The 72,089-nt window shown below is 37.6% G+C and overlaps 2 protein-coding genes and 1 pseudogene across 2 annotated transcripts; 1 reads left to right on the top strand and 2 right to left on the bottom strand.

Moving 5' to 3' along the window:
- Positions 1-44,452: 44,452 nt before the first annotated feature.
- On the bottom strand, positions 44,453-45,528 carry LOC127101083 (FT-interacting protein 7-like; annotated as a pseudogene).
- Positions 45,439-47,254, top strand: LOC127101084 (uncharacterized). The gene is made up of 7 exons (XM_051038413.1): positions 45,439-45,576; positions 45,641-45,711; positions 45,782-45,881; positions 45,972-46,042; positions 46,134-46,234; positions 46,315-46,415; positions 46,502-47,254. Exons 1-7 carry the CDS (start codon positions 45,547-45,549, stop codon positions 46,634-46,636), a joined length of 609 nt encoding a protein of 202 aa, XP_050894370.1. The 5' UTR covers positions 45,439-45,546; the 3' UTR covers positions 46,637-47,254.
- Positions 47,255-47,526: 272 nt separating this feature from the next.
- Positions 47,527-55,139, bottom strand: LOC127101085 (uncharacterized). Its single transcript, XM_051038414.1, has 2 exons — positions 54,657-55,139; positions 47,527-47,842 (listed from the first exon to the last, which is right to left on the bottom strand). The coding sequence occupies exons 1-2, from the start codon at positions 54,872-54,874 to the stop codon at positions 47,752-47,754; spliced, it is 309 nt and encodes a 102-aa protein (XP_050894371.1). The 5' UTR covers positions 54,875-55,139; the 3' UTR covers positions 47,527-47,751.
- Between the last annotated feature and the right edge of the window lie 16,950 nt (positions 55,140-72,089).

Below are 72,089 nucleotides of genomic sequence, written 5' to 3'. Positions count from 1 at the left end.
ACAATCAACAGTCAATATCACACAAACAGACAAATCCAGTCAGACAACAATGAGCAATCCATGAACACAAGTGAATCCTCCATTAAGCCTACAAAACACACAATTGTTAGCCAACAACAGCAAATGGTTAAGCTCAAAAGAAGGAGCATCATCACTCATGGAGATGTATTCTTGAACCTGAAATCACAATTCAAATGATAAGTCCAAACCACTAGGTCGAAGCCTAGGGTCAAAAGAGGATAAAAAATCCAAAACAGAAGCTCAAACTCCACATGAAGCTCATTTAATCAAATACTAACATGTCCTAAAATTAAGGGAGCATGCAAAATTGAATTATTTCTAAGCCTAGGGGTAGAATGGTCATTTCACAGTTAGGGGTTAATATTGAATTAAATTTCTATTTATGAAATTCCTAACTAAAAACAATTAAAATCTACACTAGATTTAACATTTTTTAAAATTATCTAACATATTCTAATTAGATTCTAACCAAATTTTAATGCCTTATTAAAATCCTAAAAAGCCAATTACCTAACATCCTAAGTACTCAATCCTAAAATCCCCATTTCTAATTATCTAATTGCAAATAATTGAAATGATAAAATTCTGAAATTAGTTTCTAATAATATTTCTAATCATTAACTAAAATTTCTAATCAGCTTCTAATATCTTCTAATCAACTCTTAATCCTAAAATTAAGCTAACCTACTCCATTTATACTAATCTAAACCTACACTTTCCAGAATGGGCCTTGGATTCAACAAGCCCAATCGGAGGGGGGGGGTACGGATAGGAAAAGCCTTGCCATGTTGCTTGGTCCATAACCATCACATACACTGTATCTATTGAAACCAAATAACAAAAAAAAAGACAAATAAACACAAAAGCGCTTATTCAGACGCGCTTATTCACAAGCAGAAAGGTTCTCAAGTCTCATATGGAGATTGTTCTTAAAGCTCACAGCCGATTATGCAACGGTAATCAATAACATCGTCCAAAATTCCATACATCGTCATGGCAAAGGAATCGAAGCGTAAGCATAAGGATTAAGAATTATCTGGCGAAGATGACGACGAAGGTGGCGACGATGATGACGATCACGAGCACAGTTTCTAAACGCCTCTCTTCATCTTCTCGCACTGTTGGAGTGAATTGAAAGCGTGTGAGCGGTGACGTTCTCCGAGCTTCGCAGCTTCCGGCGGTGGAGGTGGCTTAGCTCTGCAGTGTAGAGCTTCGAGTGATGAAGCTCTCACAGCAATTTGAAATGAGCGTATACTGAAGGTGGGAGGGAAGCGATTACACGGCGCTTCTTCGAATGAAGGGAAAAATCTTCTCCTTCGCCTCTGCTTCTGGTTGTTTTCAATCCACTTCTTCTTGCGATTCTGGTTTGGATCCGTTACGGTGATGGCTGAGAGATGAAGCTTGATGCGTAGATGATGATTGAAATGGAGCGAATCATCACCGAGCGGAAGCGCTTCAATTCTGAGAAGGTACCATCGCGCTTTTGTTTTCCTTATTTCTTCTTTTCCGATTTCGCTTTTTGAGTGGCTTTGGTGAATTGTTGCAGGTTGTTGAAGATTCTGTGAAGATGGAGATTACGGTTACGGATCCGTGGTGGTTGAAGATTTGGCCATGGAGTTCGGAGTTTAGTGAAGGTGTGGATTGGAAGGTGAAGGTTGATGTTGAAGAAGATTAGGTGATGGAGGAAGAAGGAGAAGAATCTGGATTGTGATTATGAGTATGGTTGAAGGTTTGTTACAGGTTGAAGAAGAATCTGGAAAAGTTTGTTAGAGGTTGAAGGAGAAGCTGGAAAAGTTTGTTAGAGGTTGAAGGATTGAGGGCGAAAACGATTTTGGAATGAGAGGGAAAATTTTCTAAAACCAATGATTGGCAATGATTGCAGCTTATATAGCAGGATCTAAGGGGCAAATTGGAGAATTAAATCTGAAAATGGTTCAATCTGCACCACCCAGCTGGCACTTAAATGAAGGTAAGTCTTGAATTAAGTCACGTGGGATTTAGAAAAATGAATAGCACGCTTCACTCTTGATTTTTTCACTGAAATTTGGATATTTGCATTGAACCAACCTGGTTTGGATCCCTTAACTTCCTGAACTACTTATTGTTTTAAAACTCATTGATTTAAATTGAACTGCATTGGCTTGTTGTAACTTGCTTAGACATTGTGTTTCATGGTGCAGGATTCGTGTTCAGTTTGGTGTAGTGTCAAGGTTAATGTACATTGTTTCAACACAAGAAAATTCATTGCAAGTCCCTGTTGGTCGCTGTCATTGCTCGATGCCAAGTTTTAGTGGCTTGATGCAAGCAACAATCACAAGATTCTGCAGTAGACTTGATGGAAAGGTTTGTGTGTCTTCTTCCTGACCCTGTTCTGCCTTGGTTTACTGCAGCATTGAATTGCTAGGTTTGTGTAATATTATGACTGGATTTGCTCATGTTCATGTTTGGTATTTCACACGCATTGATTGTGTAACAAGGTTGGATCCTGTTGGATGCTGCCGGTAACTCGAGTATGCTGCTAGATGTGTGTTTTGGACAGGGTTTGGCAAATGTTCTGCAGGCTCCGCTGCAAGTTTCTATTCATACTTGGTGGTTCCCTTAATGATGCTCTGAACTGCAGGTTTCTAACAGAATTTGACTGTTTATGCAGAGTTTGTCCAAAAATAACCTGCTGTGCTGGATCGTGGAAATTGCAGGATGCGACACGCTCATGTCGCTCGTACAACTCCCACTTTGTTGGACCGTGGCAGCTTCCATACACATATATATGATGGCATCCTGACCTCCGAGTCAATCACTTCCTTTGACGGTGTCATACATGTGCCACCTCCAATCATCTTCAGTCATATTTCCCGATGCCGCATTAATGCCACCTTGAGCTGCAACAGTGCGTGAATAGGTTGGGAAAAGCTTAGTAATACAAGCGGTATTGAATCCATGTTCTGAAGGTCCAATAACAACTCTCAAACTAGCACCATCAGCCCTTAACATAAATGCATCGTAAGTATGATCTCTGCATTTCGATTTTGGTGATTTAGCATTTTCTCTCTGAATGTGGCTTGTTTTGCTCAGTTGTAACAACAGCGGGAATGCTTATCACTGCTGCCTAATCTTACCATGGATATATTCGACCTCATAGATGATAATGCTGGAGGCGTTGTAGAAGCGAGTCGGCATCCTGAAAGTGATTGAGAGATCGTGGATATCCTTGACGTCCTGGGTAACGCATCCAAAGCCACCGCTTAGCTTCTACTGCACTTACTCTGACAGTGTTGCTGTTTCAAGTTGTTGCAGGTTTGCTTCAAAGCATTGTATGTAGCCTTTTCCACACAGTCTTTTCTTCTTGAGCTAAGCAGAACCTTCACATAGTCCAAAATTAGCATTCTGTTTTGCTGGAGACTCAGGGAGCAAAAGTGACGGATGCAATCGAATGACCTATTCCTACTTGACCGTGTGCCGGCCAGTTTCCTTGCAAGCTGATGCAGAATGACGGTAGGATGGTTATCAGTGAGTCTTAGACCAAACTCATGAGCATTCTTTCATTCAAATGGCAGATGTAAGTGTAGTATCAAATCATGTGACTGTGAGGCTTGGTTTCGGTGCACGCAAGTCCCTGTTAGCAGTGCAGCACCAAGGTTGGCAAAAGCACAAGACCAAGTCATTGCAGGGTACACATGAAGTTGAAAATGAGACAAGTTGCTTGGACATGAAGATACAAAGTCAAACCCATCAAAAAACGACTCTTGGATGATAAACCACGGGAAAAGAGCTAGATTAGGCCTGAGATGGTTAAAAATGGATGAGTTGACTTTGGTCAAAGTTGACCAAAAAGTCGACCGTTGACCAAAGTCAACAATCGGTTATAGCTTTTTTTTTTTTGTATTTTCCCTAATGCTTGGACATTTGTGATGAATTGTAAATGATTGTGAATGAATGTGAGATTTTGACTTGATCTTAACACTTGAAATTAATTCTTGAACATGAATGGATACTTGTAATTATCATGAATCAAAACTTGACTTTGTAGTGGATTAATTAAACATGATATGGAATGCCTTACATGACATGGCCAATGAACTCTTCTCAGATGAATCACAGGAATCAAAACTTGAGTGAATGACAAGGCTTGAATGTGCATAGGTCATGACTTAAGGGTTTGGGTTGACTTTGGTCAAAGTTGACCAAAAAGTCAACCGTTGGTCAAAAAGTCAACTATTGGTTAACACACCTCTCTTTGCATTCTTTCATGTAACGGACCCGTCATGATCATGTAATGAATGGAATTTCTTCACCTGAATGAACTAGGAACAAGAAGTTGTTGAATGCAAGTTGACCAAGCAAGGAGATCAAGCATCTCGAATGATGATGTACCAGTCGAACTAGGCTTAGGAGGCCACAATATAGGAGCATGACCTGATTAGGGTATGGAACCATGACCAAGTAAAGGCCTTTAAAACAGGGTCTTGATCCCTCCAGAAACCACTATTGACACCAGATTTAAGCATAATACCCAAACATCTCCACGCTAGGCTTCAATTGGGGCTACCCCGAATTCGCTGAGAAATCCTAGTTTCCACTAGGTGTAAACATAAAGCTCTGAATTCAAGTCACTGCCATCTTGTGTTGAACCTTGCTTGTGTAGATGAAATGCATGCTCATGATGATATGCAAATGTTAATAACCTAAAAATGAAATGAATGTACAAAATGGTAGGGTGCAAATTTGAGGTGCTACACCAATCCCAAACATATCCGCCTTTACCACGATGTCTATGATTTTTCCCCAGCCTGGGATCCCTCCATTTCTCACCACTTCCACAACCTGTTTATAAGAAGAAATGGACGGCTTTTTCTCTTTCTCAACCCCAATGGCATTTTCCACCTTGACGGTTCCAACTGCCAGACTGGGTGCTTTACACCTCACATCGTCCATTTCTACTTTCATCATTCTCTGGATTGCTTCCCCAATCACTACACACCCCTTTGTGGCGACAGCCGCACAACAGTTATCGACACCAGGGAAAGCCCCACTCTTCATCGGACGCTTCTGAACCACAGACATTGGAATCTTCAACTGATCCCCGTTCATCAGCCCAATCGTCCTCCTATCCTCAACAATTGCACTCATCCCCATCTGACCAAGCGCGGGTATGTGATTAGCATTAACATTTAGAGATTGTGCAAAATTAATGGCCTTGGAATCCACCAGGTCCTGGACAATATGCTTAAAAGCTTTACAATTCTCCACATTGTGTCCAGGGGCACCAGAGTGAAATTCACATTTGGCATTCTCATCATACCCGGCAGGCCTCTGATCAGGTTTCAACAGAGTCAACATCCTTGGCCGCACCAATCCAAGATCCTTCAACCTCTTCAACAGAAGAGCATACGTCATGGGGGGCCTATCAAATTGACGATCAACCCCCTTTCTTCTCACTTGGTTCCCAGCTCTCTGTGCTCTCTGTTGAGGTGGCTGACGCTGCTGTGGTGCAGGTGAATTACCAACAGGAATGGTTACAGTGGCAGCATAAGGGTGGTAACGATCCTTACCGTGTTCTCTTTTTGCTTGCACACCACCTGGTTCAATCTCTTTCTTGAGCTGACCATTGTCAGGGGGCTTCCTTACCACGGCGCCAGAGGGGTTGTTTACTTCGGATGACGGAACCTTTCCCTGAACTTTCTCCTTGATCATCCAGCCTTCAATCCTTTCCAATCTCTCCGCCATGGCTTTTTGTCCCAAGGCAAGCCCTTGCACAACACTGAACAATTCCCTCATCATATCTTTTAGTTCGAGAATGTCGGCGTTGGCTGGATCCATCAGTTCGGATTTGCTGAGTCTGGGAGGGTATCTGGGCGGAAAAGCTGTGCGCACCAGTTAGATACTGATACCTACAAAACAGCAAACAGGTTAACATGCATGAATGCAACGTCTACCCATATGAGGAAGATTCCGTCCTTTGATTCTGGTTTCATCGAGACGGACAATATTTCATCAATAACATTCTGACATCCGGATGTCTCTCAACCAGATTCTTAATTAGTAATACTCCCCATATGGCTAGGCATAGGTTTGATGCAGATGAATGCAAAATGAGAATGATGCAGATGTATGAATGCAATGCATTGTGCCATCCTCCAAGTCGTCCGAACATCTGTTGCACTGAGTTACGGCCTCTGACTGATCACAACCATCTGAGGTACGGAGCAAACACAAGTCCGACTCGGGAGTTCCGAAATAAACGGAACTGAAAGATACATCACCATCATCACCAGACAATCTCTGAGCAGATAACCACAATCCTCTGAATCGGCCCGGGGAATCCTGAAATAAACGGATCCCCACTGATAAATAACACGGACAGCACTTCGGCGTCTCAGCAACAAATGTCCATAAATCTGACTTATAAATATGACTCTGATCAACGGAACCAATAGTCACCATCTGAGTCACCATCTGAGTCACCATCTGAACATGCATCTGTACGAATCACCCTCCCCTCACAGGTAAATTCTAATCAGGTCATCCTAAGGCGGATAATAGTCTCGACAATCGGGCAGAGATACTCAATGGGTTTGCCCTTTCGGGTGTGCCATTGTAGCTCCCTTAAGATCGTCTAAACCAAAGATCCGGGAAAGATCGGTCACCGAAGTCAATAGCTCAAAAGAGGTAACTAGACCAAAGTGGAGTACCCCACAAAGGAAGAGCACTATAAAATGAACCTCGTCCGGCTTGTGGTATGTCACGTTGCAACAATATGCTGATAAAGCAAATGTGGAACGTGAGACCACACTAATCCTAGGTGTATACTCGGGCCTGGGTTTTAGCCCCACTCAGAACACCCACCCCAAAACAGAGGAACCACCTGTACAGAGGACAGCAACATGATAGTATGATGCATGCAAGTATCTATGCAAATATATACACAACAGAATAATAAATGCAATAAATAAAGCGGCACAAACAACCTAAACTATCCTAGAACGCTAGGAGAGACTCGCTTAGGGAAGATGGACCAGCAGAAAGGTCAACTTCTAGTCCCCAGCAGAGTCGCCAGCTGTCGCATCCGTGAAAAACAACCGGCGGGCTAAAACAAACACAACACAGAGCCGCCACCGTGCGTTATTTATCCCAAAAGAGGGAAAGGAAACGCTCAGAGTAAACCTGGGAAAGACATGGTCTCGCGACCAAAGAGAATGGGATCGGGAGTCGGTTATGCGAAGGGAAGGTGTTAGCACCCCTACGCATCCGTCGTACTCGACGGGATCCACGCTCAAAAGATAAGAAAAGGTTGCTAAAACAAACATCACACACACACACACACACCGAAAACAACACAGGTGGGGGAAAAGAGGAAAGGGGCTCGCTAGGATATCGCATCCTATGCCTACGTATCTCGTCTGGAACGAGAATCAGAGCTACCGTAGTTCGGCTCACGCACGCCAAAATAAAACACACGCAAAAAGGCAAACATGGAACCCGAACGCCAATCGTTGGACTTACATCAGCTTCCGAACCAAACAAACCCACACTGGAAACCAGATGCCACTTGATGGACTTATACCGGACTCCAAGCACACAACAATAGGATACGGAATGCCAATGGCTGGGCTTACATTCGTCTCCTAACACACACAAGAAGAAACAAGCAACAAGCTACTAAGGAGTCGGGAACTCGAGCCTAGCAACTGTCAAGCAAACACACACAAAAAGAAAAAGGGTGCCCGGAGAGACCTCGCACGGTCTCCTGCCTACGTACCTCATCTGGTGTGAGGATCAGGGCGACGTAGTTCCCCTGAACGGGAACACAAGACTAGCCTAACCAGATAATAGAGGGAGACACAACTAGGGAGACTAACTCGAGCCTAGATGTTATCATGCATAATCATCCCTGAGTCAAGGTTGCTATCTAACTTGCACAGGAAGCAAGCTAAACCTAAAGCACAGGAAATAGTAAAGCAAACAATTACAGATAGCACACACTATATACATACCAAGTGGGGCTCAAACAAAAGGTCAGGCTGCAAGAGCAAGCCAACTGGAAGGGTAATGTTAGCTCTTAACCTTGGCATTGAGAGTCAAGGTGAAGCCAGATGAAAGGTGAGTGAAGATTAGACTTCACAGCTCTTATCCCTGGTCAGGAAGAGCTTCAGACAAAGGAAGTGTGGGTCCAGAAAGTGGGAACCCTTCTACACTTATGACACTGACTCAACTGTACAACTGTACATGGATCTTGGGTTAGGATCCACAAGGCATCAACATGTGATGTGAGCCAAGGGACGACTCAACAGAATAGCAGGAGGTGGACTACACACCTCTTGTGTCTGCCAATTGCCTTAACAAAGGTCTTTTCCTGCTTGGGGACAAAAATAAACAAGCACAAACATTGCCTCTTAAGGAGGACTTCAGACAGGTGCCTGGCCAAGTAACAGGCCAGGTCTTCCAGACTACATGGAGTTAGTGATTCTACCTCAATTGGTTTACACAACCAAGCAGCAGCAATAACAAGTTCACAATGAACTATAGCAACTAAGGTACCTGAAATCAATCCAACATAATCAGTATACCAGACAAACAAAAGTCAAACAGAAAATTACAAGTCCACAGCACAGACAGATAACAAGCATCAATGCACATAGGTGCAAGCCACAAGGCCTAAGCATAAGTCTCAATGCCTACAAAACAGACTCAAATTAGTCATAAACAAGCAATAAACCAATCCCAATTGAGTGCACATCATCAAGTATAAGCAATTATGCTCTTTGACCTGAAACAAAGCTCAAATGTGAGAACACAAACCCCTAGTACAAGACTAGGGTCAAAATAGGATCAATAAGTCAAAACAGAACATGAAACTTATCCAAAATCAAGATCAATCAAATAAGAATCAAATCCAGTTGGTATCACATTCATATCATCAACCATTATCATTTCATGAAAGAAATAGTGCAAAGCATGCAATTTAGAACCTCATAGGACCAAACAGAAAGATCCAATTCAAATCAATTCACAAACATTTCAATAAATTCCCAAACAATTCATGTCTAAACAGCATTAACAACATGATCTACACACCAAATTTCAGGCCATTTGGACAAAGGGAAGCAAGTCAATTAAATTCATCAAGCCAAAGCATACTCAAACAAGCTCATACAAGGCATTAAATCATGTATCCACTTCAAGCAAGCATAAAACAGAAACTACACATGATAAATGAACCAAATCAAATCCATGACAAACTTCCAGATGTCTACAATACACATGCCAAATTTCAAGTCCATCCAATAAACCACAAGAATTTCACAAATCATATAAAATCATGACTCACAAAAGGTTCACAATTGGTCAAACAGGGGAGAAATTCTCAATCAAATTGGAAATGCATTCAAAAATTCCAGGAAAATTCACAAGACATCCTAACATCCCCAAGCATCATCATGCAAAAACTCAGCTAAATTCAAATTCAATAGGCATGGCAACAAAATTCATGAAGTTAGGCAAGACATGGTGTGACACAAATTGTCACACCTAGATTCAACAGCTCATACCTCACGATCCAGGAAATCAAAACTCACAAATTCTATACCAAAATGTCCATTAAGGTCTCTAGAATAAGCATGTAAAATTTCAAGAATTTCTAATTAGCCATCATCATCTCATGATCAAAAGAGTAAGCATGGTGCAAGAAGTGACATGTGAAAACAAACCCTAAGCATTTTTTAAAATCCAACCGTGCATAAATCTTGAAAAAATGTCCATAAAAAATTACACAACATGATGAACAATTCAAAAAAAGAATCATGCAATTTGGAGTTGTATTTCATGAGTTATGATTTTTCAATTGGAAGAAAAATAAAAAAATGTATGGAATGGCATGTGAAATCATGAAGCATAATGAAAAAATAAATTGCCAAGCCAAAGGTGGAAATGCGCTATCCAAGGATCGAAGCGTGTTCATGTTTAAAAAGTAGCGCGCGCTATTGTAGCAAACAACAAAAGCATGGCAAAAACGCGACAGCATGGATCTAGCAAGGCTTTCTGGAAATTTTTCAAAGCTTCAAACGCGTTCTTCATGGATTCATCACTCAAGAACTTTTTGTCACCAAATCACACAAACCTTATATCAATGGAAAGGTCTCACAACGTACATCAACAATATCACATTCATTAAGCCTAATTCATCCTAATCTAAGAGAATCGAAGCAAACATAATCATGCATGAAAGTTCAAATCCATATATCTCTCTCATCTCTCAACGAAAATCAGCGGTTCAAAGTGCAGATTTACCTACTCTAAGAGATCTATCTAAAGCATCAAACAATTTCATGAATTATTAAGGTCGAAATCTGACCTTCCTTGAAGCACAGGTGTTGAATCGCGCGTTTTAAGCCTTGAAATGTGAAAACAGAACTTCTATGATGCTTGGATAGGTGAATGGAACAAGGTTTGTCGCTCAATTACGCACGATCTTGATGAAATCACCATTTGCCATTGTTGCACCTCACTTTAACAGTCCACGATTTGGCTTGATAGTGATGAAATCTTGCTTCAATTAGCTTCAACAATGATTGTAGATGATGAAACAATGAAGATCTTGGCTAGGCTTGTGAAGAAATTGCAAAAAAGTGAAGATGAAAAGTTGAGAGAATTGTGCAATTTTGGATCTAGACTGAGATGAATGAATGTTAATCTGATTTTCTGTTATGATTAACCATTTATATGATGCACTAATCCATTTTGTTAATAAAGTTTAGCCAAATGTGAGTGATTAGTGAAAATGCACTTTTATGCTAAATGGTAATTAGACAATCCACCCTCACTTATGCAAAACCAATGTAACAGTAGAAATTTCTGGTTGCAGCAAGTTTCAAATGGTATTTGTGAGCTATTGCAAGTGGAATCATGTGAAAACAAGGCTTATTTCTCAAAATGCACTTTTTCCCTCCAAACTCAAAATTGGTTCACTTGAAAAATGGACTTTTTGTGTGATGAGTTTTCATGATAGGTAATGCTTGTTTTGGATAGAGGACATCAAAAGAATTTTGCTCAAAAAAGTCTCACTCCATTTGGCCTTGTGAATCAAAAGTTATGCACCTTTGAAATTCAACTTTTTTGGACAATGATCAATCCATAACTTGCCAACCACAAATGAGAATTCCATGTTCTTGGACTTTTTGGAAAGGTGAGAGCAAGATCTACAACTTTCATGTTGAACAAAATTTCATTTGAAGCATTTTTGGACATGTAATTTTGAGGAGAAAAACTTTCCATTTTTGGCAATTTTCAATTACAAGTCACTTTCTATTTTTGGAAAGTTTCCATCTGACTTTATTTTCTTCATTCTTGATGTTTGAAATGCCAAATGAAACTTGTTTGGACATGAATGAAGTGTCTCTAGCCCTCTCCCACCTCCAAATCCATCAACTCAGGCACAGTTGACCACAGTTGACTTTTCTGACTGATAGATGAATTGGCTATGCACTGATCAACTTGAGCTTCAAACTCCTGATGAAATGGCTCAATGATGAAACCCTAGCTTCCATAAGCTCAAAATAATCATATGATGATCCCCATATCCATTGAAGACCTCATCTCCTTACCAAGCCCTGATTGGCACCATGTAGATGATTAGGGTTGACCAGAGGTCAAAACCCTAATCTCAAGGTATCTAATCATGAACAATAAATCTCTTGGTGATGACAAAACCATGATGATGATGATGTGCCATTTCAACCAAGATAAAGCTAAATCCCCTTGAGGAATCAAGAAACCCTAATTTAAATCACACCCCCTCAGATGGTTAGTGATCCATTCAATGAAAACCCTCAGCTTGAATCTCAACCTCTTATCTTCTGACCAAGACTTGGAGGATGACTTACTTGTTGTCACATGATATGCAAAGATGCAATGACTAATGGCCTAAAAATTAAATGTCATGTGCTAAGCTAGTCCCAAGAGAGGAGGGCAAATTTTGAGGTGTTACAGTATCCATTAAATTTCTATTGCACTAGTGCATTATTGCATCGATTGTATGTCATATAGGATAGGCCATGCTTATAGATATTTAATGTATAAGCTTAGGTCTATGATGTGTTAATCTTATTAGATTATCATAGACACAATTATCTCTTAAGTAAACATCTATGTAAAGTGTTTTTAAATAACTTTATTTAAAGTGGCTTTGGTTGTCTTGTGATTGAATTTCATTAGAATCAATCAAGTCTTTAGTGATATCATGTAATATTTCACTTGGTTTAATTTCATTGATATGCTTCTAAGATCTCCTAGTTTTGTGTTTTTCTTTCGTGCTTCTTAAGATCTTTAATTTCGTTTATGGGACCTAAAATGTTTTTGAAATTGTCTTAAAGGGAGAAGGTTTATTCACCCCCTCCCCCTCTAGACTTCTTTGTGTCCATATTCTAACCCAACAATTAGTATCAGAGCGGGGCTTTTGATCAAATTCTTGCGACTCCAAAAGTTGAGGATATGGTTTCTTCGATCCTATACAAGGTTTTCTAATTGTTTGGAAGCATATGCAATTCAATGAATTCCAATTATATTATAATGATTTACTAATGTCTGATTATTCATTGCATGCATTACATAGATGAAATTTAAGTAAAACCATAATAGTTTATTCTTCAAACATTAATTGTATTTAAGATATTCTCTAAGTTTTGATTCATCCAGGATTGAACTGAAAATATTTTAATGTGCGTGCAGTGTAACCAGAAACCTAACACTATGTCTTTAAGTTTGCTCTTGATTGATCCTAGTTAAATTTGGATGTATATTCACACTACAACATGCTGGAAGTTATGTGAGATAAAAAGAGAGAAATAAAAAGCATCTTCTAGGTGACCTATTCTTCCAAGGTTATCGTAAAAGGAAGATGAAAACAACTTGTGGTTATTGGATATGATTCTCCGGAGTTTCAACAATTACAAAAGATTTGAGGATAAGTGTTTTCCTTGAAGTGTCAATGATTATCAAAGAGTTGAATCAAATATTTGGGATTTACAAAGTGTGTCAATCAGTGGTAATCAAATCATCGTCGTTTAAAGTTCATCTGAAGTCTTATGAAGAATATTATAATAGTATTCTTCAACGTGCAAGAGGATTTGTATCCAATTAGTATATTATTTATTGTATTATTAGCTTATGATATTTTTGTTATTGATTACTAATCATTCTCGTGGGCAACAAGTTAAGCCTAGATCATCAAAATTGGTAATTCGTTCCAACCCTTATTTATTTCTTTTTGAGTATACTCAGTTGTAATTATTCAATGCCTAAATGTGTTGTATGTTTGAAACATGTAGGTGTATGTGAGATGTTTGTGCGTTTTATATATTCATTTGCATTTAAATTCAGTCTTTCAGTGCATCAGTTTAACTTTATTTCCGTTCGTTCATTGCATATATTCATCTGCATTTAAATTTAGTCATACACGCATAATCATTTTTTAAAATGTATTTCTTGTTAAAATTTATTTTGGTCACTAAAAGTTATTTTTGCATCTCATAAAAACATTTTTTCATGCATTAAAATATTTTTTTCAAAAATAAGCTTCATGACTCAAATCACGAAGATAACCTGATTCGAATTAAACAAATTAAAATTTAAAAGTTTTGGGCGTTGTTGAAGTCTCGTTCGAATCATAACTACAACATAATTCAAATCACAACTTATTCTTTGTATTTTTCTAGTGGATTATTTGAATCACAAAAAAAAAACATGATTGAAATCATGAACTAAAAAGTCTTGCATTAAGTCAGTTTTCAGCAGTAACGATCCATTTCTCTTTTGTTTTCTTGTCCTTCATCTAATTTCATTCCCTAACGCATCTCATTTAATTCCTTCATTTATCTAAAAATGAATTTTTCCTAAAATCACAATAACATTTCTTTCTTCATATACATTCATCCATCTTATTTCACTTCATCATCATCGATTCAAAATTTCTTCTAAAGCTCCTCGAAAATTTTTATATAAGAAATAAAATGGGAAGCGACAAGTATCAACTTCAAATTCATCTCCTACTCAAGTTCCCAAAAGGCCAAGAACAAAGGTTAGAGTGACAAATGAATTATTTGATGCTAAGGTTCAGAAAAGAAAGAATCTGGTACTTTTTGTCAAGGCTTATACAAAGATGTTTCTTTGGTCAATATGAAAATTTGTAGGTTACTCCCTAAAGAAAGTCTAATGAGGTATGTTCGTAGCTTTTCAATCAAGCCTGTTGAGTCTGAGTACTTTGTTCAAAAGTAGTCTGAAACTAAAATAAGAGCTATATTTTAGGAACCATTTAAGAATCATGGTTTATTTAAGCTTTTGAGTTTGAAAAAGGATTATGACCATGACTTGGTTAAAGAATTTTATTGCAACTCAGGGAGAACCTTGTGTGTATGTTATTCATTCATATTCATTTAATCCCTTAACTAACAATCTGTGAATTAGAGTGTTTGTGAGATATTATGGCACTGCTCATAATTTTTATCCTTACTCTTTTTCCATTATTTAGGACCGTAATCTCTAAAGATTGAGTGTTAAGGGAGACTAGTGGTGCATTAGGGTATCTAATGTTTTTGCATGAAGTTTGTTGTTTGGAATAGGTGCAAATATCATTTCTTGAATGCAGTTTAGTCTTTATTGTTATATATTAAGGAGAGAGTTTCAATATACTCCAAGGAATACTTTGGCAAGATCAAGTATCAATGGTCTAACAGACGGAGTTGGAAGTTGTCCTTCTTTGATGGCGTTGAGAAAGATTTCTCACATACAAGGTTAGGAGTTGTTCAACAAATGTTTAGTTAATGGATATCGCCCATAGAAGAAATCGGTGGGATCAGGTGGATTGCCACACACGAATACCTGGAGCAAGTTATTGTGGATGACAAGCTTATTGGATCAAGATCTTTAGTGATCTTGTTTTTGTTAGCAGATTAAGTGTCTGCATCAACTGAGGGAATTATCGTGTGATAGTTTGTTGTAACCAAAATGCTTGTATCAAACTTATCAAAATAGTGGTAGATCGTGATTATTTTCTAGTGGTTAATTAACAACATTTAAGAGTGGAATAGGCAAAGTGAGAATGAACGCTGAACCACTGTATATATTTATGTATCTTTTCCTCTTCCCTTATATCCTTTAATTTTCTAGTATCCATTAAAATTACATTTGCATTAGTGCATTATTGCATCGATTGTATGTCATAAAGGATAGACCATGCTTATAGAGATTTAATGTATAAGCTTAGGGTTGTGATGCATCAATCTTATTGGATTATCATAGACACAATTATGTCTTGAATAAACATCTATTTAAAGGGAGAAGATCTTATCAACCCCTCCCCCTTATAGACTTCTTTGTGTCCATATTCTCACCCGACAGAACCAAATGCATTAGGATTTTATATCCAACTTTTATTGTAGTGAATGTGATACATTATTTGTATTAATGTTTGTGTAAACTTTTTGTATTAGTGTCTGTGTACACAAACATTTATAAAATTATGGTTTTATGGCATCATTTTATATTAATGTAAATATGGTTCAATGCCACCATATGTAATAAGTTTGATACTCTTATTATGTTAATTCATTCAACTTTGTTAACTTCAATATTATTCTCATGATATTGTGGATGATTTGGTTTTGTATCATATTTGGTATGATAAATAACATATTATAAGATTTCAATTAAGCCTTTTAGCTATCAAACTTAACATTTTGAGTCAATTAACTAGAAGATTGTGTTCTTAAAAGGTTTACGTAATGCAATTTAACTTAACGCGGTATGAAACACATTCCATATGGTTGTATTATACCATAATTTTCAGCAATTGTTTAGTTATAGTAGAGGAAAGCATCAAGAAAGTTTGTTTTGATCAACCAAATTTATTAAACTAATAAATCTATTACATATATTGCCCATGACAATAAAACAAAAACAACTTTTACATAATAATTCCATGGCATTCAACCAACACAACCAATCAACTAACAATATTTGAAATACATTGTTAAAAATAATATATTCAACCCTAAAGTATAAATGTCAAACACCATTGACATTTTCAACATTCCTCTTGTGTGGAAAACTTCATTCTTCAACTTGAAAATTTCCTTCTTTTTCCTTTCAATCTTCAAATCCCTTCCATCAACAATTTCATAACATAACCACTTGAAGAAGTTACAAACCTTTTCTTCTATAATTCAAAAATGTTTTTCCAACATTCACATTGTTCATGTCTGTAACTATACAAAGAACACACTCCTCTCGAAAAAAACACTCCCTCCTCTTGTCTCTTCTTAGCACATATCCAAATCTCCCACAACTTTGGTTGTTTGAGTTTGAAGATGTGTTGGAATTCTTTGACATTTGAACATAAATTTTGAAGAAGATGAATGTTGATGAAGATGAATGTTGAAGAAGACAAATGTTGAAGAAGATGAAAAAGAAATCCTAGAAACTCAAGAAGCACATGAAATTATGAGAATGAAGCTTATAATACTTATATAAGATGTTTGTTGAGTCATTATTTTAAATTTTATCATGATGTCATGTCACATCATCACAATTTAACGTTTTTCTCAACATTTAACATAAAGGATTAAGTTGGTTAACAAAATTGTTTTTAATGGACTAATATGTAACATTTATTAGCTAAAGATTAAAGTGAAACCTAAAATGTTAAAGGTTTTGGAACAAGTTTGGTTCTACAACTATCCTAGAGTTTTTATGATAATAAAGTGTAGAGAATAATTGTGTACTCTAACTATTATGATAAAGTGTGAGGAAAATAGAAAACATACTCTGACTCTAAAGACATCCAGACTCTGAACAAAAGATAAACTAAAAGCAAGTTTACAAGGAAGTCAAGCATCTGATTTGATAAGTCAATGCTTCTGAACAGAAATTATCCAGATAGACTCTGATAAAGATTATGACTACCATCTTCTGAAAGTCTCAGAACTCAGAACTCCAAAGACTCTGAAGTCTCGCCAAGTTGTGAAGACATTTTTTGAACTCTACTCAAGCTTAATCACCTTGTATATAAAGCCTCTTACTAAAAGATTAAATTCATCAGTCAATGATTGATTGATACGACAGAAGTATAAAAGCAAATCTACTTTCTATGTACAACATTGTACTCTATACCAAGGAAGTTTCTCACATCCCATCATCCTCACCAACTTTCTACTACAAGCGCCACTCTAATGTTGCAATATGAAATGGCCTTCATACAACTATTACATTGAGGATATTCAAACTTCACCCTCCAACTGATCTATTTCTTCCTATATAAATAGGTCTTGGAATATTGAAAAATAACGAACTGATTTGCACTGCAAACATATACACTCAAAGAACATATGTGAAAGTGAAAAATAAAAGAAGTGTTTCTCACACTCATACACTTAGAACATCTTTTTTGAATATCTTTGTTAAGTGTAATATTTTATTTAAACTTGTGTATCTACTTTTTGAAACAACTTGTAAACACAAACCTTGTTTATCTTAACCTTTGGTTAATTTCCTTGAGAGACTAAGTGTAGTCAGGCTTCTCAAGAAGTCACTGATAATTAATCTTTGAGTTGTATTTTCTTGAGGGACTAGGGTATAGTCAGAATTTCTCAAGAATTATTATACTATATGTCTTTGAGTTTGTTGTAATCAGTTTGATTACTTGATTAAGTCCTTTTGAGAAGGAGAAATCACTCAGGCGGGTGGACTGGAAGTAGCTTCGTTAATAACGAACCAGGATAAAAATATGTGTTCTTATCATTATCATTATCTTTTATGTTTGAGACATTGGGTTTCAATAGTTTTTAAATCCATAAACCTAATTCAACCCCCCCCCCACTTTTATTGTGTTCCTTGTACCTTCAATTGACATCAGAACTTTGGTTATGCTTTTTGACTCTTTGTGTCAAACACTTAACTGTGCTAGATAAAGATCCATCTTTTTGAAACACATTATGACACATGTAAACAATGATAAAGATCATTATTCTGCAAAACCTCCTATCTTTGATGGAGAAAACTTCGAATATTAGAAAGATATAATTGAAAGTTTCTTCATAGGTTGTGATGTTGATTTATGGGACATGGTGTTAGATGGTTACACACATCCTATAGATATAGGTGGCACTAAGCATGAAAGAAGCAAAATGAATGAACAACAAAAGAAGGATCATAAGAATCATCATAGATCCAAAACTACAATGTTGAATGTTATTTCCTACTCTGAGTATGAAAAGATAACAAATAGAGATTATGCTAAGTCTATATTTGATTCTCTGAAAATGACTCATGAAGGAAATAGGCAAGTTAAAGAGACTAAAGCCTTAAATTTAATCCAGAAATATGAATCTTTCAAAATGGAAGAGAACTGGATGATTTAGGAAATGTTCTCGAGATTTCAAACTCTTCTAGCTTGATTGGAAGTCTTGAACAAAGGCTATACCACTTCAGATCATGTAAGTAAAATCCTCAGAAGTCTGCCTAAGAAATGGAGACCAATGGTGATAGTGTTAGTGTAAGTCCTAGAGGCCAATACTTTCGATACTTGTATCGAATTATTTATTATTAATAAAAGGCTTTTTATTTGTTATGTTTGTTTAATAAAGTCCCTAGAATAGCTAGTCCGTTCAATGTATCAAATATGATTTAATCATGAGATCCCATTAAACATAAGGACATTAATCTTAAAGTATTCGTAGTCGGGCTTTGTTGTGAAGTGGGATAACATTAAAGCATTAAGACTATTATGTATATAGACTGATGATCACATCTTATAGATCATGGATAAGGAGTTATCAAGTCTTAAACATAGGTATGAATATTAAGAGTAATATTTATACTGGATTGACCCGCAATGAGAATACTATATAGAATGTTATGCAAAGTGTCATAAGTTATTCTCGTGGTGATAATGGTGTATACCACCCTTCACCCTGAAACCACTATGAACCCTATATGTAGAGTCGAGTGCCTAATTGTTGATCAAACATTGTCTGTAACTGGATGACCATAAAGATAGTTGATAGGTACTCTACGAAGCATGATGAGGGACATGAGTGACCTAGATGGAATTTGCCCATCCTGCATAACATGATAAATGTCTACGGCCCAATATTGAACTGGACAAAGATGACACAGTCTATGCCTTGTGTTCAATATAGACATAAGGGCAAAAGGGTAATTGTACCATAAGTATTATCACAAAAGGATTTGTCAGATCATATGACATTTTCGTGTCTTGGGTAGCAGTGATGTGTTACTAGATACAGATCACTGTTTATTATTTTAAATACTTGATTTAATATAATTGCCAATGCCACGAAAACCTACAGGGTCACGCACAAAATGACGGATTAATGAGAGATAGAGTAAATAAGGAACACCATAAGGTATAGTGTACTTAAGTGAATTGTAGAACCTGGTAAGGTACAATGCACTTAAGTAGAATACGAAATATGGTAAGGTACCACCCGCTTAAGTGATTTTGGTATATCATAAGATATGAGCCACATACACTTAAGTGGGCTTTTTAGCTTACAACCCACACAAGTGGTTCTATAATTAGAACCCTTGTATAGAAGCATTTGTCTAGATGAAATTTTGTTTCTCTCTCTCTCTCTCTCTCTCTCTCTCTCTCTCTCTCTCTCTCTCTCTCTCTCTCTCTCTCTCTCTCCACACACACACACACACACACACACACACACACACTCAAAGCCTTCATTCATAGCATCTAGCACTGAGACTGAAGGAATCCATTTGTATGGACTGAGTAGAGGCGTTGTCACTATTCAACATTTGTGATCACTTCTTAGATCTGCATCAAAGGTTTCAATTGCCACAAGAGGTAACGATTCTATCACTGATCATGCTCATTCGTAAGGATCATTAAAGGAGAAATTTTTAATTTACGCTGCGTTTTGGATCTCGATTCTTCTTCAGTAGTATCAGAGCCACTTACGAAACCATGCATCTGATAGCTGTTTATTTTCTATATTTTCTGTATTAATACGATTAAAAGACAGAATGAATTCAATAATAAACGAGTAATTAAATTTGGCATCATGTGTGTACGATTTGGATGATTGATGTTGACTATGCTTCGGAATCCAACGTTAGTATGGTGAAGCAACGATACATCGATCATCCATAGGTTACACAATTGGGATCGATCAAGTTATATATATGATATAGGTAATTCTGATGAAAAATACGGTATATATGATATAGTGTTTCTGTTCCGTTCATTCAAACACTTAATTGTTGTTTTCCTTTGAGCGATCAATGGTCATTTGCTTCTTGATCCGACATTAGTATGGTGAAGCAATGACGTGTTGATCAATTATACTGAATTAACAATCGATGTGTGTTTGACGGTATGAAATTGTTGCATTAGGGTTCATGACGGTATAAGGGTTGTGTTGTCAAAGAGTTATGCAATTAGGGTTGTGACTGCGCAAGAGTTGTGCTTTAAAGTATCAAGTGTTGATGCGAAAAATGACGTCGATTTCAAATGTGTAGAGGGAACCCCCGACTAACTCTGCGTAGTGTGATTAGTTGCCAAAATTTAATTTGGTTTATTTAATTAACAAAATTTAAATTAATAATAATAATGTATTTATTATTATTGTCTTGTGGTGATCGGTAATGGCCTTAGTTTTCCTTTATTTTGTTTTACGATTTTAAAATATGATCTGCGTGTCGTACCTCTCTTTTAATCTCTTAATATAACTTCTTTTCTCATCTCACTCCCTTGTATGTAAAACGAGTTTCTTTTATGGAATGTAATGTTATGAAGAAATAGAAGAATACAATATCAAAGGAGGAAAACCTTGAAGACCTTGCTTGGAGAAGCTTAGATCGTTATTAGGTTAGCTTAGATTCTCTCATTGGCTTGGGAGAACAATTGTACTAGGGGCCATAACTATTTTATTTTATATGTATGTTGATGCATGTGAACGTATGTTGATGCATGTGAGATACGATTTATATGATAAATAAGCCGGTGAGATCAGAATAAATGAAAATTCCCTCAAATTAAATATTAAGTTTATGCTTTCCAAGTTTTAGCACTCATCAAGACTAGTATCGAATAATGTAGGTTTCGCCTACGCGAGGTGCATGTTCTATATTAGTAAGGTGCAATGGGATAATTGTAGTATCCAATTGCTAAAACAATGGGTCAAACTTAACTAAACAAATTATAATAAGATTATATACGTTTAGAAGCAAGAGTTGGAAATGATCCATGTGATGGGTTGGAATAAGGAGTTATTCACCCAACTAAATATTCTAGAGTTATATTAGATACAATTGGAAGGAGATCCTACCTAAATAACCTAGTTTAGTGTAATCCGCCTACGCAGACTTATAACAAAGTGAAATGTGGATCTCGACCCACTAAAAAATCTTTCAACGGGATTTTCCGAATCAAATGGTGAGGGTTATTTGTTTTGAGTAAAATAGTGGGAGCATATTTAATTAAAGGCCTAATTAAGTATGTTATTTTAGTGATAGTTATATTTTCATTATTTTTCATGTAGATTACCATGACAACAAACACCTCTAACAACATTTCACGGTCAATCCTTGATAAGGAAAAATTGTCTGGGACAAATTTTCTGGATTGGCACCGAAATCTGAGGATCGTCCTCAAACATGATAGAAAGTTGTATGTCTTGAAGAAACCTGTTCCTGAAGAGGAACCTCCTAGTTCTGCACCTAAGGCAAAAAGAGATGCTTATAAGAAGCATGTCGATGATGCCAATGAAACTGCTTGCCTCATGCTAGCTACCATGAACTCAGAGTTGCAAAAGCAACATGAGAACATGACAGCGTTCGATATGATCAAACACCTAAAGATGCTCTATCAAGAGCGGGAAAGGCATGAAAGGTTTGAAGTTTCAAAAGCCCTTTTTCAAGGCAAGTTAACTGAGGGAGTTCTTGTAGGTCCACATGTTCTCAAGATGATTGGGTATGTGGAGAACCTTGAGAGGTTGAGTTTTCCCCTCGGAAAGGAACTTGTGACTGATTTGATCTTGCAATCATTTCCAGATAGCTTCAGTCAATTTGTCCTTAATTTCAATATGAATGATATGGACAAATCTCTTCCTGAACTGCTAGCCATGTTAAGAACTACTGAGCAGAATCTGAAGTCAAAAGGGAAGTCCATTATGATGATCGTAAATGGAAAGAGACAGAACAAAATACCCACCAAGAAGGGTGGTAAAGGGAAAGGCAAGGAAGTTGCCAAACCCAAAGCCACAGCTTCTGCTTTGAAGCATAGTGGAGGAATAGCAAAGGAAGGCACTTGCTTCCATTGCGGTAAGACCGGGCACTAGAAGAGAAACTACCCAAAGTACCTAGAAGATAAGAAGAATGGAGTAGAGACTTAAACTTCAGGTATTTTTGTTATTGAAATTAATTTATCTACTTTTGCATCATGGGTATTAGATACTGGATGCGATGGTCGCGCTTCGTGCTAGCAGCTTGTTGTTTAAGTCGTGTTGGCATACAACATTTAAATTTTGTTACATTTAATCGGATTTAAATTATGCATTGACAACTTTGCATTGCATGTCCTCACGTTAAGTGAACTCAATCTGTGTCCCCGTGCTACATTAATTTAACACATGCATGTTACAAGTTTATTTACTTTTCGATTCGATCTTGATGAATGTGTGTTGGTTGTAATTATTTTTATATGTGATTTGATTCTCTTGCCATTATGTTGCGTGCTTGTATGCATCATTGTGTTTCATATGGTTTACGATGTTAATTTAGCAATCGCGTTAGAGTTCTCACCCTTACGTTTGAATTCACACCCTCGCGATATAATTCGCATATTCACGTTAGAACTTGCAACCTCACCCTAGAACTCGCGACCCTGCGTTACAATTTGTGTCTATCAATTATTTTTCACCACTTCACCATCAAATCATTTCATAAACCATTTTAAAAATACGAATAAAACACTCGATCACCATCAAGTTTCTTTTTCGCCTACTCAAAGCGCGTAGAAAATATTTTTCTCAATAAAACTGGTTGAAAAAGGAATGAGGGGTTTACACCTTCCTGTTCCTCGAATAATTGAATGGTTGGTGTGCACCATATTGCTCGAGCTTTCGTCTTCTGAATAAAATATTTTAATCAAACTTGGACGAAAAAGGAATGTGGGGTTTACACTTTCTTTCTCCTCGAATAATTGAATGGTTGTTGTAACACCCCGATGAAATTAAGATAATTGTTTAAATTAAGTTAATATTTTATTTATTAATTTAATTAAATAATTAGAAAATTATTGGATTATTAATATTATTATTGGGATAATATTATTGGGTTTTATTATTGGAGTATATAAGTTGGAATAATAAAAAGTCCTAATTTTTGGAAAAGGGTTTTTCACGTGAAAAAGGAAAAGAGAAGCGGCTGAAAGAGAAAGGGCAAAGAGGCAGAGCAAGAGAAGAGGAAAAGCTTGAAGCTAACGGAATTGCCGGATTTACTCAGGTAAGGGGGGTTTATCATCGTTTGATGGGTCTTATGGGATAGCATGTAATGGGTAGTGATGAACCTCGGAATTTGACTCTGATTGAAATGATATGTGATGAATTTGTGAAATATTGATGAACGAATTTGGATGATAACTGATGAAAATTCGTAGGAATTAGAGGTAGAAAGGTTGGCAATTTGTGAAATCGAAAGTGTCTGATTCGTGTTAGATGATATGAATGAATTGCGTGTAAAATTTGGACTGTAGAAGGTTGAATTGGATAGATCTCGTAGCAGAGAAAGCCACTGCAGATCTGGAAATTCTGGTTTCTGGTCAGACGCGTATGGCACTAGGCAATACGCGTATGAGATGGCTGGTACGCGTATGGATGAGGCCTTACGCGTATGAGTGAAAGAGGTGATGTTTTGAACGTAAAAGTGTCTCTGTTGGTACGCGTATGAGGATGTGGTACGCGTAGCATACGCGTATGGGCGTGGGCATTACGCGTATGGACTTGGTCAGGTTTGGGCAATACGCGTATGGGCATAGGCAATACGCGTATGGGCAGATTTGTGATTTTCCTGAACAATGGTTGTGCAGTTTTTGGTTGTTTAGGCTGAGTAACGTACTTAGCTGAGGTATGATGTTGTAGGGATCATTTCCCGTTGTTTGAATAGTATAGGTATTAGTAGAGTGTGTTAATACTATGATTTATTATGTGGCATGATATGATATGCTTTTGTTGATGATATGTGATGGTATACATGATGATGTGAATGTATGCATTTGTGAATAGACTATTTTATGGCTTAGAGTGTGAGCATGTGTCTATTCTTAAAAATTGTTGTTGATGTTGCATTGCTAGGTGATTAGCATGCATATTGTGGCCTTAGGGTGGTAGCTAATTCCCATGGTGAGGAATTAGTGAGTAAATCATTTTGATTGTTGTTGTTGATGTTTGCATGCTAGGTGATTAGCGTGCATAGCATGGTCCATTTGGGGTGGTAGCTAATTCCCATGGTGAGGAATTAGTGAGTGAGTCACTATGTCTCAAATGAGTGGGACTAGTGAGCTTGGTAGCCGTGCCTGGATTTGGACGGTGAGGTTGAACTATATGTTCACAACATAGTCGGTACCGCATGCATGGAGTCTCATTGCATAATATATGTATGGTGTGTAATATGAATGGATGTATTCCAATATTACACGTGTGTTTGTGTTGGTATTGTTGTGTTGTTATTGAGTAATGATGTTTGAATTAATATGCTGTTCCTGAATGTGTGTTTTGATTAGGGTGATGAAGTGTGTTGAATCACTTAAAATAACATGATATTTTATAATACTCATTATATTGATTGAGGAACTCACCCTTACAACTATTTTTCAGGTAACGAGAAATGAGTTGAGTAGAATCGAATGCTTGGAGTCTAGTGTAGTCTCCTTAGTGGGTCGTGCTCTGATAGATGTAACATCGGGACGGGATGTTTTTATTTTGTTGAATAATTTTCATGTAAAATGCTTTCTATCCGCTGCGATTTATGCAAACGTTTATGTTTTGGATTAACAAAAGAGCATGACCGTTATATTGTTGAAATGGTGTGAATAAGTGTGTGACACCCTTGAATGGCATAATTACTCTGATTGTTATATGTTTATTATTTTAATTAAACATTTGGGGTATTTTAGAAGGGTGTTACATTAGTGGTATCAGAGCATAGTCGGTCGAGTCGAGTCGTAATTATTCTGTTCCCCTGTACGGGATAGGTGTTGTGTAACCCTATCAGTACTTATTGTTTTAGCTTGTTGGGTTTTCAGAATAGAGATGGCTGGAAGAGGTAGAGATGATGCTGCGATTGCTGAGGCTCTGGGTATGCTAGCTGGAGTGCTTGGAGGGAATCCGAATGTTGTGGGAATGGGAGCTGCTCGTCAACTGAGTGAGTTCCAGAAGAATAATCCTCCAATGTTCAAGGGAGCATACGATCCGGATGGTGCTCAGAAGTGGTTGAAGGAGATCGAGAGAATCTTCAGAGTGACTGAGTGTGCCGATAACCAGAAGGTCAGGTTCGGTACGCATATGCTGTCAGAGGAAGCTGATGATTGGTGGGTTGCTACCCGCACTGAGTTGGAAACTGCTGGGAATGCTGAGATTACTTGGGCAGTGTTCAGAGAGAGATTTCTGAGGAAGTACTTTCCAGAGGATGTCAGAGGAAAGAAAGAAATAGAATTCTTGGAATTGAAGCAGGGTAACCGGTCTGTTACTGAGTATGCTGCTAAGTTCACAGAGCTGTCAAAGTATTATACTCCCTATAGTGAGGCTACTGGGGAATTTTCCAAATGTGTGAAGTTTGAGAACGGGTTGCGTCCCGAGATCAAGCAGGCGATTGGATATCAGCGGATCAGGGTGTTTTCTGATTTGGTTGACTGTTGCAGGATTTTTGAACAGGATTCCAAGGCTAGAGCAGAGAGCTATCAGCAAAGGGTTGATAGGAAAGGTAAGAATCAGATTGATCGTGGGAAACCGTACGCAGCTGGCAAAGGTTTCCAGAGACAGAGTGGGATGAAGAGGCCTAGTGGGGGAGATTCTAGTGCTCCTGCTAAGTGTTACAGATGTGGTCATGCTGGACATCGTATCCATGAGTGTACCAGTAATGAGAAGAAGTGTTTCAAATGTGGAAAAGGTGGTCATTTGGCTGCAGATTGCCGGTTGAAGACTGTGACTTGCTTCAACTGTGGAGAGGTGGGCCATATCAGTCCACAGTGTCCTAAGCCAAAGAAAGAGAATCAGTCAGGAGGCAAGGTTTTTGCTTTATCAGGTTCTGAGACTTTTGCAGATGATCGTTTGATCCGAGGTACGTGTTATATTAATGGCTTTCCTCTTGTAGCTATTATTGACACAGGTGCGACTCATTCTTTTATATCTTTGGATTGTGCTGTGAAACTTAAGTTAGAAATATCTGAGATGCATGGAAGTATGGTGATTGATACTCCTGCGAAGGGTTCAGTGACTACTACTTCAGTTTGTTTAAATTGTCCTTTGAGTATTTTTGGTAGAGACTTTGGGATAGACCTGGTATGTCTTCCGTTGGTGCAGATTGATGTTATCTTAGGTATGAACTGGTTGGTGTTTAACCGAGTTTCTATCAACTGTTTTGATAAGACTGTGATATTTCCTGAGATTGAGGAAGGAAAGGATTTGTTTCTATCAGCAAGGCAGGTGAATGAGGAAGTCGCAGATGGGGCAGAGTTGTTTATGCTGTTAGCGACTTTGGAGGCTAAAGATAAACTGGTGATTGGCGATCTAGCAGTGGTGTGTGATTTTCCTGATGTGTTTCCTGAAGAAGTGAATGAATTACCACCAGAACGTGAAGTTGAGTTCTCGATTGATTTGGTACCTGGTACTAGACCGATATCGATGGCTCCGTACCGTATGTCTGCTGTTGAGTTAGCTGAATTGAAGAGTCAGCTGGAAGATCTGTTGGATAAGAAATTTATTCGTCCGAGTGTGTCACCGTGGGGTGCACCAGTGTTATTGGTTAAGAAGAAAGAAGGTACTATGAGGTTGTGTGTGGACTACAGGCAACTGAATAAAGTGACGATCAAGAATCGGTATCCTTTGCCGAGGATTGATGATTTGATGGATCAGTTAGTTGGTGCGAGTGTGTTCAGCAAAATAGATTTGAGATCTGGGTATCATCAGATACGTGTGAAAACTGAGGATATTCAGAAGACTGCTTTCAGAACGAGGTATGGACATTATGAGTATTCTGTAATGCCTTTTGGTGTGACTAATGCGCCTGGAGTATTTATGGAGTATATGAATAGGATTTTCCATCCGTACCTAGATAAGTTTGTTGTGGTGTTTATTGATGACATTTTGGTGTATTCGAAATCTGAAGAAGAGCATGTTGAGCATTTGAGAGTGGTTTTAGGAGTTCTGCGAGAAAAGAAGTTATTTGCTAAACTATCAAAGTGTGAATTTTGGTTAGAAGAAGTTAGTTTTCTTGGTCATGTGATTTCAAGAGGTGGTGTTGCTGTTGATCCTTCTAAGATAGAAGCGGTATCTAAGTGGGAAGCTCCGAAGTCAGTTTCTGAGATAAGAAGTTTCCTTGGTTTGGCTGGTTATTATAGGAAGTTCATTGAGGGATTTTCTAAGTTGGCGTTACCGTTGACGATGTTGACTAGAAAGGGGCAAGCGTTTGTTTGGGACTCAAAATGTGAAGAAGGTTTCCAAGAGTTAAAGAGAAGGTTAACTACTGCTCCTATCCTGATATTACCGAGTCCGTCGGAACTGTTTGAGGTTTACTGTGATGCTTCATTGTTGGGTTTGGGTGGTGTGTTGATGCAGAATAAGCAGGTTATAGCTTATGCTTCGAGACAGCTGAGGGTTCATGAGAGGAACTATCCGACGCACGATTTAGAGTTGGCAGCTGTGGTATTTGTTCTGAAGTTATGGAGGCATTATTTGTACGGGTCAAGATTTGAAGTTTTCAGTGACCATAAAAGTTTAAGGTATTTGTTTGATCAGAAAGAGCTGAATATGAGACAAAGGAGATGGCTAGAGTTTCTGAAGGATTATGACTTTGGTTTGAACTACCATCCGGGTAAAGCAAATGTAGTGGCTGATGCATTGAGTCGGAAATCATTACATATGTCTATGTTAATGGTTAAGGAATTGGATTTAATTGAGCAGTTTAGAGACTTGAGTTTGGTGTGTGAGAGTACTCACAATAGTGTTAAATTGGGTATGCTGAAGTTAACGAGTGGTATTTTGGATGAGATTAGAGAGGGTCAGAAGTCCGATATGCTTTTGGTTGATAAGTTGACTCTAGTGAATCAAGGTCAAGGTGGTGAATTCAGAGTTGATGAGAATGGTGTTTTGAAGTTTGGTAATCGGCTGTGCATTCCGGATGTTACCGAACTTAAGAAGAGTATTCTTGAGGAAGGACATCGTAGTGGCTTGAGTATTCATCCTGGAGCTACAAAGATGTATCATGATTTGAAGAAGCTATTTTGGTGGCCGGGAATGAAAAGAGAAATTGCGAGTTTTGTTTATTCTTGTTTGACTTGCCAGAAGTCAAAGATTGAGCATCAGAAGCCGTCTGGGCTAATGCAACCGTTGGCTATTCCAGAGTGGAAGTGGGACAGTATCAGTATGGATTTTGTTTCTGGTTTACCGAGGACAATTAAGAATTTTGAAGCTATTTGGGTGATAGTTGACAGATTGACGAAGTCGGCTCATTTCATTCCGATCAGAATGGATTATCCGTTAGGGAAATTAGCCGAGTTGTATATTGAGAAGATTGTAAGTTTGCATGGTATTCCGTCGAGTATTGTTTCGGACAGAGATCCTAGATTTACATCGAAGTTCTGGGAAGGTTTGCAGAAGGCTTTGGGAACTAAGCTGAGATTGAGTTCTGCATATCATCCGCAGACTGATGGTCAGACTGAGAGGACGATTCAGTCACTAGAGGATCTTTTGAGAGCTTGTGTTTTGGAAAAAGGAGGTGCTTGGGATTGTTATTTACCTTTGATTGAGTTTACCTACAACAATAGTTTTCATTCGAGCATTGGTATGGCACCGTTTGAAGCTTTGTATGGTAGGAGATGTCGGACACCTTTATGTTGGTATGAGTCCGGTGAGAGTGCTGTGGTTGGACCGGAGATTGTTCAACAAACTACAGACAAGATTAAGATGATTCAGGAAAAGATGAGAATTGCTCAGAGTCGTCAGAAGAGTTATCATGACAAGAGGAGGAAGTCACTTGAGTTCCAAGAGGGAGATCATGTGTTCCTTCGTGTTACTCCGATAACTGGAGTTGGTCGAGCTTTGAAGTCGAAGAAGTTGACACCTCGATTTATTGGTCCCTATCAGATTTTAGAAAGGATAGGAGAGGTAGCCTATCGTATCGCTTTACCGCCGTCGCTTGCGAATTTGCATGAGGTTTTTCATGTGTCTCAGTTGAGGAGGTACATTCATGATCCGTCACATGTAGTCCAAGTAGATGATGTACAGGTGAGAGATAACCTGACTGTTGAAACATCACCTATGAGGATCGAGGATCGAGAGTTGAAGCAGTTGCGGGGTAAAGGGATCGCCTTGGTGAAGGTAGCTTGGGGAGGACCAGCAGGTGGCAATGTGACTTGGGAACTTGAGAGTCAGATGAAGGAGTCTTATCCTGAGTTGTTCGCTTGAGGTATGTTTTCGAGGACGAAAACTCTTTTAGTGGGGGAGAGTTGTAACACCCCGATGAAATTAAGATAATTGTTTAAATTAAGTTAATATTTTATTTATTAATTTAATTAAATAATTAGAAAATTATTGGATTATTAATATTATTATTGGGATAATATTATTGGGTTTTATTATTGGAGTATATAAGTTGGAATAATAAAAAGTCCTAATTTTTGGAAAAGGTTTTTCACGTGAAAAAGGAAAAGAGAAGCGGCTGAAAGAGAAAGGGCAAAGAGGCAGAGCAAGAGAAGAGGAAAAGCTTGAAGCTAACGGAATTGCCGGATTTACTCAGGTAAGGGGGGTTTATCATCGTTTGATGGGTCTTATGGGATAGCATGTAATGGGTAGTGATGAACCTCGGAATTTGACTCTGATTGAAATGATATGTGATGAATTTGTGAAATATTGATGAACGAAATTGGATGATAACTGATGAAAATTCGTAGGAATTAGAGGTAGAAAGGTTGGCAATTTGTGAAATCGAAAGTGTCTGATTCGTGTTAGATGATATGAATGAATTGCGTGTAAAATTTGGACTGTAGAAGGTTGAATTGGATAGATCTCGTAGCAGAGAAAGCCACTGCAGATCTGTAAATTCTGGTTTCTGGTCATACGCGTATGGCACTAGGCAATACGCGTATGAGATGGCTGGTACGCGTATGGATGAGGCCTTACGCGTATGAGTGAAAGAGATGATGTTTTGAACGTAAAAGTGTCTCTGTTGGTACGCGTATGAGGATGTGGTACGCGTAGCATACGCGTATGGGCGTGGGCATTACGCGTATGAACTTGGTCAGGTTTGGGCAATACGCGTATGGGCATAGGCAATACGCGTATGGGCAGATTTGTGATTTTCCTGAACAATGGTTGTGCAGTTTTTGGTTGTTTAGGCTGAGTAACGTACTTAGCTGAGGTATGATGTTGTAGGGATCATTTCCCGTTGTTTGAATAGTATAGGTATTAGTAGAGTGTGCTAATACTATGATTTATTATGTGGCATGATATGATATGCTTTTGTTGATGATATGTGATGGTATACATGATGATGTGAATGTATGCATTTGTGAATAGACTATTTTATGGCTTAGAGTGTGAGCATGTGTCTATTCTTAAAAATTGTTGTTGATGTTGCATTGCTAGGTGATTAGCATGCATATTGTGGCCTTAGGGTGGTAGCTAATTCCCATGGTGAGGAATTAGTGAGTAAATCATTTTGATTGTTGTTGTTGATGTTTGCATGCTAGGTGATTAGCGTGCATAGCATGGCCCATTTGGGGTGGTAGCTAATTCCCATGGTGAGGAATTAGTGAGTGAGTCACTATGTCTCAAATGAGTGGGACTAGTGAGCTTGGTAGCCGTGCCTGGATTTGGACGGTGAGGTTGAACTATATGTTCACAACATAGTCGGTACCGCATGCATGGAGTCTCATTGCATAATATATGTATGGCGTGTAATATGAATGGATGTATTCCAATATTACACGTGTGTTTGTGTTGGTATTGTTGTGTTGTTATTGAGTAATGATGTTTGAATTAATATGCTGTTCCTGAATGTGTGTTTTGATTAGGGTGATGAAGTGTGTTGAATCACTTAAAATAACATGATATTTTATAATACTCATTATATTGATTGAGGAACTCACCCTTACAACTATTTTTCAGGTAACGAGAAATGAGTTGAGTAGAATCGAATGCTTGGAGTCTAGTGTAGTCTCCTTAGTGGGTCGTGCTCTGATAGATGTAACATCGGGACGGGATGTTTTTATTTTGTTGAATAATTTTCATGTAAAATGCTTTCTATCCGCTGCGATTTATGCAAACGTTTATGTTTTGGATTAACAAAAGAGCATGACCGTTATATTGTTGAAATGGTGTGAATAAGTGTGTGACACCCTTGAATGGCATAATTACTCTGATTGTTATATGTTTATTATTTTAATTAAACATTTGGGATATTTTAGAAGGGTGTTACAGTTGTCGCACGCCATATTGCTCGAGTATTCGTCTCCCGCTAATAATTTTCTCAAATAAACTTGGATGAAAAGGGAATGTGGGTTTTACACCTTCTTTCTCCTTGAATAAGCGAATGGTTGGCGTACGCTTCACTTCTCGAGTATTCATCGTCTGCCTGAGAACAATCTCAACAAATCAAACCTTCGTTTCCCCCCTTAGCGCAATGTCAAAACCTTTTCATAAGCGAAAGATGCTTCATCCATTCTAAGACGATGGAAACAAAGCTTCGTTCCTACCATGCGCAAGAAATTAGAATTCTTTCCACTCAAATGAGATGAGAGAATAACTTTGTGAGATTCCAAGTTATGTTGTCCATTCTGACACGATGCTAATGTTCACTTACCCATGTTTTAGATAGCAAGCAATATTTTTTTCTCAAATGCGAACTAAGCATCCTTCTCTAAAATCGACAAATACACAAATATTTGCTACCCAAAACTATGTAGCTTTGAATTCTCAAAGTCTCGTCAGGCACCCTAATAAAAAATTATTTTAGTCCTTTTCTCTTTTTCAAACTCCTAATAAATAGAAGAAACAAACGTAAGTTTGCATTCTATTTGCAAAGCTGACTAAATGGTTCATGTTGAGTACAATGGATGTGAGGGGTGTTAATACCTTCCCTTCACGTAACCGACTCCCGGACTTGAATTTGGTTGTGACGATCATTTTTTTTCTTTGAGGGTTTTATCGATATTTCTCCTTTCCTTTTGGAATAAATAAAGTTCAGTGGTGACTCTATTATCATCTTGAGCATGTGAGTGCTCATGGTATTTTTTGCGTCGCGACACTTATGTGCCACCCAAATACTCTAGGGTCAAACCTAATTCTAAACAAAAGGCTACGAACCAAAAACTCTATATTCTCATTTCATTTATGGGCACACATATGATTATGCTGCACAAAAGCCCCAAGTTAAGAAAAACTTTGGGAGAACTAACAAGAAAGGGCCCAAAAAGATATATGTACCTAAATATAAAATAATATATGTTACAGACATCCTTAGCAGCAGAGTCGAAACACCCATCATGGTACCTAGACTTTGGATGCTCACAGCACATGAAGGGAAGAAGGCATATGTTCCAAATTCTGGAACTTAAGCCTAGAGGCACTGTGGGTTTCGGAGGTAACCACAAGGGTAACAGTATTGTCTCTGGAACTATTGTAATGGCTTTCTCGCTTCTGTAAATAATGTTTTACTTGTTAAAAGATTAATGCATAACTTATTGTCCATAAGTCAATTAAGTAACAATGGTTATGTTATTATCTTTAATTAAAAAAATTTTGAAAAGTTGTTAGTCAGAAGGATGGTGTTATACTCTTCAATGGAAAGAGGAAGAACAACATTTATAAAATTAGACTTTCTGATTTAGAAAATCAAAATGTTAAGTGACTCATGTCTATGAATGAAGAGAAATGTACTTGGCATAGACGGTTAGGCCATGTTAGCATGAGAAGGATCTCAATGCTTAGCAAGCTGAACTTATTCAGAGGCCTTTCAAATCTGAAGTTTTCTTCAGATGCTCTTTGTGAGGCATGTCATATAGGTAAGTTTTCAAAAACTTATTTCAAAGCCAAAAATGGTGTTTCAACCTCTAGGCCTTTGGAGATTTTACACATTGACCTTTTTGGGCCAGTCAAAACAACATGTGTCAATGGTAAAAAGTATGGTTTAGTTATTGTTGATAACTATAACAGGTGGACATGGGTCAAGTTTCTTAAGCACAAGGATGGGTCACATGTTGTGTTTGCTACCTTCTGCTCTCAAGTACAAAATGAGAAAGACTTTAAGATTGCTAAAGTCAGAAGTGATCATGGTGGAGAATTTGAAAATAAATACTTTGAAAAACTTTTTGATGAACATGGCATTTCACATGATTTCTCTTTCCCTATAACTCCTCAACAAAGAGGAGTTTTATAGATAGGAAAATTTTAATATTGCAAGAAATGGCCAGAACCATGATTAATGAAACCAATGTTGCAAAGTACTTTTGGTCTTAAGTAGTTAAAACAACGTGTTACATTCAGAACATGATCTCTATAAAACCTAGTCTGGGTAAGACTTCTTATGAATTGTGGAAACACAGGAAAACCCAACATTTCACATTTCCATCCTTTTTGATGTTCTTGTTTTATCCTGAACACTAAAGAGAACTTAAACAAGTTTGATTCCAAAACACAAAAATGTATCATGTTAAGATAATTTGAATGCTCAAAAGGCTATAGAGTATATAACATTGAGACAAGAATTGTTGAAGAATCAATTCATGTTGAGTTTGATGATAATTTTGACCTTGACAAGTCAAAGCTAGTTGAAAAGTTTGCAGATATGGAGATTACCTGCTTAAGTTCTGAAGGCAATGAGTCTGAAGTAAAAGACTCTGAAGACTCTCTACACAAAGTTGCTCAATCTAAATCAGAAGTGGCTGCCTCACCAACACCTTTGAGGAAACAAAGCCAACGTTTTTCACATCATAAGGAATCAATTTTGGGAGATAATCAGAACCCATCAGAACAAGATACTCGTTTAAACCTTATGAACAAATGCTTTTGGGATTGGTGTCCTTAATAGGAACCTACTTCAATTGATGAATCACTTATGGACATAGACTGGATTTTGGCTATGCAAGAAGAGCTTAATCAATTCTCTAGAAATGGTGTATGGGATCTTGTGTCCGGACCCAGGAACCCATGTTATAGGAACAAAATGGGTTTTCATAAACAAGTATAATGATCAAGGAGAAGTGGTAAGAAACAAAACCAGAATGGTTGCACAAGGTTATAGTAAAAAAGAAGGAATTGACTATATTGAAACCTTTGCACCAATGGCCAGGTTAGAGTCTATTTGTATCTTAATTTTCTTTGTTGTAAATCATAACATCATTCTATATTAGATGATTGTTAAGAGTGCATTTTTGAATGGCTACATTACTGAGGAAGTTTACGTACATCAACCTCCTGGTTTTGAAAATCATAAAAACCCCAAAAAAAATTACAAACTCCAAAAAATATTTGTATGGTATGAAACAAACTTCTAGAGCATGGTATGAAAGACTAAACAATTTTCTTTTAAAAAATGAGTTTACAAGAGGGAAGGTAGATACAACTTTATTTTGTAAGACATTTAAAAATGATATCTTAGTTGAGCAAATTTATGTTGATGATATCATTTTTGGTTATGCCAATGCTACTCTTTACAAAGAATTTTCTAAGCCTATGTGTCGCAACGCGAAAAACAACCGGCGGGAAAAACCACAGAGCCGCCACCGTGCGTTATTTATCCCAAAGGAGGGAAAGGAAACGCTCGAAGTAAACCAGAAAAAGGGAAAGGAATGGTCTTACGACCAGAGATTACAAGGTACGGGAGTCGGTTACGCAAGGGGAAGGTATTAGCACCCCCTCACGTCCATCGTACTCGACGGGATCCACGCTCAAAAAGAATAGAATAAGGTTGCTAACGAACTGCTCAAAAACTGCACACACTGGAATAAACACAGATGGAAGAAATAGAGGAAACGGACTCGGCAAGATGTCGCATCCTGGGCCTACGTAGTTTGTCAGAAACAAACATCAGAGTCGACGTAGTTCGGGGAAATGGGGAACTGGCTCGCTAGGATATCGCATCCTATGCCTACGTATCTCATCTGGAATGAGAATCAGAGCTGTCGTAGTTCGGCTAACGCACGCCGAAACAAAACACAACACAAAGACGCTGAGACGTCAAAAGAAACTCAACAAGGAAACGGAATGCCAATAGCTGGGCTTATATCCGACTCCACAAAACAAACAAGGAAATGGAATGCAAATGGTTGGGCTTACATCCAACTCCAAACAAACAGCGCAAGGTTATCAAACAGACAAGCTAACAGGGAGTCTGGCACTCGAGCCTAATAGCTGTCAAGCAAACACCAAGAAGACGTTGAGACGTCAGAAGAAACAAAGAAGTTGAACACACAGACTAAAAGGGAGTCGGGAACTCGGACCTAATAGTTGTCAAGCAAAACACACACAAAAAAGAAAAAGGGCCCGGAGAGATCTCGCACGATCTCCTGCCTACGTACCTCATCTGGTATGAGGATCAGGGCGACGTAGTTCCCCTTAACAGGGGAGAAACTTTCTCCTAACCAGAGACTGGGGAATAACTAACTAAAAGGGAGACTGACTCGAGCCTAATAGTTGTCATGCAATCCACTAGGTTGAGGTATCTAAACAGATCCTAACTCGCACAGGAAGCAAGTTGAAACAACAAATAAATAGCAAGTAAACATCACAGGTGAACAGGTATCACACACTATATGCAAACAAGCGGCTGATACAAGGTTGGGCTTTAGTCAAGGGGTCATATCAACCTCGACAAACAAGCCAACACTGGAAGGGGTGTCTGAGGCTCTTAACCACTGACATTGACCGTCAGGGTGAGCAGATGAAAGGTAATGAGGGTTAGACCTCATAGCTCTTAACCCTGGTCTGGGTGAGCTCAAGACAAAGAAGGTGTGGGGGTCCAAAATGAGGGACCCTATTCCACCTGACTGACTCCGTACAAGATTTTGGGTGTTTATTCAAAAGCATCAGCACGTAGTGCGAGCTTAATGAAAGACTCAACTGAATAGCAGGGGATTGATTGAAAATCCCTTCTATCTGCCAATCGCCTCTTCACTTAGGAGGTCTTAACATGTAACCATGCCTCAACAAGGAGGTCTTTAGCACAAAAGTAAACAAACACAGTCATTGCTTCTTAAGGAGGACTTCAGCCAAATGCCTTCCTAAAGAAAACGATAGGGCTTCCAGACTACATGGAGTTAGAGAGGTTACCTAAGTGGTATGCCAACCACAAGAAAAGCAAAGCTCAAATAATGAGCTTAAAACAGCTAAGGTACCTATATGAAAAGCTAAACAATCAGTATTCTATTCAAACAAACAACCAACAGATAACAACAGTCAGACATTCCCAATATGTACAACATGTAAGCCATAAGAGGCAAACACTCAAGTGATTCACCACCAAAGGACCTACAACATAACCAAATGTTAGCAAACAAAGCAAAAGGCAATCTCAAATGATGAGGCCACATCAACCATAGAGCTAAATGCTTGAACCTGAAATACAAAGCTCAAATTGTAAGTACAAACCCCTAGTGCAAAGCCTAGGGTCAAAAGCAAAGAAAAAAGTCAAAACAGAAGTTGTTATTCAACAAGAAGCAACTTTAATCAAGCAAGAACATGTCCTAAAAAGGACCAAGTCTAAAGCATCAAGCAAAGTCATCACATGAGTAAGATAAGGCAAAGGCAATTACAAAGCACACAATTGGACATCAAGAATCAAAATTCCATATTAAAACAGAAATAAATCAAACAATCATGAAATTTTTTTATGTGCATATAACATGTCAAACACAAGCATCATGCAAAAAATTGGAATCAGAAAAGCTCAATTGATATGTATAAGAAAATGAATAAGATCAACATCAAAATGTGTGACACACATTGTCACACCCTACATCCATGTATCCAAAACAGAGATGAAAAATGATAAAAATGCACAACCAAGCCTCAGAAATCAAGTAACATGTTAGGAATCAGCATACCAAATTTCAAATTGATTGGACCAAGTATGAGCATTTCACAAGAGAATTGGCACAACATGTCACATTTTGCATCATGTTCAATTAACAGTCCACAATTAAAAATCCAGAAATGATAAAATCAGGAAATGAATACCACAAAATAATAGACATCAAGATGAACATGTGGCAAAAAATTTGGATTAAATTGGATGCATATTCTATTTTTTATGATTTTTGGAATTGGATGAAATAAAATTGAAATAAATGGAAAACATATGGAAATGATGATTGAAAAATGAAATGGGAAACTGCATCCAGCAAGAATCGAACCATGTACACATTAAAATTGAGGCGCTGGGAGAAAATAAAATGAAAAAGCGCTGTGGCCAGGAATCGAACCTTGTACAAGGTTGCAAGCGCGCTTGAAGCGCAACGTTTCATTAAACGCATGGAAGCCAACTCAGCGGTCAAGCGCCATGCAAGCACGGTCAAACAAACGGTAGCAAATGGAATAGCCACGAGGCGCTTATGTGGATGCACACTGGACAAAGCCCTGGCGCCAACACGACTAGTTACAGACGGTGGATGGGACGGTGGTTTCCACCGTCTTCTTCATTGGAACGGCGGAGCTACAGTGATGAACACCAAAAAAAAATCCAGAAACGCGCATGGCTTACATCAAACGAAAGCTTATCTCATGCACAACACGAATCCAGCATTAATTAAGTATAAAAGTCCATGGATCATGTAAATCGATTGAAAACATTTTTAACACACAAACTTCAAATCAACATAACTCTACCAATATTCATCCATTTTCCATGAAATCTATATCAGAATTCTCAGCATGAAAAGCTCTACAAGTTTATGCTCATAAAAAGAAGAATCAAGAGTTTCAAATTTCCAACCTCTTGAAGAGCAGAATGAGGAAACAGCGTATTCAAGGCCTAGCAATGTCCAGATCTCCTCTATCACTTGTATATTGAAGCTTTAGGCACGAATTGAAGCTTGAAATGGCTTGGATCTTGATCAGATTGCAACTTCCATCTTCATGTTCTTGAGCTTGATGTGCTTGATTCTGGCTCGAATTCTTCAAATCAAAGCTTGATCCATACTCAATGAAGCTTAGTGATCATGATTATGCAATAAAATCAAGGTGTTATGTGAAAGAAATTGAAATTTGAGATGAAAGCAAAAATGGAGGGAGAATGTGATTCTAGATCTAGAACTTGTGATTATGCCAAATTCTGTTACAATTAAGGCTTTATACTATGTGCTAATGACTTTGCTAATCCACATTAGGTTTGGTTAATGAAAAATTAGAAAGATATAAGGTGCATGACCAAATTAGCAAATGTGTGGTGCATGGAGAATTTTACACGTGAACAGTAACATGCTAACATCCAAATCCACTTAAAATCATCTCATAAACACAATGGAAGTGGAATTTTACTCATGTGATTCACCAAATTTGAATTAGGCATTTTCCCTCCAAAATGTTCATGCATGGCCAAATGATCATGTGATATTATTTCATGCAATGCAATGATAGATTTGGAAAATATAGGTCATGACAAGAATTTTTCAAAAAGAGTGACTTCATTTGGAGTTTTGGATCAAAAGTTATGGCATTTTGAAGTTCCATGCACCCTTGGCGATCATTTGCTCATAACTCCTCAACCATTCATCAGATGCTCATGATCTTGGACTTTTAGGAAATGGGAGAGAAAGATCTTCAACTTTCGTGTTGGACAAAATTTCAGTTGAAGCTTCTTTGATGTTGGAAAGTCAAGTTGAATTTGGTCCAAAAACTTGCCATTTTTGGAAACTTTCAATTACAGGTCACTTTCCATTTTTGGAAACTTTTGATCTGACTTCAAAATCTTCAAGGTATGTGTTTGACATGATGAATAAACCTCTTTGGGACATGAATTAAGTGCCTCAAACCATTTCTCCCCCTCCTAGCCCTCAGCTCTCACACAGTTGACTGTATAGGTCCTTAGATGACCTTGACATGCTCTGATCAGCTTGAGCCTCAACCACTTGAGGAAATGACTCAGGAATGAAACCCTAGCTCAAATAAGCTCATAATAATGATCATGTGATCTCCACCTTAATAGAATACCTCTTCTCCTTGAGAAACCCTGGATGGAATAGAAGTCATTGATTAGGGTTGACCAGAGGTCAAAACCCTAATCCAAAGGAACTTGAGCAAGCACAATGAAACCTTGGATGATGACATAACCATGATGATGGCGACATATCCTTGCCAACAAGATAATACTCAACCTCCTTGAAGGACCAAGAAAACCCTAATGAGATATAAAACCCTCAGATGGTTGATCATCAATCCAATAAGACCCTCAGGCTTGAATCTCATAACCTCTCATCTTCTGAAAAAGAATTTGGAGGATGACTTCATTATTTCCACATGATATGCAATATGCAAATGCCTAATGTCCTAAAACATGAAATGCAATATGCTAAACTAGCCCCAAGAAGAGGAGGGCAAATTTTGAGGTGTTACACTATGCAGGTAGAATTTAAGATGAGTCTGATGGAAGAATTAAAGTTCTTTCTGGGTATTTAGATCAACCAAAATTCAGAAGGAACGTATATCAATCAAAGCAAATATACAAGGAAACTTCTGAAGAAGTTTGACTTGTCAGAGTTTAAACCAGCCAAGACCTCAATGCATCCAACATACATTTTAGAGAAAGATGAAAGTAAATAGGTAGAACAAAAGTTATATAGAGGTATGTTTGGATCTCTCTTATACTTGATAGCTTTTAGACCTGATATTATATTCATCATATGTCTTTGTGCTAGATTCCAATAAGATCCTAGAGAATCCCACTTAATAGTTGTTAAGAGGATCTTTAGATATTTTTAAGGTACTACTAACTTTGGATTGTTTTATAAAAAATAAAAAGATTACAAGTTAGTAGGTTATGACAATGTTGATTATGCTAGATATAAACTTGAAAGGAAGAGCACCAGTGGAAGCTGTCAAATTCTAGGTGATTATCTTATTTCTTGGTCCAACAAGAGGCATACAAAAATATCATTATCAATAACAGAGGCTAAATACATTACAACATCTGATTGCAGCACTCAGATTCTCTGGTTGAAAAGTCATCTAGAAGATTATCAACTATATGAGAGTAACATTCTTATTCTTTGTGATAATAATTTTGTTATTTGCTTATCAAAGAATCCTATTTTTCACTCCATAGCTAAACACATTGAAATCAAACATCATTTTATAAGAGATTATGTTCATAAGGGTGTTATTAACTTCAAATTTATAGATACAGACCATCAATGCGCAGATATCTTCACAAAAGCCTTCGCTGGAGATATATTTGTTTTTATTTTGAAAATTTTGAAAATGGAACTTTGTCCAGAATAAAACAAAATCCTTTCAATATATGTAGACTTTGGAGAGTCAAAATATGGCTCTGAGATACATTAACTCTGAACCAATTAGCCTTATGAAGTTATGAGGCTCTTTGGTCAGAAGGTCCAAAGTATGAATCCTTCTGGAATTTTCTGTCTCCTGGACTCTGAGTTCTTGATATTAATGGTGGTAATCAAGAATTTTTGAATGGCTCTAAAGTAAGACAAATGTTCCACGTTAAAGTCATCTGAATGTTTGATATGATCCATTGGGATAAGATTTCTTGGTTAAATGAAAAAACTCTCCATTCACATCCCCTTGTCAGATTGTGTGTGTTTTTCAAACATTTATTTTCTTTTTTCAAAATAGTTTTACTACGCGTCTGTTCAAATGTATTGTTATTGGTATTTTTCAATACTCTATAATAATGTCTTATGATGAGCATGCCTTGTTGTGTGTCTTGTTATAAACGTTATTATTGCAGTCTTCATTGGTAATTGTTGAGCCTCTTTCATTTAGGTCTCTACCTACTCCCTCTTAGCATTTTTAATCTTCACCTCATTTTTCATATGTTAAAATCTCCTTCTAAAAGTTTTATCTTCCTTACAACTTTCTAAAATATCAATATATCTTTAGTCTGTGATTTGTATGTCCTTTTTCAATTGCTTTTGAAAATTTTATTGACATTAATGAATTCAAGAATCATGGTCTTTATCTTCTCAATGTTGTATGTTCCTAGAAGTGGGAGAATTACTTTAAAATTCTCAACGAATCCATCTATCATGTTCTCTTAAGAGAAGTTTTTATAGATGTGTCCCTCAAACAACTTAGACAGGATGCTTCATGAATTCAGTATAATGTTTTTGGAATTCCCATTACCTTAACTCATGCTCTGATAGATAACACACCCATATGCGAGGAGACCGGGGTCTATATGGACATGTACCCAAGAATAAGTTCATTCCTTGAATACATTCCAGACAAGATCCTTGCCACCAATAATATTGCTAGTGTTTCCTCCCTTCTTCCCAAGGAGAAAATTTGGCATCAACCATTAGTGTCAAACATTCAACCACGTGAAGATGCTCTGGAAACACTCACTTGTGATGACAAACATATTATCTTCTTCATCTTGTCTAGGATCAAGGATAACCTTCCTCTCAATATCTTCAAATTTTTGAAGAAATAGATTATTACCTCTCATGAGGGAATATCTTTTCTCATTCCTTTTGGAAGAGTTCTTTCTGAACTTTTTCATCAAGAAGGAATAATTGAGAAAGTGCAGGAAGTTAGCTTAAGTCAACTCTAGTGTTGGACTCTCTCTCCTCTAGTTTCTCCTTCCTTTTGTCTTTTATTCTTGTCCTCTTTTCTTTTACTTTCCTTTGTATTTTTTTATTATCAATGAAAGTTGTGTTTCTTTTCACTTGACTATGTTTTATTTTGCATTTACTTCTTGTTATACTATTTCGTTTATATTTTTTTATTGATGATAAAGGGGGAAAATGAATATGATTTTGATATATCTTGTAACCTAATAAACTCCAAACAATTCTAAAATCATGTTGAACTTCATACCTTTTTTAATCTCAACTTGGGGGAGCTTTCAAACCTCACTTTGAAGAAACTAAGAAAATTTTGATAAATATAAAACTCATTGGGAGCTTACAAACATATCTCTAATATTTTATAAATATGATTATCCAAGTAAAAATTATTCAATAAAATACATGAATTTTTCATCATCAAAAATGGGAAGATTGTTGGAAGAAATTTCGTTCTACAACTATCCTTGAGTTTTGATGATAACAAAGTGTAAGAATAATTTTGTACTCGAACTATTTTGCTAAAGTGTGCAGAAAATAGAAAACAAACTCTGACTCATAAGACATCCAGACTCTGAACCAAAGGATAAATTAAAAGCGTGTTTACAAGGAAGTCAAGCATCTGATTTGATAAGTGAACGTTTCTGAACATAAACTATCCAGATAGACTCAGATAAAGATTATTCCTACCAACTTCTGAAAGTGTTAAAACTCAAAACTCCAAAAACTCTGAAGTCTCACTAAGTTGTGAAGACAGATTCTGAATTCTACTCAAGTTTCATTAACTTGTATACGAAGCCTATGACTAAAAGATTAAATCCAAAGGTCAACGACTGATTGATGTGACAAATGTACAAAAGCAAATCTATTTTCTATGTAAAGTATTGTACTCTATACCAACAATGTTTCTCACGTCCCATCATCCTCACCAACTCTCTACTGCAAACGTCAATCTAATGTTGCAATATGATGTGACTTTCATACAACTATTACATTGAGGATATTCTAATTTCATCCTCCAATGAATCTATTTCTTCCTATATAAAGAGGTATTGGAAGATTGGAAAGTAACGAACTGATTTGCATAGCAAACACATATGCTCAACGAACATACGTGAAAGAGAAAAATAAAAGAAGTATTCCGCACACTCGTACACTTAGAACATCTTCCTTGAATATCTTTGTTAAGTGTAATATTTTATTTAAACTTGTGTATCTGTTTTTTGAAGCAACTTGTAAACATAAACCTTATTTATTTTAATATTTGGTTAATTTCCTTAAGAGACTAAGTGTAGTTAAAATTCTCAAGAATTCACAATTAGTCTTTGAGTTGTATTTCTTTGGAAGATTAGGATATAGTCAAAATTTCTCAAGAAATCTTATACTTTGTGTCTTTGGTTTTGTTATAAATAAAATAAATTTTTGGATTTTAAATGAATGATAAATAAAGATGATAATTATCATGAAGAATGAGAGGAGAGAAGAAAATGATAATCATCATGAATGGGAAGAGAGAAGAATATGAAGAAATGTAAGGAAAAAAAATATTCTTGATTCAATATAAGATTAAATAGACATATAAAATCTAACCCTGTGATATCTAGTGATTAATTTTTTTTTAATTTTAAATGAGGATGATAATGATCATGAAGAAGGAAAAGGGAAGAATATGAAGAAATGTAAAAAATAAAAGTTGAGAAGTCTTCATTCACCCTAACATTAAATTCACATGCAGGAAGATATTTCTTAGTATTAAATTTTAAAAATATTAGTTAAATTTAATATATACGGTGGATTTGACACTCAATAATATTGTTCAATCTTAGTGTTGTGTCGAGAAAAACATTGTGAGTCGAAAGTGTTGATAAACAAGTGAGAGGAAATTCCGTACTAATTAGAAAAATAGAGATTGAATATTTTATAAATGAAAGAATCCACACATAAGATTTTGAATGAGTATATCATGTGTCTCGCACAAAAGTGTGTCGTAAGAAAAAAGTCTCAATAAATATAAATGTTATCTCAAGTTAGACCCTCAAAATTGATGAACCAACAAAATGGAGACCTCTTCAAAAGGTTGTGATGCAGAATCATTTACAAAAGTCTCGTTGCTTAAAAATTGAGCAATGTTGTTGACATCTCTAAAGATGTTTGAATGACTTGTACTGAAAGAAGGAAAAACAGCAAAAACATTGGTTTGTTAGACATTCATTTGTTCAACATGAAAATTTATTTGAAAGGTTCCTTTCATTATCCTTCTCATTTCCTTACCAAAAACATGCAACTTTAACATCAAACTAATTCAGCTGAGTTTCTTACACCAGTCATCATCAAACTAGTTTCATTGTGCATGGTTCCTAATGGCATAAAACTAAATGCTACTATAGCAGAGGCTTGTAAGCATAAAACTGCACTAAAGCTTACCACAGCATGATACATACATCTCCACCAATTGTACTCAACACTAAAATACAACAAAGACATTATTAGATAAGATAGCTCCAAGGATTTTACAGTCACTGCCAAAAACTCAATGCTAGAATCACACACCGTCACTTTCAGCAGGTAAACTTCAGAACCAAGCACAACAGAAACCATTTACAGCATGCTATCGGTGAGGGCAGGTAACCTGCGGTAGAAGTTAACCGGTGCCGGTGGTACCTTACTCCGGAACATCGGGTGTCTCAAAAAGTAAAATCCACCTATAAGAATAGGAATCTGGAAGGGTGTCATATACAACACAACAGCAGATACAAGGCAAAAAGCCATGAACATGGAGCTGGCGCGAGGATCACGCCAGCTAACAAGTGCTTGGACTCTCTCTCCTTGAGTAGCTAAATCTCCAACAACACTCTGAACCCTTCCAGCCACACTTCTTAAGTGACCGTCCTCCATCGCACAATATCAGGGCTCTTTGTGGAAGGGAATGTATCAAATTCCTCATCAAGTTCATCTGTGGTCACTCCATCTGTGTAAGAGAGTTTGGAGTTCATGTGAGGAGGGTGTCTCGGGCGGAATCTCCAGTTCCACATGCCGATAACAAACACGTAGAGAAACATGGTTGGCATGATAAGTTCAGGGAAACACACAAGCATCGGAAAAAGAATGTGCACCAGCACCGTTGTCATAGGATGCTTCCAGGTGGAAACTTCCCCTAGCCATCGCCCTACAGAAAGAAATCCTGAAAACACCGACATCAGACGGTAGAAATTTGCTTTGCTGCGTCTCATGCTCCAGAGATGAGACTTTGTGTCAGACATGTACTCAACTACCTCCTTTCTAAGAGGTGGTTCCGCCCTACTAAGGCGAGCAGCAACAACATTTACAGCCTGCTGTCGCAGCATTTCCTGTTCCATAACGTTAAGCGGCCTTTTGTAGTGCATTTTTGGCAAGTGAGGCTTAAAATACATTTGCATCAAATCAAGCATTGAGTAACAAGAAAATCTAATAGCCAGGTTCAGTTCACCCATCTTTTTAACACCTGAAGGATGAAATTCTCAAGGAAAGCCAAAGGAAAGGTAATCTCTCAGATCAATTCTCAATTCATCATTCCCATCATCATTCTCTTTCCTTCTTTCTCAGATTGGAGTCATCGATCCTTTTGCTAAGCGTCACATAACATCTTCCCACGGTGTTCCTTTAGGTGGCGTTGGGTCAGTCTTCACTTCTCTTGTAATTATTTATCAACATACATTTCACTATCTCTTGTTTCTCTTCAAACAGTGCAGGAAGCATTGGAAGAAGTTTTAAAGGCGACTTTCAACGTTTGCAGCTCTTCCCTCTAGCGTGCCAAGACAAACCAGTCTTGGCAAATCAGTTTTCTGTATATCTATTTTTCACATCTACACATTCTGACATTCATAATTACTTTATTTTCTTTACTTCATACTCTTAATTATATTACTTTTTTTAGCTTTTCGTTTCACGTCCAAATGGTGAAAAACATTCAACCGTCCTATGCTCAGGGAAGCCCGATGTATTGAAGTGAGCCATTATAGATTGTCTTGTAATTTCCAGATTTAGAATTTCTATATTTCATTTTATGAAACAAATCTTATTCGTGAACTTCATTTAGAGAAAATCCAGCATCAGGGATTAAATCATGGGATTGGAATATGAATGGAGCAAGTTCTACGTATCACGCATTATACCCCAGGGCTTGGACAGTATATGAGGGTAAGCTAGGCTAATTGCCACACTTCCAAGTCCATTACGATATTTACAATAAGTTGAACATCTCTATTGTCCAAATGCAGAACCTGATCCAGCATTGAAAATAGTTTGTCGCCAGATTTCACCTGTTATACCCCATAACTACAAGGAGAGCAGCTTTCCTGTATCCGTTTTTACTTTTACGGTAGGCAAAGGTCACTTCATTAGAATCTAGGTTATAGTTTTATACATGTGAAGGTAATGATAATCAGTCAATTTTATTTCATACAGCTGAATAATTTAGGCAAAACAACAGCAGATGTCACCTTGCTTTTCACATGGGCTGTAAGTGAAATGTTTTTTGCTGGCTGTTTACTGTTACAGTATGTTGGTTTTGAATACTTGTGCGTTTTGTTGAGGTATTGAGTGCAAAACAAAAGGAAAGCCAAAGGAAAGGTAATCTAGTAGAGGGTAAGAGTTTGGGTACACACGGCCGGTTTCAAGGGTTGAGATTCGGACCCGAACTTTACCAATCAGCAAATCCTTGTTATCTGGACCATTAACCTGACAATTGTCAAACACCCCCACAGTGAGAACTGTCGCTGGATCAAAAACTTCTCATGTGTACTGCTCATGGTATTTTGGGTCTAGACTATTATTGATTGTTCGAGTACGAACCCATTTTCGCCCATATTTTGCCACACAGTATGCATCTGATGTTCCTCTTCCATCCCTGGCTTTCATCGGGTGAAGTCCATCAACTTTTAGAATGCCGAGTTCTAAAACGCCGATTGGCTTCTTCCAGAGCTGCTTTGAGGTGGGTGTAAGATCACTGATATGATAAATTGACTCATCAAAAACATGGTACCCACCATCAAGATAGACACTAAGGTGAATCCTACTAGAAAATACATCATTTATCTTCCCCTGTTTCCCATTAATGAATCAGATAAAATAGATAGATAAAAAAAATGTAATTTGGCCTTGAAAAAATAATAGAAAGAAAATGCATTTTTTTTAATGAGAAGTTATTTGCAGGATCAATTTGAAAGATTGTAGAAGCTATTATTTCAAGGTTTCGAGTAAATTCAATTCTAAAGACAAATTAATTTCATTTTTAAAAATCCAAACAACTTTGCAGTATGTTCAAGTCACGTTTTAGTTTAGGAAACATGTGTTTATGGACTTCAAGGCACAACCCAAAGGCTTAGTTGATGATACCATATGATTGATGCACTGGATAATCATTTATTGTAACATGTGAATGATGTATGATTGTTATGTTATGTAAATGGCAGAAACAGCAACCAAAGAGCTTGAAAATAAATGTCGGTTCTTGGCTGATTAGAAAATCACAACCACAAGAACATACACAAAAAAATCAGTTTCAAATACATTAAGTTTCCCCAGGAATAACACAACAAAAAATCTGTCATTCGGATCAAATAAATGAAATTAAAGGTGTTTGCCGAAACAACTACTAGTATTTGATTAAAAACAGTATAACCAACAAATGAATTCAAGATAAGGAAGAGTATAATTTATTTGTTGCGTTTTGCAGCACGCCTTCCCTGGCCCTTCTTGGGTGGCCCTTTACCTCGACGCTTCAACATTTCAAGCTTTGATAAACGTCTACATATAACAAAATAACAAATGTATCAATATTCTTGAATGGGTGGAAATGAATGTAAGATAAGCTGTAAAAGATATGTCAAATATTCTGAACTTAACCAATAGTATATATCCTTCACAAACTTTGGCAGCACAATTTCTAGGCTGATGTTAACAGAACGCACTTGATGCAATATGGTCAAATTCATTGGGAAACCATATCCATACTTCATCAAATTTGAATATAGAATAAGTTTTCACAAGACAAAAAAAGTAGTCTTACAAAATTGATAATATGAATGAAACACATCTACAAAATGGAACCAAAGTTCATATATAAAACTTTACTCTCACCCACCAAAAAAATAAACTATAAATAGAATATCCATGTATGAGGTAGAGTCAGTTTGTTAGATATACATACTAAGAATGACAATGTAGAGTACAAGCTGGGTGAGTAAAGTTTGAGGGTAACAATTACAAAAAAAAATACTATTTACTATTTTTAAAGGGTGTGACTGAGGTAGGTTTATTTTAAACAGACCAGAGGGAGTATATATATATATATATATATATATTATATATATATATATATATATATATATATATATATATCCCCTTCGGCTCATCTTCCCCAAGAAACTCATCTTTCTCTATTTCACACTCAGCTTCGTTCCTTCCTCATCTACCAAACAATTAACACCTAGCTAGCTAACACCCTTCCTACATTTCTTCACTTCACTAACTTACCCATCTTCACCCACACTTCACATTTCGCAGACCCGATTGACGAATCAGCAGCTCATTCGTTCTTCACTAGAGTTAGATTCAAGGCCTTAGATGCGATAGAAAAAGATCAGTACTTCAATTATTGTTAAGATCAATTCATCTTCACAAAATGGAAGAGGCAACTAAAAGGCTATGTGTTGAATGAAAGGAGCTAGTGATGGGATTAATGAAACAGTAAATAGAAAATTAAGAACAAAGGAGCAAAGGTAATTGTTTATAAGATGAGTAACAATTACAAGCAGCAAGAAATAGTAATGGTAGATAGCAATAATAGGAAACGTAAATTGATAACGGACTATCAATTCCCTATAGCCACACGGCCTCAATTCACAAGAGTGAATCCATGATAACAGAATACTTGCCTACCTATTCTCTCTCCTCTAACTGTCTTAATATACTCAGCTGACCTCACTCCTCATGCATCCCATGCACACGCGTTTTCCTCCTCCTTTCTCTCTCTTGCTTTCCCACGCCTCCTCTCATACACTCTCCATATCTTGGGCCTGATGTTAGAGTCCAGGCCCAACTGTGTCTCCTTCTCTCCATCAATACTCCCTCCTTCCAAATTAACCTTGTCCTCAAGGTTAAAATCCGGAAACTGCCCCCTGAGTACAGCATCATCCTCCCATGTTACATCCTCGGCAGGTCTGTTCTTCCACTGAATTAAACTTTGAGGAGTGGAAACGCCCCCTTGAACTGTCACCCTACTGCCCAACACCTGCATAGGATATATCTCATCATCTAGTACGACCTCCAACTCCTTAGGCAACTCCCCTTGCACTTGGTAATCCCCAATTGCCTTTTTAAGTAAAGACACATGGAAGACCGGGTGAATTTTAGACTGGTCAGGCAACTGCAATTTGTAGGCCACTGCACCTATCTTCGCTATAATTTGGAAAGGACCATAAAAACGAGCTGCAAGTTTTTGATTAATCCTTTTGACTACAGACTGCTGCCTATGAGGCCTCAATTTCAGAAACACCCATTCCCCGACTTCAAACTTCAAATCCCTCCTCTTCTTGTTAGCATAGGACTGCATTTGTTGTTGAGCTTTCAGTAAATGTAGTTTCAACTGGTTGAGTGCTTCATCTCTGTCCTTCAGTTCCAAAGCCACTGCTGCCACTTTGGTTTCATTGCTCAAAAATCTCAATAACTTGGGTGGTTGCCTCCCATATACCACCTCAAAAGGAGATTTTCCTATAGAGACATGATAGGTCGTGTTGTACCAGTATTCTGCCCACGGAATCCAGTAAGACCACGATTTAGGCTGTTCAGCTGCAAAGCACCTTAGATAGCTCTCAAGGCATCTGTTAATGACCTCTGTTTGTCCATCTGTCTCCGGATGGTAAGATGAACTCATTTTGAGTGCAGTCCCCTGCAATTTGAACAACTCTTTCCAGAAATAACTCACAAACAACGGGTCTCTGTCACTGACAATGGAATTGGGTATTCCATGTAGCCGAACCACCTCCCTCACAAAAACCTCTGCAACAGATTTTGCTGTGTAAGGGTGTTTCATTAAGATGAAATGACTATATTTGGACAGCCTATCAACCACCACAAACACTGCCTCGTATCCCTTGGACTTAGGTAGACCAGTAATGAAGTCCATGGAGATATCCTCCCAAACAGCATTCGGTATCGGCAACGGTTGCAACAGACCCCCAGGAGTGGTGGCTGCATACTTTTGTCTCTGACAGGTATCACAGGCCCTCACGTAGTCTCTAATGGTCCTTTGCATACCCCTCCAATAGACATTTTCAGATATCCTCCTGTAGGTTCTGAGGAATCCTGAATGGCCCCCTATGGGAGTGTTATGGCACTCCTTTAGTAGTAAAGGAATAGAGGGAGAATTTGGTCCTAATTCCCCTTCATCAAAGCACCTTGACAACGCATCCGCTGCTTTGTTTTCCAAGCCCGGTTTGTATTTTACCTCAAACTGGTACCCTAAGAGTTTAGCCAGCCAACACTGTTGGTCAGGAGAGGACACTCTTTGCTGTAAAAAATGTTTAAGGCTCTTGTGGTCAGTGTAAACCACAAATTCCTTACCCAATAAATAGTGTCTCCAGTGCTGTATGGCTAGGACCAAAGCCATCAATTCCTTCTCATACACAGATTTTGCCAAGTTATTCTCAGATAAGGCCTTACTGAAGTAGGCAATGGGCTGTCTCCTTTGCATCAACACTGCTCCCACACCTCTCCCTGCAGCATCACATTCGACTTCAAACGGTAAGGAAAAATCAGGGAGCACCAAAACAGGAGGAGTGGTCATGATTCTTTTCAATTTCTCAAAAGCTTCTTTGGCACTCTCACTCCAAAGGAAATTGTCCTTCTTTGTGAGATCAGTTAGAGGCCTGGCAATTTTACCATAGTCTCTAACAAACTTCCTGTAATATCCCGTGAGACCCAAAAATCCTCTCACGCCTTTCACATTCTTAGGACTGGGCCAGTCTAAGATACATTTTATCTTTCCAGGATCGACGGCTACCCCTGCTCCAGAGATGATGTGCCCCAAATAATCAATTTGAGAACAACCAAACTTACATTTGGATTTGTTTGCCACAAAACAATTACTGACCAGCACTGCCAGCACTTGTTGTAAATGTTTACCGTGTTCCTGAACATTCCTACTGTACACCAGAATATCATCAAAGAATACTAGCACAAATTTCCTCAGAAAGGGCCTGAAAATGTCATTCATTGTCGCTTGAAACGTAGCAGGCGCATTCATTAGCCCAAAAGGCATGACGAGATACTCATAATGACCATTATGAGTTCTAAAAGCAGTTTTGTGTACATCTTCTTCTTGAACCAGTATCTGATGGTAACCTGCTTTTAGATCAATTTTGGAGAAAATTGTTGAACCATACAATTCATCCAAGAGCTCATCAACAATTGGAATCGGATATTTGTCAGGTATAGTAGCCTTGTTAAGGGCTCTATAATCCACACACATCCTCCACGTGTGGTCCTTCTTCTTAACCAAAATCACCGGACTCGAAAAAGCGCTCATACTGGATCTTATGACCCCTGCCTGTAACAGTTCTGCCACCTGCCTCTCAATTTCCTCTTTCTGATGATGGGGGTACTTATAAGGTCTCACATTGACAGGACCTTGATTTGGCAAAAGAGTGATTCTGTGCACCTGCTCCCTCCTGGGAGGCAAAGTCAATTTGTCTTTAAACACCTCAGGGTACAGGTTTAAAACCTCCACCATTGTTTCTTCCTCTGTACCTTGAATTTCTTCTTTACATTGCCACCATCCACTTTTGCCCATCTCACCTTCTCTTCCTGTCAAAAAAGCATTAAGACATCCTTTTTGAATTTGTCTTTCCTTCCGTCCCTGCAAGGTAATCACTTCTCCTTTATGCCAAAACTGCATAGATAGATCCTTCCAGTCCATTATGACCTTTCCAAGCGTACTCAGCCACGAGATTCCCAACACCACATCCAATTCACCCAGCTCCAACACCAAGGCATCAATGGTGAACGTTTTAGATCCCAGTGTCAATTTGATTGCTCTGCATATACCTTCGGACAACACCCTGTGACCGTCACCCAGCTTGATTCTTTTTACCCTAGTAGGTGTAATTGTCAGCCCCAACGCCATAGCCAATTCAGGAGAAATGAAGCTATGACTAGCACCACTATCAATGAGAACCTCAACATTTACATTAGTAAGCTTCCCTTCAATTTTCATGGTATGGTGCTCTCCCATCTTACCCAGGACCCCTATAATCTTACATTCTGCTTCAACTTCTTCTTCATCCTCTGTCTCTTCCTCCTCCAGCGCCACAATCTCACCCTCTTCATTCATCGTTTCTCCATCTCCAAGTATCAACACACGTATCGAGCGCTCAGGACATTTGTGCAACGTCGGATGGTACTTTCCGCCACACTTAAAACACAAACCCTTAGCTCGCCTCTCCTCCATCTCTTCATTTCGCACCCCTTTCCAACGTTCAGAGCCCCCACTTCGCCGTTCAGAATCAGATTTCTTTCCCGTCGAACTCAGCGATGACGAGGAATTCATGTTGGACCCTACGGACCCGGTTTTTCTTGCCGGGTTGTTCCAACCCGAACTCACCCCCTTCGTTACTTCCTTCTGGGTCGAATTAAACCCGGTTCGGAATTTAAACCCGAGCCCATTCGCTTCACTACGGCCCACTATCTTCTTACTGTAGGTACGCGAACCATCATCGTCTTCTTCTCTCAGCTCGTCCTCCACATCTTTCGCCATTCGCATCATTTGCATCCGAGTTTGAGGATTCAGAGTCCTTACCCGGCGACGGATGGGTTGCTTCAAACCACTCATGAAGTACCCTAAGTATTGTTCCTCCGGCAACCGGCCCACCTGTGATGATAGCAACTCAAACGCTTCGACAAACTCCTCGACGCTCCCTGTTTGCTTCAGAGTTGATAACTCCTCGAACGGGTTCTCCAAACGCCGACCTCCATAGCGCGCAATCAGCGCTTTCTTCAACTTCTCCCACGTGAGGTCGTCCTCTGTCTCCATAAGCAAATTAAACCAATGTATGGTAGCACCTTCCATACTCAAACGAGATAGCTTCACACGCATATCCTCAGAGGTGTTTTGTACGTCGAAATAGATCTCAGCTCGTGTGATCCACGCAACTGGATCCTCTCCTTCAAACAACGGCAGCTTCACCTTCTTTCCAGCCAAGCGAGACTCACTCTGTGACGATGCATCATCGTTCGAGTTTTCCGCGTGAGGCACAACCTTCTTCCCCATCTGTCTGCTGAGCGCAGTCAGTACAGCACTCTGTTGTTGCAGCTGCAACGCAAGTTCCTGTAACGTCGCATTAACACTTCCCATCTGGGTCTCCAACGCATCTATACGATCACCCATCTTAGGTTTCCTTGGCATCTACAGTTGCGAGATTTCTGAGGGGTTATTGATCCGGCAGGTCGGACCAATTGATGGGATTAATGAAACAGTAAATAGAAAATTAAGAACAAAGGAGCAAAGGTAATTGTTTATAAGATGAGTAACAATTACAAGCAGCAAGAAATAGTAATGGTAGATAGCAATAATAGGAAACGTAAATTGATAACGGACTATCAATTCCCTATAGCCACACGGCCTCAATTCACAAGAGTGAATCCATGATAACAGAATACTTGCCTACCTATTCTCTCTCCTCTAACTGTCTTAATATACTCAGCTGACCTCACTCCTCATGCATCCCATGCACACGCGTTTTCCTCCTCCTTTCTCTCTCTTGCTTTCCCACGCCTCCTCTCATACACTCTCCATATCTTGGGCCTGATGTTAGAGTCCAGGCCCAACTGTGTCTCCTTCTCTCCATCAGCTAGCAAAACAGGCCAGCAACCATTTGGTTTCATCTTCTTCATCCCATAAAACCAATTAATTCTTTATTAAGAATAACTTCGGCCACTACAAGAAAGCACACACCGATCTCAACTTTCAGCCTAATGTGATGGATATGAATTGTCGAGGATTGATGACTTGTTTAAATTTGTGGGGTGCAGAAAAACCTTGATGAGGGGACTTTCGGTGAAGGATATAGGAAATAGTAGTTTCAGTTCATTACATATCTTATATAGTTACCCTTTAAAATCCCATTCTACCCCGTTACCATTACAATGGGTTCTGTTCATTACTGCATAACTCAATTTGAATTATCAAACCCCTTCACTAACCCAATTAATAGAAAAGTGACTTTATGACACTATTCCATCAGTTTATAGAAATAGGGTAACCCCACTAAGAAAAAAAAAACAAAAAACTACACCATAGAGTCATAAACACAAACACATAGAGGGCAAATCCAAGATTTTTTTTTCATTACAATAGACTTTTATTACCTGCGTAATGAATTATCAAACCCCATCACCCACCCTATCAAAAAGAACTGAATTTTACAACACTACTCAATCCATTAATAAAAATAAAACAAACCTAACATAAACAAAACTCCAGAACAAAAGAATACTATTTCACAGAGGCATAAACACAAACACATAGCGGGCAATCATTAATATAAAGAGAAAGAGCAATTACTCTTGTTGTTGACGAGCCATAACAAGAGGGTCATCTTTGTTGATATCATGAGGGTACCATTGAGCGACTTTTTCACCAAACATTTTCATGCGGAGAACTTTGTGAGCAGATTTCTTGCCGGTTGGGTTCAATTGATGACCGAATATCGTTGCTCGTGCAGAAGACACTCCTTCACCGATTGCCAGGGTTAACATCTTCTTCAAACCGCCGTTAGCCATCGTCGTTCCCACTCTCTGTATGCGTTTTGCGACTGAGAAGTGAAAGTGAGTATGTTTTGGTAATGGTTATTGAATTCAATCTTTTATGTAATTATAATTTAACCCCTGTACTTATTCACTTTTTAATTGTGGCACACTCAACTTTTTTAATTAACTTTTTCGACCTGTTTGTGACCTTTTTAAAAATAAAGATTTTTCTTTTAAAATTTCTTTGTTACAAAAAAAAAATTGTTTTGATATAAAATACTTTGAAATAGAGTAGAAGTCATTTGAAATAGGGCCTGTTTAAATTAGTTTTCAAAAATTATATTTTAGTTTTTAAAAATTGAAAAAATGAAAATTTGTTTGGATCTACTATTTTACAAAATTCTATGTTTTTGTTTTTTACTTTTCAATTTTTAAACTAAAATTCAGAAAAAAAGACACTATTTTCATGTGATTTTGTAATATTTTACCATTCATTTATAAAATTCAAGTAATTAAATACTAAAGCATGTGGATGATTATTGTTCATCAATACACACTGCAAATAATTTAAATTTTAGTTTAATATTTGATAGAGTTAAATATCATTTAACTTGTTTATAAAATAATAAATCACATTAATCCATTTGTCAATTAATTTCATTTAATTATTATTTAAATACATAATTTCTTGCTTATAAATATGTAAATCCATTTATGTTATATATTTATGTTTTTTTAATAATATAAAATAATTGGGTTAACATTAATTTTTCATTCAAACATTTATTAAATTAATATAATTTCACTTCTAAAAATATTTTTAATTTATTTTTATACTCAAGTTTTACTAATAAATTTTTAATTTATTTTTCTATATAAAAGTATTTAATTTTTATGTATCATGCGGAAAGAAAATATATTTAAATTAAGGAATCATATTTTAAAAACAAAACTATCAAACACGTTTTTTATTTTCTTATTTTTAAAAATTAAATTATCAAATAATTTTTTTATAGTTTTCTTTTTAAAAACAATTTTTAAATCTGATTCGTAATACAATTTTTGAAAAAAAAAACTAAAACTGTTTCAAACAGTCCCTTAATTGTTTACAAAAAGTTTTCTTTTTTATAATTTTTTTTTTACTTTTCTTTTTTATATTTTTTAAAATCTGTTTTTTTTTTATCTCATATATTTAAAAATATTATTCTAAAAACTTGTCAAAATAGTTTTTCATTTTGAATATAAAAGTATCTTTTAATAAAATATTTTTTGTAAAAACTATCACAAATATAATTAAAAAATATTAAAACATAAAGACGTGATTATATTTGTAAATAATCTAAAACAAACATAGTTATATTTAAAAAGTTGGGATTTAAAATTAAAAAAAAAACTAATTTAAGACTTAACTAGTTGAAAAAAAGGGATATATACATTTTTTATGAGTTGTTGCAAATCGAAGAAGAAATAATAAATTCTTAGTATTGATTTTAATGAGACAGTGTGTTGAGGAGGGTGGGAGTGGTTAAGAAGTATTTAATTTTCAACGATTGAAATTTTATCGACACTTTTGTAGGATTGTGATTGCACTGACAATTTTGTGTGGTCCATAATGATTCCAAACATATATAAATATGCATGATATGTTGTTAAAAAAAACATCTCAGAATGTCTCAATATTGGTATCTCGTGTTTGTGTATTTCAACAGCGTGAAACCTTCAGTTGATTTTAGGCTCACAGAGGGCACAAATGTAGATGTTATGAAATAAAAAATAAATAATGTTACACACCATACCAATAATAGAAAGGTGGTTAAGATCGAGTATCGTTCACCATTAATTGATAATGAAGGGAATATTAGGTTCAATAAGTTTGAGTTGAAGATTGGTGAAGATTTAAAAGTCATGTGGAGCATATATCACCAATATCAAACAAAGGATCTGATTGAGGTGGATGCGAAAATTGTCAGATATGTCGATGATGTTATCAAGATGTTAAAACTTCCTAAATAATCTAGTACTGTTTAAGCTTTATTCATGTTATTTTCTTTTTAAATTATGTTAAGCAATGTTCGTGTTAAGTAATGTAATGTTAATTTTCTTCTAATGAAATGTTAAGATAAGATAAGATAAGATAAGATGTCAATAATATACAAATAATATCAGCAACATCAAAAAGTAAACAAACTAATAAAATCTACTCAGGTCCCCCACAAATAATGTGTGTCATCTTAGACAACCTGACATACATATCACCATCTGGGTTTGCCAAACCCACGAGGTTATCTAAAATAAGTGTTATCCTCTATAGTTGTTGTTGGTAAGTCATACAATATAGAGGCGGTGAAGGCGATTGCACGTCATCTGAAGGTCCTCCATCATGGGAAGGTCCAACATCATCAATAGGATGAGAAGGTGGGGTGATGTGAGGGTGTGATATTGTAACGTATCATTCTAAGTAACCATCCTCACAGAGCACATGGAACTATCCTACCAAATCAGGAAGTTGCATATCCAAAATCTTTCTCGCAAAAACGAGAAATTTTCATTAACATGCATCATATGCATACATAACATAATAATTACTTACCATCAACCCTTTGATGAGGACATAACCTAATTTTTCTTTTCCATCAGCCCTCTAATGATGACAATCTTTTTCATCAGCCCTTTAATGACGATATTTTACAACAAATATTTTCCATCAACTATTTGATGATGATATTCTATTTCTTTTTCGTCAACCCTTTGACGATGATAGATTTTTTCCATCAACCCTTTGATGATGCCACTCCATAGTGAAGTTTCTTTCCGTCAACCCTTTGACGATGATACTACATATATAATTCATTTTCCACCAACCCTTTGGTGATTCCATCCTTTATTTTCTTTCCGTCAATCCTTTGACGATGACAGATTTTTTTCCACCAACCATTTGGTGATGTCACTCCATAGTGAAGTTTCTTTCCGTCAACCCTTTGACGATGATACTACATATATAATTCCTTTTCCGCCAACCCTTTGGTGATGACATCCTTTAATTACTTTCGTCAACCCTTTGACGATGACAAATTATTTTCCATCAGCCCTCTGATGATGACATTTTACAACAAAAATCTTTTCCATCAACCCTCTGATGATGACAATTTTCTTTCCGTCAACCCTTCGACAAGGACAAATCCTATTCCATCAACCCTTTGATGACGCCATTCACTATCTCTTCCGTCAACCCTTTGATGACGCCATTCACTATCTCTTCCGTTAACCCTTTGATGATGATATCCTCCAACAATCTCATTGAAAAAATAAAACCCTACAAAAATATCCAATTACCCAGTTGCATTTCCACATACATCACATACATCAGTTCATGCATGATTTCCCTGCCAAACAGGAAACGTCATCAAGCACAATCATATTAATCATCAATGTACCCATGCATGGCACTCCCACGAAATGGGAATTCCATAAAAATGAACAAAATCATTCGCATTACTACATGCACATCTAAATATCCCCAGCAATTGCATATTGCATACATCTCATGCATCTTTCCATGCATGGTATGTCCACCCATGTCATACAAAACATCAAACATAAAATGTCAGGATCCAGGGTCATTCATATGTATCCCGGACTATCCTCATTTAATTCAATAGAGCAATTACCCTGCATGTGCTTGTGGAATTATTTCTCAACAAGTCATTCTTCAACTTTATGGTTTATAGTGATATTCCCTGGCATCTTTGCTATCATTGCTCCCCAAGCAGAGATTACCATAAAAAGTCTCTTATGAGCTTTCTCCCCTGTAGAAGCTTTGCCAATAAATTTCCTCCAAAAGGAATTTTTTCTAAAATATTTCCCCCAACAGACGAATCATTTGAGATACTGCTTCCTTTATCTGAAGAATCTCATTTCTCTGTTTGAGATGCTGCTTCATCAATATGAAAAGTCTCATTCAATTTTTAGAGATACTGCTCTAGTATCCGTGAAGATTCTTAGATTCAATTAAGGTATCATTCCATTTTTCTGGAATATCTTAATTCTATCATATAAGATGCTGCTTCGATTCGATACAGAGAATCTCATTTTGCTGTTTGAGATGCTGCTTCATCAATATGAAGAGTCTCATTCAAATTTTAAAGATATTGCTCTAGTATCCGTGAAGAGTCTTAGATTCAATTAAGGTATCATTCCATTTGTCTGGAATATCTTAATTCTATCATATAAGATTATGCTTCAATTTGATACAGAGAATCTCATTTTGCTGTTTGAGATGCTGCTTCGTCAATATGAAGAGTATTATTTCAATTTTTAGAGATATTGCTCTAGTATCCGTGAAGAGTCTTAGATTCAATTAAGGTATCATTCTATTTGTCTGGAATATCTTAATTCTATCATATAAGATGTTGCTTCGATTCGATACAGAGAATCTCATTTTGCTGTTTGAGATGCTACTTCATCAATATGAAGAGTCTCATTCAAATTTTAAAGACACTGCTCTAGTATCCGTGAAGAGTCTTAGATTCAATTAAGGTATCATTCCATTTGTCTGGAATATCTTAATTCTATCATATAAGATGCTGCTTCGATTCGATACAGAGAATCTCATTTTGCCGTTTGAGATGCTGCTTCATCAATATGAAGAGTCTCATTTCAATTTTTAGAGATACTTCTCTAGTATCCGTGAAGAGTCTTAGATTCAATTAAGGTATCATTCCATTTATCTAGAATATCTTAATTCTATCATATAAGATGCTGCTTCGATTCAATACATAGAATCTCATTTTGCTGTTTGAGACGCTGCTTCATCAATATGAAGAGTCTCATTCAAATTTTAAAGATACTGCTCTAGTATCCGTGAAGAGTCTTAGATTTAATTAAGGTATCATTCCATTTATCTGGAATATCTTAATTCTATCATACAAGATGCTGCTTCGATTCGATATAGAGAATCTCATTTTGCTATTTGAGATGCTGCTTCATTAATCTGAAGAGTCTTATTTGCTTGAGATACTGCTTCATTTATCTGAAGAATCTCATTTATCTGTTCGAGGTACTGCTTCATCAATATGAAGAATCTCATTTGTTCTTAGAGATACTACTCTAAGTATCCTTGGAGAATCTTAGATACGGTTGAGGTATCATTCCCTTGTCGGAATATCTCGATCACATCATGTAAGATACTGCTTCGTTGATCCTCAGAAAATCTCGTGTGTTCAATTCAAGACACTGCTCTGTTAATGCTCGGAAAGTCTTAGATACATTTGAGGTATCATTCCATTGTTGGAATATCTCGATCATGGCATCTAAGATACTGTTCTAATAATTCCCAAAGAGTCTTGATTATTTCATCTTACCTTCTAATAACTTTTCTCACTGTATTTCTCATTGCATTTTCTTTCTGCATTTCTTTCCTGCATTTCAAAGGATAAAATTCGGGTATTTTCATATTTAATTATCTTCCACCATGAGTGTACGAAGACTGTTGTCATCCATACCTTCTAGTTCAAGTTAATTAAATAGGGGCTGCTGTCATACCCCAATTTTGTCCTGGCATTTTAAAACTTTCATAAGTTCGATTTTATTTTTAGTTTGCATCATGTGTACATCATAACATGCATTTCTTCATAAATAACACCTAAAACATCAGTCGGAATAAATTCTTGAAAATACAGACAATTTGGTTAAATCATTTCTCAAGTACGTGCAAAATTAGCGGGTAAAAAGTTTCGAAATTAAACTTACAAATGCCAGTATTATTAATCTACGGTCTGCGTAGTTCAGCCTAGTGTGCTTGTTATATTTTCCGACGACTTTTTCAGCTGCATTTTAATCCATTTGAGCGTTTTAACCGGTGAAAATTTATTTCAAAATTAAAAGAAACACTGTTTTTTTTCAATAAGTATATTTCGCACTAATCATTTTAGTACATCCGATTTAATTTTTCGAGTAAATTTTGTGCCCGACTTTTAACTTGACTTTATTTTAAGTAGGTAATTTTATTTTCAATGTAATTGTTATTCAATATAACAAAAGGTGATAGAAAGCATTGGCATTGGATTCTCCTTCCACACCTTCCTCAACCACATGACAGAGTCCCTCTACCCTTTAAGAGGGTGACACGCGTCCCTTATAGGAGGAATTGTACAAGGTGGTAACTTGATTTATTCCACGGATGACCACTCCAACGTCTCTCTGAAGGTCTTTGGAGGAGACCCCATGTGACAATGAAAGATAGGGGGACCCACTCACAAAATCCCAAATGGACAAAAAAATCTCCAACGGTCATAAGGAAAGAAAAAGAATACTATTGATTCTCTCTCACATACTACTCAATAATTCTCTCTGCTGACACCTCTCAAATCTCTCTCTAAAAGAAAATAACAAAAAGAAAAAAGAGGGAGGGGAAACCTTTCCTCTTCTTCACACCACGCGTCCTCTGACGCAGAACAAAAAGAAAAGACAAAAAGAAGGAGGAAAGGCCACATGTTCCTTCTCCACTCTTCTCACTCTCTCTCAGAAAAGATAAAAACAAATAAAGAAAAGAGAAGGAAAAAAGAGGATTTCTCCTCTTCTTCAACGGTCCTCTTCGCGCCCTTCACTATTCACCGCCGCCCCACAATCTCGTCTTCGTCGACACCACCTCACTCCACCATCCACCTTCCTCCATACTAACCCTTCCGTCTTCTTCACGAGCCACTCACAAACCAACAACCCTCCGTTCTCGTTCGCGAGAACCATCGTCAAACAAACCCGTCGTCTTCCTCATCCATTCCGCCGACGAACAACCCTTTAATCTCCATCGCCGGCAACCAAAACAACCTCTTCATCCGATGAAATCCCTACGCCTCAACACCGATCTCCGCCACTCAACTTCCGTGACGGCAGGAAAAACCTCAGTCGCATTCACTTCAACAAACTGTTTCACTTTCAGCCGCCACGCCGGATCTGTCGTAAACCAAGATGCGAAACCTCGGGAGGAGGAACCACTCTTCCACATCAATACAACCATCCCATTCTCAAAAGGAGAGATCTTCTTGATTTAGTGAGATCTCTATTATTGTGGCTATCAAGGATAACAAACTGAGAAGACGATATTGGGGTGTTTTATCTCGTTTTCTTGTTCAAATCGATTTGCACCCAATTCGCACAACCACAACTGATTTACAGAACCGTAGTTGATCTACAACATGACACTGTCGAGTTATTCTGTGGATTTCGCACAACCGCACCAATACAGTGACATTTGAGCGATTCGGTTCAAGTTGATTTGCATCTGTTCGCGCAACGTCGTTCTTCCGTCGCCGCCATGCCGACAACAACAGCCAAACTCTCATCGCAACATCGATCCATACGATGCCTGCATAAAGCTTCAACAACACGGTAACACAACTCAGCTGCTATGAGCATAATATTTTCCCGACTCGGCGACATACTCTCAAAGTCAACTTGAACGGTAACTTTTCAATCTCAAACAAGTTGTGGTGGTATGCTGGTTGAGCCTACATTTCAGTTGTACTTTTTCAATTTAGTTGTGCTCATTCTTTTTGCATTAATTTCTCCGATTTTTATTTTTCTTTGAGTTATGTGTACATTGATCATATGTGGGAGGAAATGAGCGTGCAAGTAGAACATTATGACGTATATGCTTTCTCCATCGCGCGACATTTTTATCTGATTATGTCGTTTCTGTTGATGTTTAATGACAGTCTGTTTGCATTGCTATTATGTGCAACGAATCTATTTTTGATATAAATGGTACAATGCATGGATGTTGTCGATTCGGAGCGTCACGTGAATCGGGTTTAGTTCGTGGTTTCAACCCGTCGATTGTTATTCAATATATTAACATAATATCATATCTGCTTTGATTTACATTTTTTGTTGATTTGTTTTGAAAAAATGTGCCTTTGTTATTTCAAAGAAAGAAGAAGTAATGTGGCTGCAGAAAGGTGAGAGAGGATAAGATTTTGCAGGAAGTCCTTCATTTCTTTTTCTGCTCATATTCTAATTCATGTCATTTATCTCTATTTTTATTGAAGTTGGAAAAGTCAATTGGTTTTCATTTGTTTTCATTACCATACGAATATTGAAAGAGTGTTGTTGGGCCCGTTTTTCATATAGTCCATGCGATTGGCAACCCATGAAATTTCTTGTGATGAATATGATAAAAAAATCGTTTTAATTACGATGACTATTAGGTAATGTTTTTTCTGTTTTGTTACAAATGTTATTGTAGATATAATATTGGGTGGATGTTTGACAATTATGGTATGTTTAATTAATTAATTCAATTAATTTTTTTATTAATCAATTAGAATGCTTAATCATTAATTAAGTAATAAGACGACTTAAAATCCATATTTTCAATACGTAGAAGTTTGGTCTAATACCAAGTGATCCATTTTAAATTTAATTAAATTCACGCTAATGCGAATTTGAATTATTTCTCAAATGAGTATAATTTTTATAGAGTATGCTTATAAAACTTTGGATAATAAAGGGATGGCAGGCGTTCGCCTCACCATTTTTTTAATAATTAAATGATTGGCGTTCGCCATATTGTTCGAATTATCGACTTTCGAATAAAACCTTAATTGTACAAATTCAATTTTTTTTTTCCAAATTAAATATAACTTCTAAAAGACTTTATTTTAACTTCGGATAAAAAAGGGATAGGAGGCGTTTGCCTCACCATTTCTCGAATAATTGAATGATTGGTGTTCGCCATATTGTTCGAATTATCGACTTCCGATTAAAACCTTAATCGTACAAATTCAAATTATTTTTTCCAAATCAAATATAACTTCTAAAAGACTTTATTTTAATAATTTAAACTTCGGATGAAAAAGAATGGGAGGAGTTCGCCTCACCATCTATCGAACAATTGAATGATTGGCGTTCACCATATTGCTCAACTCGTCGACTTCCAATCAAAACACTCTAAATAAATTTGGATAAAGGAATGAATGGTGCACGCCTCATTACTCCTTGAATAAGAAAGTGGGAGGTGCACACCTCATTGTTCCTTGAATAAGCAAGTGGGAGGCGCACGCCTCACTACCGCGCATATTCGATTTCCGCAAATAAACTTTCGATAATAATTTGAACGAAAAAGGAAATAGGAGGCGTTCACCTTGTTATTCCTCGAAAGAATTGAACGATTGGTGTGCACCACATTGCTCAATCTTTTGTCGTTCTTCTTTCAAAATACCAAACACATTAAGCATAACTTCCCGCCCCCGTGCGATCAACAACTTAAATCTTTCAGAAAGAACATTGCTTAATCCTTTCTAGTGCGTACACAAACTAATGCTTAAGCCTCCGCCGAGAGTAGAAAAGCCAACGTTTAACCGCTAGAACGTGATCTAAGCACTTGTTTATTAAAACACACCCGACTTATCAAACCTCTTTCATCGCCCCTGTGCGATCGAAACACTTTTCAAAAAGAACAATGTTTAATCCTTTCTAACGCGTAATACAAACTGGTGCTTAAGCCTCCGCCGAGAGTAGACAAGCCAACGTTTAGCCTTTAGAACGCGATCTAAACAGTCATTCATAAAATACACCAACCAATCGTAGTTCCGTGAACTACGAATGCTCTTATTCCCTTATTGCACCACAAGGATACGTAGGCACGAGATTGCGATATCTTGGCGAGCACACTAATTAAAAACCTCTTTTCTCCCCCTTCTGAGGTTTCCACCCATCTCTTTTCAATATTTTTATCACTCGAAGAAAACAAATGACATTAACTAACATTCAAATTGCAAATTAAACTAAGAGGTTCCCGTTAAGTACAACGGACGTGAGGGGTGCTAATACCTTCCCCTTGCGTAATCGACTCTCGAACCCGAATATGGTTGCGACGACCATTGTTCTATTTTTCAAAGGTTTTATCGATATTTTCCTATTCCTTCATTAGGATAAATAAAGTTTGGTGGCGACTATATTCGAACTAATTTTTTTTTCCGCGACCATCGCGAGGGATCGTATTTTTCGAGATGCGACAGTCAGCGCATTGATCATCCGCATGTACCCATGAAGACCTCTTAGATGTGAATATTTGTCCCTCTATCTTGTGGCATGTGGGGAGCCAGTGATAGGTGTAACACCTCAAAATTTGCCCTCCTCTCTTGGGACTAGCATTATCATTGTACATATCATTTTTAGGTCAATTAGGCATTTCATATTGCATATCATGTGGTTACATTGTGCAAGCCATTATCCCAAGTCTTGATCAGAAGATGAGGAAGTCAAGTGCAAGCCTAGGGTTTATTGATTAATCACTGGCCATCTGAGGATTGGGCAGTTCAAATTAGGGTTTCATGGTTCTCAATGGATGTTGGTCTTCATCTTGATTACAATGATACATCATCATCATCATGATTGGGTGTCATCAGAAGATGCAAGAGATTGAGGCTGATTCCTTGAGATTAGGGTTTTGACCACTGGTCAACCCTAATCAGTTGCATTGGGCCAATCAGGGCATAATCAGGAGATGAGGTCTATGATGGTTATGGGGTTCATAATGTGATTATATTGTGCTTATTGAGGCTAGGGTTTCACCCTTGAGCCATTTCAGTTGAAGATTGGAGCTCAATTTGATCTATGCATTGCCAAATTCATCTATCAGATGAAAAGTCAACTGTGGTCAACTGTACATGATCTGATGGATGTGGAGGTGGAAATGAGTTGGATACACTTCATTCATGTTGGAACAAGTGTTATTTGACATCTCAAAGCCTAAGAATGAAGAAAATCAAGTCAGGACAAAAACTGCCAAAAATAGAAAGTGACCTGTAACTGAAGTTTCCAAAAATGGAAAGTTTTTGACCTCAAAATAAGATGTCCAAGGAAGCTTCAAATGAAAATTTGTTCAACATAAAGGTTGTAGATCTTGTTCTCACCTTTCCAAAAAGTCCAAGAACTTGAAAATCCCATGTATGGTTGGAAAATTATGGCTCAGTGAAATTCAGAAATGACCCATAATCAGGAGGCCATAATTTCCACATGGTTTGTCCAAATTGCAAGTTCTTTATATGCACAAACTCCATTTGACATGTACTTTCATGGTGCATAATTGGATTTTTCCAAAAGTGGTCAATGCAAAAAGTCAATTTTTAACTGGACAGTTAAAATGGACCAAGGGCAAAATTGTCCAACTTGTGAAATAATTGGAATTTTTGAGTGGGGATTTTTGCAACACCTCATAAATGGTATTTGAAACTTGTTGGAATCATCATTACATGCATAGGCCTTGTGGTTTGGAAATTGGCTATTGGAATGAACTTGAATATTTGAATGTATAACCATCACATAGTGAATTTCAAAATTACACATCCAATGAGAGTGAGACAAGTTGCAACAGCTCACACATGGCATTTGGAAGTTGTGTGAGCTGTCAAAGAGGTGGCAATGAGCTGGCATGTGGAAATGGCCATTTTGCCCCTAAGCTCAAAATTACACTTTCACTAACAAATGCATTTGGCTAATTAGCATGGTTAATCATGGTTTAAGCTATCATATATAAACCTAATCACATGGTAATCATAACAGAATTACACACATCAAGATCAGATCAAGAAACCTCTCAAATTCATCAAAAATCTCAAGAACACCAAAACCTAAAAATTCCAAGAACTTTCTCCATTCTTGATCAATTGTTGAAATTCCTTTTGGTTTGGTTTCTATTCATCATCTTCCACATCTGTTTTGATAATTCAACAACTAACACACCTCAAATCGCAATTGTTCTCATCATGCTCAACAATGGAGTTTGGAGAATTCTTCCACTTGGATCGCGTTTGAGTTAATCTAGCTTCTCCAATCATCATCCTCAACCTTCCTCTTGTACTGTTTTGAAGAATCTCGTCCCAATTCCTCAAGAACAATTCTGCAATTTCCAGGTATGTCAAAATTCGAATCTCAAGATTTGCTCGATGGTTATAGGTGTTGTATAGTGCGTGTCATGTAGATCGTGGTGATGTTTGTAGTTTTGCAAATGATGAACCGTAGCTCATGCAATCTTGATTTTAAGTTGTGAGAACAAACCCTAACATGATCGATTCGCGTGATATAGCAACATTTAGGTTAAATCGAGTTCATATTTGGATTCCACATGTTAATACGGTTTCAACGAGTATTCGTTTGCTCGTTTTGGTGATGATTGGATGATCGCGTGTTCTTGAGTGGCTGAGTGGTGAAGATGATGATTTCTGGAAATTTTAGAGTGTTTGATCTTTAATTTCATTTGAAAATTTAAACAAGCTGTTTCCCGCCCCCGCCTCCATTATTTACAGATCTGGCATTGGATATTTCATTTAATTTAATAAAATTCATAAAAATTCATTAACACCTTTAAAAATTCATAAAAAATCATAGAAAATTCAGAAAAATATGAGAATTGTTTCTTTGACTTCCTTGTTGACTGTAGATGTTTTTTGACCTATTGGTCAAAGTTGTGCATGGTGATATTTGTGTTTGACTTAGGGTTCTTTCACATGTATGTAAATTTGATACACCTTGCCATTTTGTTCATGAAATTCTCATAGTTGCAAATAAATTCTTGAAATTTTTTGTGGTAATTGTGGACTGGTTGATGGAGATTTACATGTGCATTTTATGAATTTTGGACACCTGGTCATTGAGATACAAATTTTTGAACTTAGGTGTGACAATGTGTGTCACACCTCATTATGTCAACTTGCTGGATTTTTTTTGAGTGACCTATACTTGTTGGATTAATGTGAAATTTTGCATGGATGTTCCTTTACATGTTAAGATGCTATGTGAATTTTTGTGGAATTTTATGTAGCATTTTCAAATTGATTGCTATTTTTCATCTCTGTTAGCCAATTATGCAAGCTTGTGTGACATAGGTTGGTAGATTTGATGTGAAATGCTCAGATGGTATTGAATGATCATGAAATTTGATATGCTTGTAATAGACACATGATAGGACATCCCTGTTTTGGTCCCATTCATTTCTTTTTTGTTTTCATTGAGTTATGAATTTTTGAAGTGGAAGCATGTGTTGGTGTTGTGATTTGGAGCATGTAATTGTGTCTGTTTTTGTTGATTTTCATTGACATGGTTCCATTTGCCCAATTGAGCTAAAATTTGACATGATAGACCTTGAATATCCCCTGTTTGGGTGTAAATTATTTGAGAATTTTTGGAATTGTTTTGATGTGGAATTGAATGCAATAGTTCTGTTTGCATGTTTGATGCTTCATTTGAATCAATGTGAATTGTTTTGTGCATAAAATGAACATGATGAATGATATGGACATGGGACCAATGGTGTTTGCTCTTGTTTGACATTAATTTGAGTTTGGTTGGTGGATACCTTGCTGTTTAGGAATTTTTGTCACTTTTGGACCCTAGGCTTGGCCTAGTGGTCTAGTTGCTAACATTTGCTTGATTTTTCAGGATAAATAGCACAATGCTCATGGAGAATGATCCAAGTTAAATACAATTGATGTTGTTTGATGTTTGTACACTAACATAACTTAGTTTTGTAGGTTGTGAAGCTTGGGCTTGAGCTTTGAGCTTGCTTTGTTGTGCATTAGTTTGTATAGTTTGATTGATTGAACACTTGCTGTTTATGGTTTGTCTGTCTGAGTACTAACTGTGTTTGATTGTTTCCAGGTACTTTTAGTTGCTCAGTTCCTTGTGAACTTTTGCTTTGCTTTGCTTAAGCAACTTGCATTGAGGTATAACTTCCTAACTTCATGTAGTCTGGGAGACCGGGCCTGTTACCGGGCCGGGCAATTGTCTGAAGTCCTCCTTAAGAGGCAATGATTGTGGTTGTTTATTTTTAAGCCCAAGCAGGTAAAGTCCTTTAAAGAAGGCAATTGGTGGAAGGTAGGGATATGCAATCTATCCCCCACTATTCTGTGAGTCTTCTCCTTGCTCCCATTACATGTTGTAGCATTGAGATCAAAAGCCCAAGATCTGTTGTGTCAGAGTCTTCGAGTATAGAAGGGTTCCCCTATCCTGGACCCATGCTCATTTGTCAGAAGCTCTCCCTAGTCAGGGATAAGAGCTGTGAGGTCTCATCCTCACTTCATCCTTCATCCGCTTCACCTTAGCCCCTCAATGGCAAGGTTAAGAGCAAACACAGCCTGTACAGATGACTCGCTGAGGCAGTCAAACCTATTGATTGAGCCCCCTTGTTTGGTTATAGTGGGTGCTATGTGGATATCTGATTGACATGCTTGTTTGAGATACTTGTTCTCATTTGATATGCTTGTATGCTTGTGTGTTTGCTTCTTTCCTGGATAGGAATAGTTTGCTTATGCAAGTAGGATAGAAACCTGAACTTAGGGCAATGATGCATGATAACACTAGGCTCGAGTACAGCTCCCTGGTAGTGTGTCTCCCTTTGTTTCTGGCTAGAGTTTCTCCCCAATGTAGGGGAACTACATCGCCCTGATCCTTGTTCCAGACGAGGTATGTAGGCAGGAGGTCGTGCGAGACCTCTCCGGGCGCCTTTTTCTTTTTTTGTGTGTGTTGTTTGACAAATGCTAGGCTCGAGTCCCCGACTCCTTAGCATGTTGTTGTTTGTTTGTATGCTTGTTGTATGTTGTTTGGTGTTTTGGGTTCGGATGCTGACGTAAGCCCAAGATTGGCTGTCGGGCTCCACGTTTGCCCTTTTGAGTGTGTTTTGGTTCGGATGCTGACGTAATTCCATCAAGTGGTTGTCGGGCTCCATGTTTGCCACCCTTGTGTGTTTGTGTGATTGTTTTGTGTTTGTTTGGCGTGCATAAGCCGAACTACAGTGGCTCTGATTCTCGTTCCAGACGAGATATGTAGGCATAAGGTGCGACGCCTTATCGAGCTCCCTTCTCTTAACCCCACCTGCGTTCCCTGTGTATGTGTGTGATGTTTAGCAACCTATTCTTTATTTTAGAGCGTGGATCCCGTCGAGTACGACGGACGTGAGGGGTGCTAATACCTTCCCCTTGCGTAACCGACTCCCTTACCCATTCTCTTTGGTCGCAAGACCATGTTCTTTCCAGGTTTCTCTGAGCGTTTCCCTTCCCTATCTTGGGATAAATAACGCGCAGTGGCGGCTCTGTGTGTTTTGTTTTTAGCTCGCCGGTTGATTTTTTCGCAGGATGCGACAGCTGGCGACTCTGCTGGGGACACTGATGTAGACCTATGTTGGTCCATCGTCCCTAAGCGAGTCTCTCCTAGCGTTCTAGGATTAGTTTCGGTTGCTTGTATTGTTTTATTTATTGCATTTATTATTCTAACCCTTGTTTATACTTGCATTAAATATTTGCATGCATCATTACCGTCACGTTGCCATCTTCCTCTGCAGGTGATTCTTTTGTTTGGGGTGGGTGTTCTGAGTGGGGCTAAAACCCAGGCCCGAGTATACACCTAGGACTAGTGTGGTCTCGCGTTGCCTCTTTCATGTTAAGTCAACATGTGCTTGGCGGCGTGATGTACCACAAGCCGGACGAGGCTCATTTGATAGTGCTCATCTCTGTGGATATTCCGCTTTGTTTAAGTCACTCCATTTGAGTTGTTGACTCTGGTGACCGATCATTCCCGGATCTTTGGTTTAGACGGTTTTAAGAGAGCTACAATGGCACACCCGAAAGGGCAAACCCATTGAGTATCTCCGCCCGATTGTCGAGACTATTGTCCGCTTTAAGATGACCTGTTTAGAATTTACCTGTGAGGGGAGGGTGTTTCTTTCAGATGCATAATCAGTTGGTGACTCAGATGGTGACTATTTGTTCAGAGACGTATTTATAAGTCGGATTTATGGTCATTTATTGCCGTGACGCCGGAGTGCTGTCCGTGATTTATCAGTGGGGATCCGTTTATTTCAGGATTCCCCGGGCCGATTCAGATGGTGATGGTGTGTCTGCTCAGAGACCAGTGATGATGATGATGATGTATCTTTCTTCCGTTTATTTCGGAACCCGTGGGTCAGAATTGTGATTGTTTATTCCTCAGATGGTTATGATCAGTTCAGAAACCAGATTCAGTGCAGATGATCAGATGGCTTGGAGGATGGCAACGCATTGCATTCATTCATCAGCATCATTACATCTTGCATTAATTGCATCTAACACATGTTTATCCATATGCAGGGACATTTTTGATTGATATCCTGGTTGAGAGACTTTCTGCTCAGAGATGAGGACCGGCCTGAAAGACAACATTGCCTACAGTTTCTTCGATCCAGAGATTGGTGTGCTGAAGGAGATGATAGCATTGATTACTCCTGACCATGTGGGGATGTTCAGAGAGGCATATGGTGGTATCCTGAAGTTGGTTTTCAGACTCGGTGACAGTGACAGAAGCGCCATCCATACCCTTCTCCAGTTCTATGATCCGGGGCTGAGATGTTTCGTGTTTCCAGACTATCTGTTGGGACCTATGATGGAAGACGATGCTAGCATCCTGGGTATGCAGATCCGTGATCAGATTCCTTTCCATGTCACTAGAGCGGATCCAGATGTCCTTAGAATCTCACGTGCTCTTTATTTGAGTCCGGAAATGGTCAAGGAAGGATTGAAGGAAAAGGGGAAGTTACCTGGGTTTCATTTGAGTTTCTTGGAGGCTAATACCAAGGAACATGCTACTATGGGTAACTGGAAGACGGTGTGCGCATTGATTGCTGTGAGCATTTATGGGATTGTTCTGTTTCCTAATCAGAAGAATTTTGTGGACCATAATGCTATCAGATTGTTCATGCAGAGAAACCCTATTCCTACTCTGATCGGAGATGTTTACTACTCGGTTCATAACAGGAATGAGAAGCGGCGTGGTGGCTTGATCAGGTGCTGTTCTCAGTTGCTCTTCAAGTGGTTTATGGGGTATTTGCCTTCTCGAGGTGCCTTCGTTCAGATTGATCCTAGTGTCAAGTGGTCCTTCAGGTTGATGGGTCTGCGGGCTGATGATATTTCTTGGACTCATAATGGTTTGGCTGGAAGAGATTTTATATGCAGTTGTGGGAGCTTACCTAATGTGCCTGTGGTGGGAGTTCAGGGTTGCATCAATTACAACCCAACGCTTCTCAGGAGACAGATGGGGTTTGCTGTAGAGGGTCCTCCTCTCGGACGAGAGATTCAGGAGTCCTCCTATTTCCCGATTGATGGTAACCAGACCAAGCTGAGACAGGTATTGGATGAGTGGCGAGATATTCAGAAGAAGGGTAAGGTTCCTTATGGGAAAGTCAACTGTCGGTATTTTCCTTTGTTTGAAGATTGGTTGCGGA

The sequence above is a fragment of the Lathyrus oleraceus genome, chromosome 7, assembly GCF_024323335.1.
Source record: "Lathyrus oleraceus cultivar Zhongwan6 chromosome 7, CAAS_Psat_ZW6_1.0, whole genome shotgun sequence".
NCBI classification, from domain to species: domain Eukaryota; kingdom Viridiplantae; phylum Streptophyta; class Magnoliopsida; order Fabales; family Fabaceae; genus Lathyrus; species Lathyrus oleraceus.
This window is presented reverse-complemented; position numbering and strand designations above follow the sequence as displayed.

Bases quoted from the DNA above. Each gene is read 5' to 3' on its own strand.
- LOC127101084 (XM_051038413.1), top strand. From the start codon at position 45,547: ATGAAATTCTCAAGGAAAGCCAAAGGAAAG. The intron at 45,712-45,781 runs GTCAGTCTTCAC...CTCTTCAAACAG, and splicing joins GTTCCTTTAGGTGGCGTTGG to TGCAGGAAGCATTGGAAGAA. The intron at 46,235-46,314 runs GTAAGCTAGGCT...GTCCAAATGCAG, and splicing joins GGCTTGGACAGTATATGAGG to AACCTGATCCAGCATTGAAA.
- LOC127101085 (XM_051038414.1), bottom strand. From the start codon at position 54,874: ATGGCTAACGGCGGTTTGAAGAAGATGTTAACCCTGGCAATCGGTGAA. The intron at 47,843-54,656 runs GTAATTGCTCTT...TGTTATATGTAG, and splicing joins ATGGCTCGTCAACAACAAGA to ACGTTTATCAAAGCTTGAAA.